Source organism: Papaver somniferum, chromosome 5 (genome assembly GCF_003573695.1).
Source record: "Papaver somniferum cultivar HN1 chromosome 5, ASM357369v1, whole genome shotgun sequence".
NCBI lineage: Eukaryota > Viridiplantae > Streptophyta > Magnoliopsida > Ranunculales > Papaveraceae > Papaver > Papaver somniferum.
In genome coordinates, this window is record NC_039362.1 from 131,414,396 (window position 1) to 131,486,484 (window position 72,089).

The window sequence follows — 72,089 nt, forward strand, 5'->3', positions numbered from 1 at the left end:
TCAGTTTTTGTAAATATGCAGACAATGAGAGACAATCAGGCAAATATACAATTCTCAATGATTATGCCTACAACAACTATCCTGCACATCTTCATGAAGAAGCTTTGGTCATTGGCAATGGGCCTGCTTCAAAAATTTTTTTTTAGCAATGGGCCGATTTATCCATCTGATCCGTTACATTCAAAATTTTGAATATGCCTCACTGTCCATTGATAACGGCTCAGCGGAGAAATTTCTGAATTCCGATCGAGAAAGATTTGTTGTTTTGCTAAATTTTTTTTGAAGAAATGGGGAAGAAAAAGATGCAAGAGATAATGGATGGTGAAGAATCAACGAACAAGAAGACTGTTTGAAACGACAAGGTAAGAAGATGAAGAATTGGTTATATTCCAAAAGCTTGTCTTACAGGAATAGTTTGTACGTCTCTAAATAGGCAGATGCCTCTTACAAATAAGGTGAGCATATAATACTCAACTGATAAGTTTCCTAACATACAAGATATCTTTAACTACTGTATACACAATAATATATATGCAAATCCCCTTAATACCCCCCCTCAAGTTGGAGCATGGAGATCATGAATGCCCAACTTGCGAAGAAGAAGCTCAAACTGAGGATGTCCAAGCGCTTTGGTGAAAATATCTGCAAGTTGAGCCGTTGTGCGAATATGAGAAGTGATAATAGCACCTGATTGAATGTGATCACGGACATAGTGACAATCAATCTCAATGTGTTTGGTGCGCTCATGAAAAACAGGATTAGCAGCAATATGAAGTGCGGATTGACTGTCACAATGAAGACGCATAGGCTGAGAGTGAGACACACCAAGAGATTTTAATAACGCCTTTAGCCAAGTGAGTTCACTACACGTATGAGCCATAGAACGGTACTCAGTTTCTGCCGAAGAACGTGATACAGTGTGCTGCTTCTTTGTCTTCCAAGATATAGGTGATCCTCCCAAAAATATAAAGTAGACGGTAAGAGAACGACGACTGATAGGGCAGGATGCCCAATCAGAGTCACAATAAGCAATAAGTTGAAGAGCATTGTCCTTACGGAAAACAATCCCTTGGACCGGATGGCTCTTAAGATAACGAAGAACTCGAAGAGCAGCTTCCCAATGTGCCACGCGAGGAGATTGCATGAATTGTGCCAATACGTGTACCGAATAACACAATTCAGGACGCGTAATAGTCAAATAAATCAGACGTCCAATAAGTCGGCGATACTGAGATGAATCACAGTACAAAGGTCCGTCATCTAAAGCCAAACGATGATGTTGATCAATAGGTGAGGAGGCTGGTTTGGCTCCAAGAAGTCCAGTTTCAGAAAGTATATCCAAGGTATATTTTCATTGAGACAAAAACAGACCATCCGTACCTCGAGATATTTCAATACCAAGAAAGTACTTAAGAGAACCTAAATCTTTCATATGAAAGCACCGACTTAAGTATGCCTTGAAAGTAGCAATAGCAGCGGAATTATTCCCAGCAATAATCAAATCATCAACATAAACAAGTACATTAATGGATTTCTCACCTCGTCGTAGAGTAAATAAAGAGTAATCAGCATAAGACTGTATAAATCCAAAAGTCTTAAGAGCACTTGCAAGCTTAGCAAACCAATTACGTGGAGCCTGACGAAGACCATACAAAGATTTATGAAGAGGACATACTTTGCCCGAAGAAGTAGTCAAATAACCCGGAGGAAGTTTCATATATACTTCCTCTTCAAGATCCCCATGTAGAAAAGCATTGTGAACATCCATTTGATGTAACTCCCAATCTTGAGCCACTGCGACTGCCAAAAACGTTCTAACTGAAACCATTTTGGCTACGGGAGCAAAGGTTTCATGGTAATCAACCCCTTCAACCTGTCTATTACCAAGAACAACCAATCGAGCTTTGTACCTTTCGATACTGCCATCAGAATTATATTTAATTTTGTAGACCCATTTGCAACCAATGACCTTTTTTCCTGGTGGAAGATCGGTAATTGATAATGTGCCATTTTTATCAAGAGCATCAATTTCTTTAGACATAGCTACACGCCAACACGGAAGTTTCACAGCTTCAGCATAACTAGTTGGTTCCTTAAGAGTAGTAATAGCCGCCAAAAACTGAGTACGGTTAGCAGAAAAATTATCACATGAGACATAATTAGTGATAGGATAAGGCGTACCTGAGGACGTGGACGAGTGGGGAGTGGAGGAGCTGTGGTCTATTCTGGCAATGGTATTACATATGTATTCATTGAGTCGAGTACTAGGAACCCGGGATCGAGCACTGCGGCGAACAACCGTATCATGAATTTCACTCACGGTTGTGTGACTGTCTGTAGCTGACGTAACCTCCTCTGATAATATATTTTTAGAATTTCGAATATCATCACAACTTCCATCGTGCACAGTAGTTGTACCTTCAGAAGAAATAGGTATCTTTGAAGCAATAATTGAGCGTGTCTGTGACTCATCACACGACAGAAAATGACCCACTTGATGTCCACCCAGTGCCTTCCTGCGGCTGTAAGTCCTGAAGTTCGTTGGAGAGATGGTTTTTGCCTGGAGTTCGTGCTCATAAAAGTGGTCAGAAGCTGCTGCCTGTAAGCTGCTGTTGTCTCCGTAAGCTGTTGTCTCCGTGAGCTGTTGCAGGCTGTCTCCGTGAGCAGACGTATCACCACGCACTGAAGAACCCACTACAGGATGTTCCATCCTTTCTCCATTAACTAAGGTATCATCTATCGGTAGTCCAGCCATGGATCTAGCAGCTGTATCCCCATTGGACACATCACAACAGACAGGTGAATACCCATCAGTTACTGTCTGTTCATTAGAGAGTGCTATCCCATCATCCTGACAACCGTCAGTATTATCGCTTAAACAGACAGCTGCATAAGGGAATTTGTTCTCAAAGAATACTACATCACGAGATACAAAAAATTGTTGCTGTTCCAAGTCAAATAACCGCCAACCTTTTTTTCCGTAAGGATATCCAACAAATATACATCGTCGACTTCGTGGATTAAACTTATTTCGATCACGAGGGACAAGACTATCATATCACAAACATCCAAATACTCGAATATGATTATAAATAAGAGACTTCTTATGTAGCAATTCATATGGAGTTTTCCCATTAAGCAAGGTACTAGGTGTGCGATTAATAATATAAGCGGCACTTAAAATGCACTCACCCCAAAAACGAAGCGGTAAATTAGCTTGAAATCGTAAAGCACGCACCACATTTAATATATGACGATGTTTGCGTTCCACTCTCCCATTTTGTTGTGGTGTATCCACACATGAAGTCTGAAAATCGATCCCTTGTTCAGAAAAATATGGAATTAAAGGACGAGATTCAGTACCATTATCACTGCGAACTTGCTTAACGTGTCTATCAAATTGTGTCTTAGCCATAACACAAAAATTCTGAAAAAATTTCACCACCTCAGTTTTATGTGCCAACAAATAGACCCAAACACAACGTGAATAATCATCAACAATAGTAAGAAAATAGTGTGGACCACAAGAATACGAAGTACGATATGCGCCCCATACATCACAATGAACTAAACTGAAGATATCATTTGCTTTATTCTCACTAACAGAAAAAGTAGCACGAGTTTGTTTAGCTTTAAAACAAGTATCACAAGGTTCATTGAGAAACTTCCGACAATCAACTTTATTCATACCAGGAAGCAAATAAACAATCTTATTAGAAGGATGACCTAAACGCTTATTCCACAAAGAATAATCTTCACCGGTGGTAACTTGATTTGCCATAATATCTGCTCCACTGTGTAAGATATAGACCCCATCTCGTTCCTCACCCACACCAATCAGCGTCCTCGTAGTTCGGTCCTGTATCACACACAACTTATCAGTCAAAGTGACAATACATTTCAGATCTTTAATTAAACATGCCAATGAAATCAAGTTGCAATGAAGGTCAGGAACGAATAAAACATGAGTCAATTTCATGTTGTCTCCAACTACCACAGTGCCTTCATACGTAGAAACTGAGAATGTGTTATTCGGAAGTTTTATGGAAGAAAAACCAAGTGTACGGGTTTTAAGCAAAAACTCTTTCCTGCCTGTCATATGCCTTGAAGCCCCTGTATCAAGTATCCACTTACCAGACAGCTTCTCCTTCGAACCATCAATATTCGAAGCTTTAAACATTTCAACAATGACATCCCATTGGGCATCGGTAAGAGTATTAGCAAGGCCTACACGATCCTGTGATGAAAGAGAACTTCTACTAGAATTTGTATTTGTCAGGGCAACGTTAGCTAAAACAGGCGACGGCTTCCCACGACCATTATTCCTCCCATGTTGACCGTGCCCTCGTCCTCTTCCTCGTCCCGTGTTCTCTTCATACCATTCCGGGTACCCATTCAATTGGAAACAGTTTGCCATCTCGTGACCACTCTTTCCACAGTGTTTACAAATTGGTTTGTCTGAAGAAGCATACCCTATGACTTTATCATAACCCTTTGATATTTTCTGAGTTTGCACCGCGAAACCCACAGCATCAACACGTACATCACGTGTTTTTGTAATTGTCTGATGTCGTTCTTCTTGAACAACAAGAGCATATACACAAATCAAGCTTGGAAGAGGATCTTGTGCAATAATATTAGATCTAACCGTTCCATATACAGCATCATCCAAACCCATCAAAAACGGATGTACTCGTTCTTCATCACGCTGTTTATTCCATTGAGTTATGAGAGAGCAGGTACACTTACCGCAACTGCACAAAGGTGGTTTGACGTGATCATTGATTTCTTCCCAGAGAGACTTCAAGCGTCCATAGTAAACCGGAATATTCTGTCCATCCTGTCTATTAACAATATTCTCGCAAGATCCGAACGTAGCTGCAGCAATCTTGGTCCATTAACAATAAAAAAAATGTTGTTTCAAATCATCCCAGAGTTCTTTGACAGTTTCAAAATAGGTTAATGTCGAACTGAGTGTTGGTTCAATGGATGTAAGGATCCATCCAATAAGCATAGAGTTAACACTCCACCAATCTTCAATATAAACATCATTCTCTGTTGGTTGCGTAAGTTTTCCATCTGAAAAAGATGTTTTTCGTCTGTCTCTAAAAGCATTCAGCATTAATCGATACCATTCCTCATAATTATCCCCATTCAACTTCACCGGAGAGATCAACATACCCGTATGATCAGAAGGATGTAAATAGTATGGTGAAGTTGAATCAACTTTTCGTTCATCACTAGAAATTATTTCCTTCCCAGTCATGATAAAAAAAAAAATTCTGATTTGATTTTAGATTAAATCGATCCTGGCTCAGATGCCATGAAACGACAAGGTAAGAAGATGAAGAATTGGTTGTATTCCAAAAGCTTGTCTTACAGGAATAGTTTGTACGTCTCTAAATAGGCAGATGCCTCTTACAAATAAGGTGAGCATATAATACTCAATTGATAAGTTTCCTAACATACAAGATATCTTTAACTACCGTATACACAATAATATATATGCAAATCCCCTTAATACTGTTGAAACTTCTAAAAGGTAATTTCACGAACCCTAACTATGTCTATCTGTTTTGTTGCTATAGATGTTCAATGTTTGTTCTTAAATGGGGATTTTGTTGCTCGGTCACTTTTTAGATTAGGGTTCACTTTTTGTTTCTTTTGTTTTTTTTTTGTTTGTTTTTTTGAAGCATAATTCTTTGGTTATTTGTTTTTATTTCCAAGTACATTTAATTTGTGTTTGAATAATTTTGATTGAGAAGTTATATTCTCAGACTCTATAGTAGATGGAATTTTTGCTTTGGATTGATGGGGTTCTGAAATTAAACCTTCTCTCAGTTTTCTAACCCTATCTATTGGATAGATGTGCTTGAGGAGTCGATGCACTTTGGTTCTTTCGCTAGATTCCACTAGCTATTCTCTTCATCTGATTACCCGTCATTTAATTTAACGACTCTCGTTAACGTTACTCTAGCATGAATTTTTGTTTGATTTTGTTTCTTTAGCTCGTGACATGATAATCCTGGAAGTTAGTATCACAAGATGCATAATGTCTTCAATTTGCTGTTTAGATAGACTGTAACTTCCATCTAAATCAGGAAAATTTGAAGACAGCTTACGCCAAACAATTGCTTATACACTTCTAGATAAACTTTGGGTTTATTTGCAAGTTCAGCATTCCCTTGTACACCTTTCCGAGTTGAGATTTTTTTCTTTCTCTTGGTATTATGAGTGCCTTGTATAAAAAACTCATAATTTGAATGGCATTCTCTGGGTATTAGACTTCAGAGAATTCTCCCCATCTCCAGCTAAACTCCCCTTGAAGTTCTGCTACTTGATTTGAATGGCATTGTTTGGTGTTTCTTATATAAAACACTCATGAGAAGAGTAATTTTCTAATTGTTAGTATCTTGATTAATGCGACCACTACCTGGAGTTGGACTTGAAGTCTTGAACCCATAAACTCGCTGTTTATATTGTAAAATTTTGGGTTTTTTTGATGTTACCCCCCTACAAAATGATATTCTGGGGTTGCCCCCTATATACAAAATCACTGGCTTTGCCCCTTGTCACTGTTTCCGTCCATGACCAGTTAAGTTCGACGCATGCGACTTACGCACTTACGGGTTATCCTAATTCTTTGATTTGAGTGACCATCTTAACCTTGCAAATCTAACGGCCTACAACAACAGATCAAACAGTTCTATATAATCATTGATCTTTTTCTTCTCGTTCCCCACTTCCATTAGATCTTTTTTCTGTGTTAGGATCATAAATCCTAATATCCTTGTAAACAAATCATGACTGAAATTTATAAATAATGCAAGAATTCTTGTAAACAAATTATCATGACTGAAATTTATAAATAATGCAAGAACTGTATAATTTATTGAATTTGTGTTCCAAAGTAGTTAACAATAACAAAAGTTACGTTTCATTTCAGAATATAATTCTGTTTTTAGGTGAACTAAATTATAAAACTTGCTAAATATTTTCATCTGATGGGTTGAAAACGGATTCCACAAAAGACTGTTTCCTTGTTGGGATCAGTTTTGGTGTGAAAACTTGTTGAATTGGTCTTGATGCACTTCGACTGTAACAAGGAAAATGCCCATGAACATGCATGTAGTTGTCCATTGTTGTGGATGCTGTTTGAATCTCTCTATGGGTAATCGAGTTGTGTGTTCCATCTTTAGAAGCAACAAAACCACCCCTTGTAACACTTATTCCGCCTCTAGTAGCAGCAGATCCTCCTCTAACAGCAGTTAGTCCGCCTCTAGCAGCTACAGATCCTCCTCTAGCAGTACTTCGTCCACCTCTAGCAGCAACAGATCCTCCCCTAATAGCACTTAATCCACCTCTCCCCGTTGTAGTATTCTTAGATACAGCTATGAAAGGTGTCCTAGGTTGTAATGGTATCCCTGCAGCATAAAAAAAAATTAACTGCGAACATTGTAAAAGAAAAAACAACACACGCTTATTAATTGAGATGAAGATATACTTGGTGGTAGTTGACCAATACTAGTTTTTTTTCCCCTAGTAGACTTTGGAGGAGCTCTTGGTTTTGGCACTCGTGCAGAATTTTTGCCCACAATTGGTGTTGAAACATCCTCTACAATTGGTGTTTCTGTTGGTGTTGAAACAAGATTATTGTTGTTCTTCTTTGCTTTCTTCTTCATCAACCTAACAATTGGGGGGTCACAAGCAGCTGCTGTCTCCTCATCAGTTGCATGTGTGGGAAGTCCTGTAAGTAATATAATGAATGAATATAGATACAAAAATCAAAGGAAAAAGAAACCACAGTTTGACCTTACTTTTAGGTAGAGGCCTTCTTTTATTGCCTTTCCACCCAACTCCAGCCTCTGCCAATTCTTTCCTATGATCACAGGTGGTTGAATAGTGTCCAGTCAAGCCACATGATCTGCAGTGTTTAACATGACCCTCGACTAACGGTTCATTTTCATCTATGTTTCTAATTCTTTTCAGTTTGGGTCTACCAACTTTTCCTTTGTAAATTGGTTTCTCAACCTTATGCGTTTCCTACATACAAATCAAGAACGATTAATTGCATATTAAGAATATTTTATTAAAGAAGTTCAATTACATAAATTTTTTACCTTCGGCTTGTCCCACTCCCAATTAATTTGAGCTTCCATTGGATGGATAAAGCCTGAATAAACATCCATGTATGTACTTAATTTGTGTTAATCAGTACACCACCTGCAAACCATATGGAATCATATTAGAAGCTATGTAAGCTACTGCATAAAGAAATAAGCACTTAATCAAAATGTACTTACTCAATCCATGGATCTCTTAAAGGAAGTATGACAACTACCGCATGTTCACATGGTAAACCAGTAAATTGCCAAGTACAACATGAGCATGACTTCTGAGTTAAATTCACAATCCATCTGTTTTCCGTATTATCTTGAGTAACTTGATGAAGATGATCATCTGCCCCGTGGCAAGTGTACTTTACAACATGTGATTCAAGCCCATTTATTATCCTTGCCGCCCTAGGGACCAATCCGGCGTATCTACCCTTCATTTCTTTTTCCCATCTCTTGCCCTTATTCCTCCTATCATACAACAGATTCATCATCTTTGTATGAAAATTTTCACACATAGGTATTATGGGCATTTCTCTTGGCTTCAAAATCCAAGAATTAAAGCTTTCTGAGAAGTTGTTAGTAATATGCTCACACTTTGAACCCTCATCGAAATGTGATCGTGCCCAAGTGTGTACATCTGCTTCATGCAGTTTTTCATATGCACCTTGATCATGTTTTTTCAAAGTCTTAGCCCAAACTCTATACTCATACTTTGTATATGCTTTGGCTGTTCCCCATACTAAGTGTCTAGTGTGATCACCCTTATACATTTTTTTCAAGTTCGCCCATAAATGCCTAAAGCAATATCTGTGGTAGTTGTAGGGGAACAATAATTCAAATGATTATACAAGTCCTTTCTGTCTATCCGAAATAAAATTGATGGGTTTCTCATGCTCACAAATTAAAGTCTTAATTATTGTAAGAAATGCAGTCCAAGTTTCTCTACATTCTCCCTGACACACATAAATTGCTAATGGATACATTCCATTGTTTCCATCTAAGGCTATAGCTGCAAGAATAACACCTCCATACTTACCTTTTAAGTGAGTGCCATCTAGTCCTATAACAGGTCTGCAGCCTTTTTTGAACCCATCAATGAAAGGCTTGTAAGTAATACACAACCCAGTGAAACTATTGTCCGCATCATCAGTTGACACACTTGCAATTGAACATTTATTGTTCTTCAGAATTTGTCTACACATTTCTGGCAGAAGACTGTAAGATCCAGCATAATCGCCATAAATTTTCTCCAATGCAATTGTCCTTGCCCTCTAACCCACCCAGTATGTAATATCAATCTGAAACCTTTTCCAAACCTCTATAATAACCATACCTGCATATGATAACACTCAACCTTAATAGAACACTAAGTTTAAATCAAAACACCAAATTAATAAATAGATGTTCATAAATTATTTAAAATACATACCAACTGTATAAGACTTTTTTTGGCATTTAAATACATCCTCCAGTTCTGTAGAAATAAATCTACAATCAGCCATCTTGTTTTGCTTTCGGTTTCCAACCACACATTCATGCTCATCATTTAGTCTTACAACCTTTATTGTATGACCATCTTCTTGTTGTGATGCAGTACATCTCCACGGACACCCATGCATAGAATTAGCACAAACAACTACCACTTTATGCCTCTCATTTTTCTTGAAAGTCATTTCAAATTTCTTCTTAACTGCATGTCTTCTCAAAAACCTTCTACACTCATATATAGTACCCCACAACTGACCCAAATACAAATTACCTGTGTCTTCCACTTTATTTTGTTCTTCTCCGCACTCAACATCTTGGTATAAATCATCATGATTATTTTCTTCGCCTTGAAATTCATTGGTAGGTGGTGGCATGTCCATTTCCTTTTCAGTGTCTTCAATATCTTCGTCTCTGTACGGATCAATTGAACAATCACTATTTGAATCTACACTATGGTAGCCAGTCTCAGCTTCTATATGGTCAATATTGACACTGTCATGTAATGTCTCATCACCGCCATGATCATTAGAAATTCCATCAATAACAGTGGGCCGAGGAGTTACTTTAGGCCTCCTTTCATCCTCTTTTTCTTTCGTAACATCATTATTCACCTTATTCATCACTTCGTTCATTTCTTCTTGTGTCACAACACCTGAAACACCATCTAAAGAAGGAAACTCATCAATTCTTCTTCTGGCAAGTCCTCAATATCACGAGTGTCATCGAATGTAACTCCACCGGGTGGAACAAATGTGATTTTTTTCTTCTTTGATGGTCTTGGTTTCATCTTAGTTTTCTCAACAGTACCCCCATTAGCAATAACCATTTGCTCTACATTTGACGGACAAACATTCCCAAGATTAGCATGATCCAAAAATTGCCAAAAACTATCTTGATTCGCATCATTACCAGAATTGTCATCCGTGGCACGGTCGCTGTTACCACTAATACTATCAATAACTCTTTTCTGAAACTTTCTTTATTCTTTGCTTCTTAGGAGTCGTATTAACAACAGCAGCAAAAACTTTACTACTCTTTCGCATGGTTGTGCTAGAATATAAATACATATACATCCTACCACTTGCATCTCTATCACTACAGTCCCACCATTTAACTAAATCACCATCACATTCGGCATACAATCTACGTCCTTCACTGAGAAAGCAAAAAACATACCCGTAATCCTTTAACTTCCTTACCTTTCTTTCACATTCAGTTCTCAACATGTCCAAACTCAAGTTACACTTATCAATAGCAGGTAAAATAATCATACCTCCCCTTTTTGAATAATCTGTACATGCCCAACTTGTTGTGTATTCAGGCCTCTCATTCCACTGACCCCCATAATGTACCACAACAACCCTGCATAAAACAAAAAATACATTATAAACCAGAAATCATAACCACTTACTCCCTTCCAAAATGTCAAAAAATAACACCAAATTATTGTCATTTCCAATCAATTAAACCTTAAATTAAAAGTTGTGTATGCAAACAAAAAACACAAATTTTGATTGCAACCCATTGACCCATATGATCATATATATATATATATGTACATTTTGTACAAGAATCTAATTTCTTTTTGATAACAAAATATGAACTAAACGAAAACTCGTACTTTACTCCTGTGATTTAGTAACACAAATCGTGCAAGGTACAAAACTAAACCCCAAAATCAAATATTGATTTCTTTTAAAAAAAGAATTCCGATTCCAGTACTGGAAAACTAACCTGGGTAGATCTTCTACTACTTCCATTGACATCAAAACATTAACCTTCAATCAAAATAATTACCACTAATATACTGATCACAGTTAAATAAGTAAAAATCCTAACTTTATTTTAAATTTTGACTAATAATCACGGTTCACGAGTACTTGACGAAGAAACCCTAGTTTTTCCATTCTTTTCCATCTCGCAGAGAGTATGGGAAATAAAAAAAAAGAGTTTGCGTATACGAAACGTTTTATCAACTTAAAGAATTAGGGTCCTTACGATATTAGTAGTTAGATTTGAAAGGTTAAGATGGTCACTCAAATCAAAGAATTAGAATAACCCGTAAGTGTGTAAGTCGCACGCGTCGAACTTAACTGGTCATTGACGGAAACAGTGACAGGAGGCAAAGCCAGTGATTTTATGTACAGGGGGGGCAACCCCAGAATATCATTTTATAGGGGGAGTAACATCAAAAAACCCCTAAAATTTTACTATATTATACACGCTAACTAGCGGAACACCGAATAAGACCCATTACTATTCCTATTTACCAAACCAGGCCAAGCAGGACAAAAATGGTTAAATACATTCCTTAATTACGGTCATATCCCAACAACCAACATGTCATGACACTCGAAGGTTATAAATAGTAACTGGGTCCAAATCAGCTGCTGCGCTGGAGGGCCGGATCATAAATATGAAAATTTACTATTTCCAATACCCCCTAGTAACTGTGTCCAAATCATCTTCCACGCTGCAGGGTTAGATACTAAATAAGAAATATTACAAATTTCCGATTCCCCTGGAATGTTTCGATATAACCGATAAATCTCATTCGGACGATTATTAGGTTTTACAAAATTTTGGTTACCGATAGAAGAATTCTCAGACGAATCCCACCAACAATCGACAATTTCTCTGCCGATAAGAAATCTCTCATATTCTGAAGAACTGAAGAAGATTGAAGGTATATGTTTTAAACCCTTTTGTTTGTAGATGGTTGTTCTTCAGTTTGTTAACTGAATCATTTATAGGGTTAGGTTCGACTGAAGTTGAGGTTTCATTGTTGGCTAATTTATTGCATTTCATAGGTTAAATATGAAAGATTAATTCATTTTGAATTCTTATGAAATCACAATACTGACTATAGGTTAAAGGTAATGGCTAAAAGGAGACGATCAGAAAAAGAAGTGGAAGTGGAGGTCGAGGAGGACAGGTAAATGGGTTGTTCATGGATTTTTATATGGTTTAGATCTGCAACTTTTTCAATTTATCAGATTGGTAGTGTTCCTCCTGTGTTTCAAGTAGAATGCAGTGAACTGTTTAAAACTTAAACAATTAACAAAATGTAAATTTTGTAATCTCAAATCTGGAATAACATGTTTTTGTGAAACTGAAATGTCTGCAAACCCCGAATATTCTAAGAAAAAGGTTACACTAGCATTGGCCATTGTGGTGCGGCTGAATAAGTGAAAGATTTGGCGAATTCATAAGGTGAACTCGAGGCCGGTATTTTGTAACCCGCATATGTTGTCAGACATAGTTGTTAAGTAGTTTTTCCTGAACTGTCTCGTTGTCTTATAATGTAGATAGTTGTATCATTATACTTTCATCAGAAGTTGAGAGGTCATTGTTGGCTCATTTATTGCATTTCATAGGCTAAATATGAAAGATTAATTCATTTTGAATTCTTATGAAATCCACAGTACTGACTGTAGGTTAAAGGTAATGTCTAAAAGGAGACGAGCAGAAAAAGAAGTGAGAGTGGAAGCGGAGGTCGAGGAGGACAGGTAACTGGGTTGTTCATGGATCTACAACTTTTTCAATTTATCAGATTGGTAGTGTTCCTCCTGTGTTTCAACTAGAATGCGGTGAACTGTATAAAAACTAAACAATTAACAAAATGTAAATTTTGTAATCTCAAATCTGGAATAACATGTTTTTGTGAAACTGAATTGGCTGCAAACCCCGAATATTCTAAGAAAAATGTTACACTAGCATTGGCCATTGTGGTGCGGCTGAATAAGTGAAAAAGAATTGGCGAATTCATACGGTGTACTCGAGGACGGTATTTTGTAACTCGGATATGTTGTCAGACATAGCTGTTAAGTAGTTTTTCCTGAACTGTCTCGTTGTCTTATAATGTAGATGGTTGTATCATTATACCTTCATCAGAAGTTGAGAGGTCATTGTTGGCTCATTTATTGCCTGTAGATAGGCTGAATATGAAAGTCTCCGTTCATTTTGGTAGCTTCTATGAAATAATACAGTTAATAGATCCAATTCTTTTTAGTTGAGCAAATTCTGCTGATACAATTTTATGTCAGTTTTTCATGAGACTGCATCTTTTTTTTTTTTGAATTCTTATGAAGTCCACAGTACTGATTGTAGGTTAAAGGGAACGCCTTCTGAGAAACCTCCACCCGAGGGGAATGCGCAGATACATCCCGAGGATATGGGGAAGAAGAGTAGTAAACATCCAAATAAAAGGAAACATGCCGAAACAGAAGTGGGAGTGGAATTGGAGGTCGAGGAGGACAGGTAAATGGGTTGTTCATGGATCTTTGTATGGTTTTTGTAGTTCCGATTATCTAATAAGGTTATTTTGCACTCGTCTTACTAAAATAACGCAAACTCAATGAGTTCGCCTTACACTGATGGCGAATTCGCTCTGATTGAATAACGCAAAATTTGGATGATTAAATTTTATGTCAATGTTACTTACCAATTTATTTTTTTGGAATTCTAATGAAATCCACGGTAATGATTGTATGTTAAATGTAATGGCTTCTGAAAACCTTCAACCAATGGGAATGCGCAGAAACATCCCGAGGAGGAGGGGCAAAATAATAGTAAACAGCCAAGGAAAAGAAAACGAAACAAAAAAAAACCTCTAGTGGAGGTCGAAGAGGACAGGTAAATAGGTTGTGTATGGATCTTTATATGGTTTTTGTAGTTCCAATTAGCTAATAAGTAATAAGTTTATTTGGTACTCATCTTATTATAATAAACGAAGACTCAATGAGTTCGCCAGACACTGACGTTTAATTCCCGATTGCCTTGCTACGGCTGATGGTTTGCAAAACTTACGTGTCCTTTATTTGCAAGTTTTTCAATTTTTTTGGTTTTGGTGTTCTGCAGTAGGTTTATCTACACCAACAAAAGGCTGAGGCAGTTTCCCTGTCATGTTTCCAACTACTCGAGCCTGCATACACTGAGAAATATACGAAATTCGTTGTCTGAATCTGAGCTGGCCTAGGTTAGGAAAACATCGATTGTACATCTAGTCGACATGCCGGAGTCACAAAAATGGTCGTCTGCCCTTTTTTCCTTTTTAATGACTAGGGAGATCCATGTAGGACCGGAGCAAACACGAGAAGGTAAGGTATGGTTCCCTGTTGAAGGGAAAGACTTGTGTTTCTGCAAGGCAGACTTCAAGGCAGTTACAGGTCTTCCTTTCAAGGAGTCAGGTGAAGAAATTGAGTTGAAGGGGGTCTCGCACCTCAAGAAGAAGCATTTTGAGGGTATTAATAAAGTGGAAGGAACACATTTATATGAATTCCTTGTATTCAGAACGAAACCCATGGTCCACGGTGCAGGGGCTGGTGCTCTTCGTAATCCCATATTGTCCGGTAAGAGCAAAAAACGTCCCCGGAAATTACGAAAGAGGGAGCATGTTCCATGTTCATCTGATGAGAGGGTGAAATTGGCTTTGTTACTTATGGTGCACGTATGCATACTTGGGCGCCAACTGCAGCACAAAATAGACGACCAAGACTGGCTTTCGGTGGAAAACATAGAGAATTTCAACAAAATCCCTTGGGGTGAGAAATCGTATGTCCTCTGTTTTGAGAATACGAAGAAAGCGATTAAATATCAAAACGACAAAGAAGACCCTACCGCTAAGCTCTCTCTCAAGCCACGAGGACTACCACAAGCGTTGGTGGTAAGAGGGATTGGCTTCAATTTTTATGCATTCAAAAACATTTACTGATTGTCGTTGTTTCAATATTTATTTGTATGTATTGTAGGTCTGGATGCTGAAGCTCTTCCCGCATTTGCTTGAAAAGTACGGAAGCGAATCGCGTACGAAAGGGAAGCGTCCCCTTATTCTTACGGTGTGGTGCGAGGAAGTAATTAATTATGAGAAGCTTTGTGAAATAATGGAAGGAGTAGTCTACAGTGATGACAGGTTGCAGGAAATCCGTGCGGGAGGTGAAGCGTTTCGTGATGCTGCATGGGAGGAAGCTGTGTCTGAAAATAATGATTTGGAAGATGCTTCAGCGGATGGTCCCCGTCATGAGAAAAATCAAGCCATGAATTCTTCTGGTGACAATAGACATATTGATCAGGAGGTTCTGGATCAAACCCGAGAGGTAATAGGAGCAGGTGATGCCGAACATGGGTCCCACCCGGATGTTAGAGTGTCAGCTGAATTTATTAATAATTGGATGGCAGATGCAACGAAAAAAAATGATAAACAGGGTGCAGGAGATGATAGATGGAGTTTCTGAGAATATGATTCAGTTGTTCGATTCACATGCACAGAGAATCGGGTCGGTGGAATCGATGGTCATCCAATTACGTAAAACAATTGTGAGTGATTTTGAGAATTATCTTGATCTTTATGTGACTTGTCTAAATGTTTGGCTGAGATTAAATTATTTTGGTATAACAGTGTGCTCCTCCGGAGAATACTACAGGCGGTAGTTCGGAATCTGGTGAATCTAGCAAGAACGGCGGTTCTTGCAATGTTGAGTCCGATGAAGAGGATCGCAGTTTAGGACCTACCCGCAACAAGGAATATGAGCCGGTGGACAGGGGAAGGTGATGATACAAGAATTAACATGACCAATGAGGCTACATAGGTCAGGGAGATTCGTTGTGTTGAGAGTTTTGTCGAGAGTGAACACGATGAGGTCAGGAATGATTATGATGCTGTGAAGGTGGATGTACAGGGTACTAATCAAGGTACCGACCTCATACGTCAAGATGATGTGGTGGAAGTGTTGGATAATATGCAGGAAATGATGCTTACAATCAAAGGTGGGGTTATTGATGTAGAAATGGGTAAGGAAAACATGCTTACAGACAAAGTTTTATCTGTGGAAGAGGATGCCGATACAGAAACTTTGCGGAACCATCAACATGATAATGTGGAAGAGGAGTCCAACAAAGAGGATCATAGTTTAGGACCTAGCCACAATAAGGAAGATGGGACGGTGGACAGAGTTGAGGAAGAGGAAGATGATGATACACGAACTAACATGAACACTGAGGTCAGAGAGATTCATGGTGTTGAGAGTTTTGTCGAGAGTGCACTCGAGGATAAGAATGGTTTTGATGGTGTGAAGGTGGATGTACAGGGTACTAATCCATATACTGTCCACATACGTCAAGATGATGTGGTGGAAGTGATGCTTACAAACGAAGGTGAGGGTATTGGTGTGGAAATTGATAAGGAAGACATGCTTAGACACAAAGTTTCATCTGAGGAAAAGGGTGCTGATACAGAAACTTCCAACATCCGTGAAGATGATCCTGTGGAAGAGGATCGCGGTTTAGGACCTACGCACAACAAGGAAGATGGGCCCGTGGACAAGTTGAGGATTCAGAAGCTGATGATACAAGAATTAACATGATCACTGAGGCTACAGTGGTCAGAGATATTCATGGTGTTGAGAGTTTTGTCGAGAGTGCACTCGAGGATAAGAATGGTTTTGATGGTGTGAAGGGGGACGTACAGGGTACTTATCCATATACTGACCACATACGTCAAGATGATGTGGTGGAAGTGTTGGAGAAAATGCAGGAACAGATGCTTACGATCAAAAGTGGGGTAATTGATGTGGAAATTGGTAAGGAAAACATGCTTAGAGACAGTTTTATCTGTGGAAGAGGATGGTGATGCGGTAGTTGAGAGCCCTAAGCTGGTCAAAAAGCATGGTGTAGAAAATCCTGGTACATAAATAGGCCAGAACGATCAAGATAGTAAGGTGGAATAGGATGGTGATGCGGAAGCTGAGATGGCTAAGAGTAACAAAGAGCATTGTTTACCCGAGAGTTTAGTCGTTGGTGAATTAAACACTAAGTGTACCCTTGACGGTGTGAAGCATGTTGTAGATGATCATAGTCCAGAAACTAGCCATGTGGAGGACTATCCTAAAGACGCAGTTAAAGTTGTTAGTGCAGAAACACCAAAAGTTAGTTCTGATAACGTGGAAGAGGTGATTATCTCTGTACTAACAGATTTAGATAATAATCTGGAATAGTATGGTGATGTGGAAGTTGTGATGGAAAGTAGCGATAACCCGGTCGAAGATCATGGTGTAGAGGATCCTGGTACAGAAACTTCCAAGATCAGTCAAGTTGGAAATGTGGGACAGCATGGTGATGCGGAAGTCGTGTTGGAAAGTAGCGATAATCCTGTCGAAGAGCATGGTACAGAAAGTAGCTATAACCCTGGTGTGGAGGATCCTGGTGCAGAAACTGCCATAACAGTCAAGATGGTGATGCGAAAACTGAGAGCGCTAAGCCGGTTATTCTGGATGGTGTATCCGATAGTGTATCCGATAGTGTAGTCGGTGGTGCATTAAACACTAAGTGTACTCTTGACGGTGTGATGCATGCTGTAGATTTTTTATCTCGCAAAGTTGAATCCGATGAAGAGGATCGTGGTTTAGGACCTACCGGCAACAAGGAAGATGAGTCGGTGGACAAAGTTGTGGAAGAGGAAGATGATGATGCAAGAATTAACATGACTATTGAGGCTACAGAGGTCAGAGAGAGTCATGGGGTTGAGAGTTTAGTCAACATAATAAAGGAAAACATGACCAGTGAGGCGACATAAGTGATGCTTACAACCAAAGGTGGGGATATTGATGTGGAAATTGATAAGGAAAAGGATAACATGACCAGTGAGGCTAGAGACAAAGTTTTAGCCGTGGAAGAGGATGCGGATACAGAAACTGTGTGGAACCATCAACACAATAATGTGAGAGAGCTGATTAAAGAACTAGAGTTAGATGGAGAGGTAAAGTTCAAAGAGATTAACGCTAATGTAGAGATGGAAGTTGTGATGGAAAGTAGTGATAACCTGGTCGAAGAGCATGGTTTAGATTTAGAAGCTGGTACAGAAACCGCCAAAATCAGTCAAGAAAATAATGTGGAAAAGTCTGGTGATATGGAAGTCGTGATGGAAAGTAGCGATAACCCTGTCGAAGAGCATGGTGTAGCGGATCCTGGTACAGAAACTGCCCAGAACAGTCAAGAAGGTGATGCGGGAGCTGAGAGTGCTAAGCCGGTTATTCTGCATGGTGTATCCAAGGGTACTCTTGACGGTGTGAAGCATGTTGTAGATGATCATAGTCCAGAAACTACCCATGTGGAGGACTTTTATAAAGACGCAGTTAAAGTTGTTAGTGCAGAAGAACCAGAAGTTAGCACTGATAACGTTAAGCCTGTCACCGGTGAGGATGTCAAAGATGTTCCTAAGGGTAGGAAGAGAACAAAGGTACTGACGAAGCAGAATAAGAGGCAGGTTAAAGCAGGTGAAGAAGATGATGGGACACTGAGCAGGGATGTAAAAGGTTCCAGAATTATTGAAATGCTGGATGGCGATAAAAAACAGAAAGTACTTGAATACTTTTGTATACATGACAGAACGTAAGTAGATACAAAATGAAACCAAAAAGGTTCAACACTTATTGAGGCTGTTATGGTGTTTAAATGTAGATTTTAATGTTAAATGTTGCATCTTACTTCTTGATTCTGTTATGTGGTTTAATTGTTTCTTGTTTTGAATGCAGAGACATTGCTTGGATGGAATTCAAAGACGATGGTTGCCTGATGTTTGATATACGTGGAGAACTTATCCTTCAACTAACCAGCAAAGACGCCTACTTGGATTCGAAATTCATTGATTTCTACATTAGTATGTTGAAGACAAAGATGAACTCAAACCCGAAGTATGGGAAAGCGATATTCCTCTCCCGAAAGCATATGTGAGTACTTTCTAAAATTTAAATCTTCTTATATGTCAGGTTCAAAAAAGGTTAATTCTTGGATTATAACGTTCATTCTTGTATGTAGATTCAAAAAAAAATTCAATCTTCTTGTAAGTAACTTAAAGTTACACATGCTTATACAATATGCATTTATAACGTTCATTCTTTTGCTTTCTGTTTATGCAGGAATCTTTTCTGAATGATAAGGATGAATTCAACAATTTCTGGATTAAAAAGCTTGCTAAGGACTATCGTGAATGTAAACCAGTCAAAATGTACGCACCAATGAGTAACAACAATAACCATTTCTCACTACTGGAGTATGACTTGATTAGCAGTGACAGATGGTGCTACAGGAACTCGTTGGGCGATATGAACACGAAGAAAGAACACTATAAACAAGCTAAGTCCTATGAAGCGGCAATAAGTCGTGCACTGAACTTAACTGAAATTCCTCTTGCATTGAGTAAGAAGGCCGAAACTACCCATTCGCCTAAACAAGCTACATATCTCGAATGTCTGTTATTTGTATGCTATTACATGAAGTGTGGGATGAAGAATACTAAATTTGAAACACATTCATCTCGCAAAAAAACACACATGAACAGGGTAACGGTTCAAAAGGTGGGCGCCATGAGAGCAAGCATGCTTTACAAGATTATTTCGTATGCAGACAGTAGGGATGATTAAACATTATTGTAAAAACAGTTGGTGGTATTGAAAAACTTTTATACTTTAATGTGATGCAGTTCATTTGGATTAAGAAACTTGTGAACTTCTATACTTCGTCGGAGTAGATATTTAGAAAGTTATCCATCTTTTGCGGTTTGAAAAATTTAATAATACTTGTTATAAATAGGTGGTGAATTAAGTAACCTGAAGGTTTCAGAAGTATCCAAAAGGTTAAGTAACCTAAAGTAACTTGAAGTTACACATCAAATTAAGACGTAGACATTTGTTAGTGATGAACCGGGACATGTAAAGGAAGAGGCTTTTACAAAGGGTGTTACAAATGGCGATTTTCGTGTAGAGCGCAATGGAGGTAATATATTATCAGGAGAACAAGAGGTTGGGATGATGAAGAGATTGTTACAAATGGCAATTAACATGAAGAGCGCAACGGAGGTAAGATATTTACATGAGAACGGGATGTTTGTGAGGAACATATACCTAACAGGATGCCAGATACGAGTTCTCAAAATGCGGGGTGGCGGAACTACATGTAGACTTGGGCTGGCTTAAGCCAGCCCAAAGTCTAGAGACACTCACAATTTCACAATAGTTTTTAGCTTCGCTACATGTTGTGCATACAATATGCCATAGTAGGGTTTATTTAAGGTTTCAGATAATATTACGAAGGAATTTTACTTGTAAATTGATGGATTCATCGTTCATGCCGAGTTTCCGACTTATAGTGGTCCACTCACGACCAGGTTTCGATCAACGAGCCAGGTTATGCATACAATATACCAGATTAAGGTTTAATTAAGGATTCAGATAATATTCTGAATGAATCTTACATGTAAATGGATGGATTCATCGTTCTAAACAAGATCCTGACTTATAGTGGTCCACTCACGGCCAGGTTTTGGTCTCGGAGCCAGGTTATGCATAAAATATTCAGAATAGGGTTTGTTTAAAGTATCATAAAATAATCCTAAGGAATCTTACCAATAGTTGGATGGATTCATCGTTCTTACCAAGTCTCCGTCTTATAGTGGTCCACTACCGTCCAGGTTTCGACCTTGGAGCCCGATTATGATACAATATGCAAAAATAGGGTTTCTTTAAGGTTTCGGATAATATTCCAAACGAATCTTACATTAAAATAAATGATTCATCGTTCTTACCAAGTTTCCAACTTATAGTGTTCCACTCCTGGCCAGAGCCGGTCCTGAGTCTACGAGGACCCTGTGCGAAAAAATTACGCAGGGCCTTTTAGAAGGTCAATTTTTTTTCGACGCGAACGATAACTCCTTTTTGTTAATGTACACTTACAAAAACAAGAATACCCGAAGGAAACTCAAAATACATAGCCATGGGCAGGTGTTTCTGCCGTTTATAATAAAGATTCAAGATGTGCTTAATAGTCAAGGGCTGAAAAAATATTAGTCCGCAGCCTAGTGGATTGTGGAACTAAACTATCTCACCCTAGGTCACACGTTCGAGTGCTAGCAAAGCCAGACATTCTTTTTTCGAGTGCTAGCAAAGGCTGACATTTTTTCTTTTTTTGATATGTTGGGCTTAGTGGGCTTGGAGGGGAAAGTGACTGTGCACCATAGGTAGGGGTGAGCATGGGCCGGTATGGACCGGTTTTCGCCTCTTACGCAACCAATCCATTGCACTGCGGATTTCAAATTTAGCATCCGCATCCAATCCAGATCCAACGTATTTGCATCCAATTGATGCACGGATGGACGGATTGGTTGCGGATAATCCAATGGATTTGTTTTAGTTAAAATTTATAATAAAGAAAATAAGGCTAACACAAATGACTCCTTATAAAACCTACATATCCTATATATGTATACATATATAAAAATGTTATGTACAACACCCCAAGCAAACATCTTAAAATTTTCCAAATGATCCATAGTATTTTCTAGAACAATATAAGTGCCCTTAATTTAACGGATATGGATGTCCAACGGATTATCATGGTTACATCCGGGCCCGATCCATTATCCGTTTGATTTCAAAAATTCCATCTGTATCCAATCCATTAACGAACGGTCCGGACATCCATCCACAAAAGAACGGTTGGTCCCGGATAAATCCGCGGATTACGGGCCTAATGCTCACCCCTAAGGTCCATAGGTACATAGGAAAAAAGGCCTTGTCCTAAGATGGACCCGTTGCGTCGCACCTCCTGCACCCCCTCAGGCCCGGCTCTGCTCCTGGCCATGATTCGATCTAGAAGCCAAGGTATGCATACAATATACCAGAAAAGGGAGTGTTTAAGGTTACAGAGAATATTCCAAGGGAATCTTACATGGAAATGGAGGGATTCATCGTTCTTACCATGTTTGTGACTTATACTAGTCCACTCTCGACCAGGTTTCGTTCTCAGAGCCACGGTATACATACAATATGCCAGAATAAGGTTGGCATAAGGATCACAGTGGTCCACTCACGACCAGGTTTCGATGTTAGAGCCATGTTATGCATACAATATGCCAGAATAGGGTTTGTTTAAGGTTTCAGAGAATAGTCTGAAGGAATTTTACATGTAAATGGATGGATTCATTGTTCTTACCAAGTTTCCGACTTATAGTGGTCCACTCACGACCAGGTTTCGATCCCGGAGCCAGGTTATGCATACAACATCGCATAAGATGTTTTTTTAAGGTTTCATAGAATATTTCAAAGGAATGTTACATGTAAATGGATGTAATCATCATTCTTAACAAGTTTCCGACTTATGGTGGTCCACGCAAGTCACGGCCAGGTTTCTATCTCCGAGCCATGTTATGCATATAATATACCTGAATAGGTTTTGTTTAAGGTTTTGGAGAATATTCTGAAATAATCTTACATGTAAATTGATGGATTCATCGTTCTTACTAAGACTCCGACTTATAGTGGTCCACTACCGGCCAGGTTTCGATCTCGGAGCCAGGGTATGCATACAATATCATATAAGATGGTTTTTTTAAGGTTTCGGAGAAAGTTCTGAAGGAATCTTACCTGAAAATGGAGGGATTCATCATTCTTGCCAACTTTCCGACTTATAATGGTCCACTACTGGCCATGTTTCGATCTCGAACCCAGGGTACGCATACAATATGCCAAAATAGGGTTTGTTTAAGGTTTTGGATAATATTTCAAAGGAATCTTACTTGTAAATGGATGGATTCATTGTTCTTACCAAGTTACCAACTGAGAGTGGTCCACACACGACCAGGTTTCAATCAACGAGCCAGGTTATGCATACAATATATCAGAATAGGGTATGTTTAAAATTTCGGGGAATATTCCATATGAATCTTACTTGCAAATTGATGGATTCATTTTTCATACCAAGTTTCCAACTATATAGTGGTCCACTCACGGTCAAGTTTCGATCTCGCAGTCAGGTTATGCATACAATATGCCATAATAGGAAGATTTTAGTTTTCAGAGAATATTCAAAGGAATGTTACATGTAAACGTATGGATTCATCGTTCTGAACAAGTTTTCGACTGATAGTGGTCCACTCACGGTCAAGTTTCGATCTCGGAGCCATGTTATGCATACAATATGCCAGAATAGGATTTGTTTAAGGTTTCAGAAAATATTCTAAAGAAATCTTACATGAAAATGGAGGGATTCATCGTTCTTACCAAGTCTCAAGCTTATACTAGTCCACTCCCGATCAGGTTTCGATCCCGGAGCCATGGTATGCGTATAATAAGCCAAAATAAGGTTTGTTTAAGGTTTCGGAGAATATTCCGACAGAATCTTACCAAAAAATGGAGGGGTTCATCGTTCTTACCAAGTTTCCGACTTATAGCATTCCACTCCTGGCCATGTTTCGATCTCGTAGCTAGGATATGCATACAATATGCCAGAATATGTGGAGGGGTTAATGGACTAGTGACTCCGGCCCCGCTGTGCCTTACATGTTGATCGGCGTTTGGAGGAGTTACGGGATTTCTGCGATTCTCACTGCCAAGATTTACTTCATAATTGGATTTGAATTTTACGGTAAAAAAACTTGTCATTCCTCGTGTCTCCTGAACATAAATCCTCAAAGCATCATTTGAAGTAATCTTAATGCGTTGCTTTCGTTCCATGTTGGAAACCCGCATAAGACCGTAGACATCAAAATCCGGCCCGTCCAAGAAATTTTCTAGACGCATTGCCCTTTTCTTTATATCTTGTAGACTGAAGTCAGACGGTAAAGACACGGGATGTAATTCGCCGCTGCGGCCATACTCATCATCACCAGAATAACCCAGATCTATCCAATCACTATTGCAGTGAATAAAAAATTTTCTTTTCCTTGGCATTTTTGGAGTTGAAAATCAATTACCCTGCAGTTGAAAATCAAGCAACAGACGCTAACAGAATATTAAATCTAACATAACCTAGTATTCAAATCTAATTGACACCAAATTTTAAAAAACCCCAAATTTTTCTATACTTCTAGGGTTTCCTAATTTTGAAATACAAATTAGGGTTTCCTAATTTTGAAATACAAACGAGCAATCAAAGTTTTCAAGAAATTCAATAAGATAAATTGATGAATCGAACATCTTACCTAAATGATTCGAAGAATATAAGTGGTTTAGAAAATGTATGTTAAGATAAAGAAGTAAACTTGAAAAAAGATAATGCAGATACTTGAGTGGAGAAGAACACTAATTTAAGGTGGTAGTGATTTGTTTGAAGGAGGATGAGTGATTTGAGGAGAAAATGTATAAAGTAAAATAAATACGAGTTAAGGAGCTGAAACGCGGTATAAGTAGTGAATAACAGTATAGAAGGAAATGTAAGGGACTATCAAAATACATAGAAGGAGATGTAAGGAACTATCAAAAAAAAGGAAAAAAAATAATAAGGGGTGTCTAAAAAAAATATTCTAAAATGCTATGACCCTACGTATTGCCGATGTGGAGCCTATTGGACACGCTAACTAACCGATGTGGACACCACGTAAGGGATGTCTAAGAAATTATTCTAAAAATCAATAGGGGTGTCTATGAAAATATTCTAAAATAATATGATCCTACGTAATACCGATGTGGAGCCTACGTGGCAACCAAATTCCAAATGTCATGGGTTTGAACTAGGGGTGTCAACGGGTCCGGGTCCTCCCGGGTATCACTAGACCCAGACCCGGACCCTACTTATAATGGTCGGGTCCGGTTCCTAACGGTTCCGGGTCCGGTTCCTAAACTTGTGGACCCAGAACCGGACCCGTTTAAATATCCGGGTACCCGTCGGTTCCGGGTACCCATTGGTTCTTAATAAAACTATTTAAAAAACCTCAAAAACTTAATATATTTCTCTTTTTGGCTTGGATTTAAGTAATTTTTATAAAAATTTATTATTATTTCTTATTAATGTACTAAATAAAGGTTAAATGTAAGAGAAAAAATTTAAATGAGTAAAATATCAAAGCTAAAACTAGTAAAAATACTTGTAATTTTGCTAAAAACATGAATAAAAGAATGAATAAACGGGTACCCGATACCCGCGGATACCCGATACCCGCGGGTACCCGATACCCGCGGGTACCCAACGGGTATTACCCGTTTGGACCCGTTTAAATTCGGGTCCAATCGAGTAATTATCCGCCGGGTCCTAAGTAGCTAATGGGTCCAATTTTAGGACCCGGAACTGGATCCAAATATACCGGGTCCGGATAATGGGTACCCATTGACAGCCCCAATTTGAACAACAAGAGTCATCGTCGGTAGAAAAAGGGAGTCATGAGTTTATAAAATGTATGTCAATGACATCCACAAAAAAAATGGTTGGTGTCATTGGATTCAACCGTCCACAAAGTGAACAGTAAAGGGTACAGAAGTAAAAAAAACTGCATGACAGCGACAATTGGCAATTAGGAATAGTACTGGGCCTTATTCGGTGTTCCGCATTTCACTTTGTCCACAAACTGAAATCAGCCCGTTTATATTTGATGGATGATTTATGTTTGGTTCCACTTGTCAAACCAAATGGATGTAGATTCACCAATCTCCCAAAGCAATGTGGTTTAGTTGTGGTGATGCATTTGATGCATATGGTTTGATTAATGTGCTTATGCCATCAGTCATTGAGTTATAAATCCTTGTACCTGTTTGGTGTATTTCTCGCTATTTGCACAATCATTGACACCAAAATCACTTTTTCTGATTTTCTTTTTGGAAAATTTGCAGAAAAACTCTTCACCAGACTTTACTGTCAGTTTCAAAAATTTACGATCTGTACCCACATGAAGCCCCCACAGCAATTGCAGATAAGGTAAGCAATCATGATATTGTGTTGATTCATGCAGATGACTGCCATTTGATATTCTCCGGTGCATTTATTCTTCATAGATTGTTTTTTGTCTAGGTGACCGTTTCTAATCCGATGATCTTCTTCTCCACAGGCATAGCAACAATTACCCATTAGATGCTTGTTGGCAGACATTGGAGCATGGAAGAAGTCCTGGAAATTGGATAAACTTTTCACTTCTACTTGTTGACGTAAGCATTCCCAGGTTCATTTTGAGTTGTCTGCATTGGTTGTGTTATAGAGGTTGATAGTTGATACCATTGAAGATGCCCCAACTGACATCTCTTGGTTTGTGTTCTTCTCTGTCAAGTTTAGTGAGGGCCTTGAGACATGATTATCTCTCTTTCCCAGTTGGGATAGCTCTCTTTGGATTCAAAATCAAGCAAGCAAGCAATGTTATACAGGTAAGATCTCACTTTTGTAATGCTATGTGTTTTTTTGTTTTTTTGAAGCATGCATATTATTAAATTACTTAAGGAGCTATTACACGAGGGTATACGATACCCATTCATTCATCGGTTACATTTGCATTGATATGCCATGAATCTGAAAAAGCAAAACGATGGAGCAGAGCGTGAGCGGCGGTCTCCGTATCAAAGTTGCACTGGGAGGAGATGTTGGAGTTGGAGGCCGGAAGGCCTTCCTTCAATGCTTTCCACAAGAAAAGCTGTTACTTTTGATGGACACGGTAGAGTCCATAATAACTTGGTAGATGGTAGGGATGATCGGTGCTCTTGATTGAAGATGCTAGTCAGGCAATTACGTCCATACGCTAAGGTGTACTTCCCAGGTGAAAATTGTGTATCTCCTTTATTTCCATCTTGATCCATTTGTGTATTGATCTCCTTTATTGTGTAATGCTATGTGTTGAAAATGAGTTCTTTGTTTTGCTTCAAATGTATGCATCCATATTTTTAATCTGTAGATATGAGTATTTCTCTGAAGTTATCCTACCTGAATAACTATTTGAAGTTTAGATATTCAGTTAATTGCAATATTATTTAGTGCAAGTATAATAGAATGTGTATTACTTGAAAAGACTGCAATGGTCAATCACACAACCCTTTTCAAGTTAATATACTGAATGCTCATTATGTTTAGAGTCTTCTGGTCAATTTAATGTTCTAAATGTTGACAAAACGAGAATGGTGTGTTCTTTGTCTGAGATTTGTTTTTCCTTTGTCTTGTTAAATTAGATGATAGAACAGCACATCTTCAGCATTTGTCTTTAATCTTGTACAGTTGAAATATATGGCGGTCTGTATCGGATGAGCCACACTTGGGACATAACCACAGTGGTAATTTAACTGACTCGACTCGAGTTCATAGTTTGACTTAATGGTGTATGGGCCATGTCAGGTGGCCCTAAATTTGAGTTTACTTTTAACTGGATGGAGTTCTTTCAAGTTTCTAAAAAACGGGACAAGTTTTTAAAGAACCATCAAAGGCATATTAATTAGTAAACAACCATTAGAAATGTATATTCACCTTCTTAATTTATCTCTTTTTTCTGTTTGAATTTAAACTAGTCCTTGTAATAACGGAATTAACGTTAATATTAATTCAAAAAATACAGGATCGGGGCCAACACCAATTAGGAGTCTAGTTACTTTAGGAATAAGTTTATGTTTCCTTATTTGTTTAGGAATAATGTTTATATAAGCTTTGCTTAATTGGCTAGTGTAAAAAAAAAAAAAAAAAAAAAGCTTGGTTAACCCAATTCAAAGGATTAAGGTGACTGACCGCTAGTTTGTTTTGACAAAAAAAACAATAATTTATATCTATCTTAATTCCGGTAGTAGTATCCTATCAAGATACCCTGCCGTTCTTCCAGGCTATTCGTAATTTTGTGTAACGATGCAAACAAGGTATTCATTCTTCCCGTGATCTGTTTTATTTTTCAATTGTATTTATTTTTCGTTATGCTATTTTTTTTGACTTATATTAGTTAGATCATATAAGCATGTAGTTAATTAATTGCTAATAGAGTCTTATCTTTTATCTTAAATTTTCAGCAAGCCTGTTCAGAAATCGCAGGATGGATATGATAAACTGCATTGTTAAGCTTGGTAGCCAAAATAACAGTACTCTTTTGATCTGTATGTATGGTGCTCTAAATGTCAGTGACAAGGAGAATTAATGGAACCACCTCAGAAACATAAGGACAACCCATAATAATCCTTGGATTGTGATAGGCGACCTCAATTTCATCTTACTTCAGAATGAAAAAGAAGGTGGAAATCCCCGTAGTCAAAGTGATATTGATGTTAATAATTTACTTTTGGATAACCATAATCTGTCAAGTATGCCATATATAGGGAATCCCTTTACTTGGACCAATAGAATAAATGGAAATGATCTAATTCTAGAGAGGTTAGATAGAGCTGTTATTTCTTATGATTGGTTCAATTGTTATCCAAATGCTGCTTTATATCACTTAACTGTTTTAGGCAGTGATCATTGCCCTATAATGCTAATCACTAGCAAAATGGAATGCAACACTAAGAAACCCTTTAGGGTGAACAAATCTTGATTTAGAGACCCTACTTGCTCTGAGCTAATCAAAGCTGAATGGAAAGGTAATACTAATGGTTCTGCTGGTTTTATCCTTGCCAATTGTTTTTACAACACTAAATATTGTCTCATAAACTGGAACTATCAACACTTTGGTAATAGTAATTCTCAGATTTCTAACTTGGAGTTTCAACTTTCTAATCTTACTAGAACTGTTAGAAATCACAATGACAGTAGGGTTGTGGAGCTAATCAGGAAATTAAAGTACTGGTATGATGTTAAATAAGATTTTTGGAGGCAAAGAGGTAAGGATGATGCTATGCTCTTAGATGATAGGAATACAACCTATTTTCATCAAAAAGCCAACTATAGGAAACAAAAAACCCAAATTGAGTTTCTTCAAAACAATATAGGTATTTGGCTTGATGAAAGACATGATTTTGAAACTGAGCTGCTTAGACATTTCAGTGACATGCGTAGAACAACACATCCCCCTAGCTCTGATACTTTTCTTGCTAGCCTAGACAATATCATAACTGATCAGGATAACCTTATGTTAACTGAAATGCCTTCTAGTGAGGAAATTAAGAAAATTGTCTTTGATATGAAGCCTTGGACAACCCCAGGTCCAGATGGCTTTCCACCTGGTTTCTACCAGTTAATGTGGGACACAGTAGGAGCTGATGTTGTCAAAATGGTGAAATCTTTTTTCCATTTTAAATACATTCTGAAACAATTGAACCATAACTTCACAACTCTCATTCCTAAGAGTAATTGTCCTAGAAATGCAGCAGATTTTAAGCCAATTATCCTATGCAATGTGTCTTATAAAATAATATCTAAGTTGTTAGCCTCTAGACTTAAGAAAGTTTTGCACAAAATTATATCTCCATCTCAGACTGCTTTCATATCTGATAGGCTAATCCATGATAATATAGTCAGTGCTCATAAATTGATACATTCCATGAAGAAAACTAAGGCTAAAGATGATTGTGTTGCTATCAAACTTGATATGTCAAAGGCTTTTGACAGAATAGAATGGTCTTTCCTCCTAAACAGTCTAAAAAATCTAGGCTTCTCCTCAGATTGGTGTTGTATGATCAACCAGTGCATTTCAACCGTCTAAACCTCCATCCTTCTCAATGGTGCTCCAGGTAAAGTTTATTATCCCCAAAGAGGATTGAGACAAGGAGATCCCTTGTATCCATATCTCTTCATCCTGTGCATGGAAGCCTTGTCTAGAATCTTATTACAAGCTGAACATGATAATCTCATCCATGGTTTTAAAGCCAATAAACACTGTCCCCCTAATCTCCCATTTGTTCTTTGCTGATGATTGTCTTATTTTCATAAAGGCAAGAACTAGAGATGCTAGAAACTTAGCTAGTATCATTGAGCAATTTAGCAAGTTTTCAGGGCAAGCTGTTAACTTTGAGAAATAAGCTTTAGCTTTTAGCAAAAAAGTCCCAATAATATGAAGAATGAGATTGCCAATATTCTTAGAATTAGAAGAATGTCTTTGAATGAGAAATACCTTGGTGTTCCTCTTATTTTACAAAAAAGAAAATTTGATTCTTTCAAACACTTGATTGACAATTCTAAGGGTAAACTAGCTCATTGGAAACCAACCTATCTAGCTCCACCTGGTAGAACTGTTATGAACCAATCAGTTCTAGGAAGTTTAGCTACCCATCACTTAACTGTATTTCCTATGCCAAGGGAGCTCAATGATAAGTTATACTAAAAGCCTTATAAGTATTAAGAAATATTAGTCATATTAAACACGAAACAACACTGCATACATAGTTTCCAGCACTGCACTTTTCATTACCAACACAATGTTCTTGAAAACACAACAAATATGAGACAAACATACACATACAATGTATAACCACTTCCCACCGTAACACTCCAGTTGTTTAATACACAGTGGAGGTCCTGAACTCGGCAAAACATACTCATATTCACTGCCCACCAGACATACAATCCATCTCATATACATAGAAGTGGTCCTGATCTCGGCATACACTTGCAACCACCACCCACCGCGACACACCTTATATTTTCCAATACATGAAGGTGGCCCTAATCTCGGCATTACAACAAAAACCAGCATCGAATAATCTAGATCAACAGAATGCACACAACAAGGTACACAACAAAGCAAAGAACGAGCAAACAAAATTGTAATAGCTAACACTACAAGGTAAAAGGTGACGTTACGCTTACCCCATCTTCATGAAATTCAAACTGGAAACTCATAAGAACCTATTCTACAACATATTAAATTTTCAGCAGGTTCTAACGGCTAGAATTCCCGGAATCTGGTATTCACTGGACCTGATTCTTACATAGTTTACTGCAGACACAGTCCTAACAAGTAGGGGCTTTAGGGTACCTAAGTTCGTCCAAACTTCGTGAAATTTTCACAGGACATTCATCATAACAGATAGCATATGCATATAAAATCTGAGCAAAATCCAATGGTTAGTTAATTCATACAAGAGTTAAATCAAAACTACACAGTGACAGAATTATGCAGAAACACATTTAGTAAACACAGTCGATTCGGAGCCTTACCAGTGTCCGATCGTCTTCAAATTTTAACAAAAGACACATGAAAAACTCAATTAAAACATATACAAAATTCAACATAAACCAACGGTTGGAACTCAATTTACAGGTAAAACAACTTCTACGAATCATATGTACTTTTAGGGTTTCAAAAACATGTTTGATTTAGGCTTTACCCTAATAACGATTTTGAACTACCATAACAAATATAAAGCTTAAATAAACACAATTAAATTGATAAAGCAAGAACAAACTTGCCTTCACAAAGAGAATGAAATTAGAATCACACCAATCGAGAAGGACAATCAAAATCAACGCTGCAACCCTAGTTTTCTTTCACCTGGACGTTCCCTGTTCACAATTTCTAATCGGCCTGAGTTATTTTTGCAAAACTAGGTTTATGGCTCTCTGCAATAACCTCTAATTAATAGTGGTGGCTTTAGTGATGTTGGGTTGGAGAACGACTTTCTGAAGTATAAACTAATTGTAGAAAATATAGTTTTCTTTGTGATAGTTTTTCTTAACATTTCAGACAGAGAATGCGACTTCATAGTTTTGTTCAGGAATCGTTGGATAGACTTCATGGCTTGATATTAATGTCGTAGACCAATATTTTTTTTTTGAACCATGGTAAACAAATATGATGTATATACTCCAACATACAATGTAAGTATAAGTAGAGTTCAGAGAATGTCACATAAAGCTCGAAAAAGGATTGCCATCCATATAAAGGTCTGCAATTCTCATGTCTCTACAACTGGACAATTAATCTCTTTGTTTTCTTTTTTCTCTTCTTCATGGCGTAGAGATGTGGAAACGTTTGTAATTTTACTTAAAGAAAATTAAGTATTTTTTTTTATTATTGTTTTTGCAGAAACCCATATGACTAATATGCTTTTGGCTCTGACACGATTGAGATGGCAAAGCTACGAAGATCACAGTTTGTTTATTTTTGTAGTTGGATTGCCATATTAATGGAAAAATCTACCATAAATTCATACCATGGAAAAGGTCCTGTTATTAAGGGTAAACAAACATCTTGATGCATGGTTTATCAGGTTCTAATAACCAATGACTCTAGATTTACAGGAGAACTGTGTAGGCCATTATGTATGGCCTAATACCTTATTCTGCGACAACGATTGAAAGTAGCAAAACTGATGGTATGTATATTAGCTTCCCTTTCTTCTGATTCTCCCCCGATTGATTGTTTTTTTTTCTTTATCCAAGGCGACTATTCTTTCGGCAACAGTAAACAACATTAGGAATAAAAATAAACTGACATGCAACCTTATCTCATTTATTATGAAGAAACTCAAGTAAGAATGTAAGGTTGATAATTTTCTTAAATACTTCTATTCATACAACTTCAATTTATACATTTCGAGCCTTATAACTTTAATCTTCATTGGTTGGCTACGGGTTTCATATTACTTCATGTGATCTTTTAATTAAATAACATCATGTAAGTATTTCAAAGCATGGCTATAGATATCCTAGATTAAGGGAGAGTCATGATTGATATCTTCGTAAAATGACATATAACAAATTACGCCTTCTAAAGGAACTGGGTTAGTTTTTTTACATAAAATATTTACTGCTTTTGAAGCATTTATGATTACGTGTATCAATACTAACCCAATAGGGAAAAATATGGTTTGGTCTTTTTTTAGGTGGTCCCATGTCTATTTGGTCATTTCAAAAATCACCTTTTCAATTTGGTCCATAATTATTTAAAAATATTTAAATATCTAAAGTACCCTTTCTCTTTCTTATTTTATTTCCTTGTCACATGAATCATTTTTATGCTTTTCTCTCTCTTCTTTATTTTCTCTACTAATTTCTCTTTCCTCTTAACCTTAATAGGTAAAAGTTTAAAAATTAAATATTTCTAAAAATACAAGTCAAAAATTAATAAATTTTATATATTCGGAAAGCCCTCTACGATAGCTTTTCAACAGTACCATTGTCGCTATGTTTCAAAGCTTTTAATTTTTTTCGGTATAATAGTAGTTCATATTCGAGAATGAACACTATTTTATAACATGGTAGATCATTCTAGTTCTAGCAGTTCATTTCATAGAATGAACTCGTATACACTAGCAATTTATTTTGTAAAATAAACTCATAGTAATTGTTCAATTTGAAGAATGAAGTCGCAATGGTAGTTCATTATTATAGTTCATATTGAAGAATGAACTCGTGATAGATGTTTTTAATTTCAAATGAACTCATAATAGTTGTTCATATTGTAGGATTGGTAATTCATGTTGTAAAATGAACTCGTAATAGTAATTAAGAATGGTAGTTCATATTGTAGAATGATCTCGTAATAGTTGTTCATTATGATAGTTCATTTTATAAAATGAACTCGTAAACGGTAGTTCATATTGTAGAATGAACCCGTGATAGGTGTTCATATTGTATAATGAACTCGTAATAATAGTTCATTATACCAGTTCATTTTGTAGAATAAAGTCGTAAGGTAGTTCATTTTGTAGAATGAACTCGTATGTTATTTAATCCAAAGAGTTCACTTTTTGGAATGATCTAACTAGCATGATAATTCATTAAAGTAGTTGATTTTGTAGAATGAACTCGTATAATAATTCATTTTATAGCTAAAAAATAAGGCAAAAATTAAAAGCTCCGAAACATAGCGACAATGGTACTCTTTGGAAAGCAATCGTCGAGGGCTTTCCGAATATATAAAATTTATCATTTTTGGACATATGGTTCAAAAGATATTTAAGTTTTAAGGTTTTATTTATTTATTTTTACTAAGAGAGAGAAAAAAGAGAAAAAAATGGTATTTTTGCCACTATCAAAGGACTGTGACATCATTGATGACGTCATCCCGCGTGGGTATTGTCCATCCTAGGACCAAACAATATTTTTTTGGACCAAAAAACAATTTATATTTTTAAAAAGAACCAAACAGACAGTTGACTGGGTCAACTGGATCAAACTAAATATATTATTCTTAGGACCAATTGGTATTTCCTACAACCCAATATCAGTTAGAAATGGGAGAGCCTACGCGGCCAATTATCTGTTTGTTAGGGGCTGGGTAAGCTGGCGTTCTCCATTACTATTACAGTCTTTTATGCAAAATATTTGTGTTTTCCAGTATTTTATAGAGTTTTATGTATGTTTTACGTACGTGACTCACTTTAGTGGTAGTGCTGATAGGTCTAAACCGTGGTAGAACAAGTAACATTGACTACATGTGTGAACTTTAACTGCACATTATGGGTTTTAATAACATGTTCATAGATATATTGCTCGGATATGTCTTTGAGATTTAGTCTTATTAGTTTTGCAGTTTAAAAACTACCCAAAAGTATTTCAAATATCTTAAAGAATTTGTTGTGTTATGATTGATAAGTAATTTTAAGCTATTTGGAGGTCTGTTATTTACTAAATAACACACATGTGCAATTTTTTTAGTATATTGGTGTTTATCGGTGAAAATCGTTTCTGCCGATTTTGGTAATATCGGTAGGTGAGTGAGAAACAAATCTAAATCCTAAACAAATGTACTGCACGGGAGTACTTTAGATTCGAGAGATCAATCTGTACAACTCCGGCCTAAACCAAGAAATGGTCGTTCCGGATTTGCTTCGGTCAGAAAGAGGAGGAGAAGGGATGGTTTAGGGAGGGAAGCGAAAAGAGTGTTGAGACCAGAACAGTTCTGGAAAAGTAGTACTTGACTTGTATCAGAAAGTGAAAGCTTTGGGAAATCTAGCAAAGTTGCCTTTCTGAGTGTTCTATTTCTCCTTGACCAAAAACTTGTGTCTTGGTGGAAATACGTAAGACCTATTTTTACAAGTCTAAGTGAAACGTACTCTGGCCTCGTAAGAAAAAGAAACGGATGAGTTAAATGGGAAGAGGTGGTAACGCCTGGTATTGATGGAATTTGATGGAATTGATGTTCCACAGTGAAAGAGCGTTTCACCATTACTTCCTGCATTTACTAACCGTTTTATTCTTAATACACTGTCTTGAAACGGGCATCTGTGTATGCCGCACGCTGTAAACCGCCAAACCAAAATCCTAAAGAGCATCCCCCAGTTTGTGACATGTATTGATGTCTCGAGTGTTTTCATGGAAAATGTGTAGCATGTCGCTGGTGTTTGATAAGTTGAACTTGAGAGACGTGCCGGCTCAGTGGCGACCTTCGACGGTCGAGATTTTGCATCTTAAGAGGAATCGTGGCCTTTGATGTAGGCGCGGCATGCCAAAGTGCAAGGGTTGCACGGCATGTTCCAATGGCTTGTGTGGAATGCCTTGACTGTAGGTTGCACATCGGGTGCAAGTGGTAATGCCAAAATGCAAGTGTTGCATGGCATGTGCCGATGGCGCGCGTAGCGGCTTTTGGCCCTAGGTTTGCACGGTTTGGCATGTTAGGTTGCAAGGGTCGCTTGGCATGTGCCAATGGCGCGTGTGGTGGCTTGGCCCTAGTTTTGCACGGCTTGGCATGCTAGGTTGCAAGCGTTGCTTGGCATGTGCCAATGACGCGTGTGGCGGCTTGGCCCTAGGTTTGCACGGCTTGGCATGCTAGGTTGTAACCGTTGCTTGGCATGTGCCAACGGCGCGTATGGAAGCTTGGCCCCTAGGTTTGCATGGCTTGGCATGATAGGTTGCCAGCGTTGCTTGGCATGTGCCAATGGCGCGTGTGGCAGCTTGGCCCTAGGTTTGCACGACTTGGCATGCTAGGTTGCAAGCGTTGCTTGGCATGTGCCTATGGCGCGTATGGCGGATTGGAAGGGAAGCGCTTGGAAGGGAAGCGCTTTGGAAGGGAAACGCTTGCAAGGGAAGCGCTTGCGGTTTAGGGTTTGACACACCCAAACCCTAATTAGCGCCCTTTACTAGAATCGCTGTAGAATCCGCGTACGGACTCGGATTTTGACGGTCCGCTCCTTTATCGGACACGAAACAGAACTCTCCATCTCCTCACTTGAGAATATTTAGCTTTTGAGCTTGTTTTTGGGGCTAAAACGACCCGACAGTAAAACCAGGAAGAATTCGGAAGGGGTGGCAGTATGGCCAAGGTTAGATTTTGGTTGTATGGATGGCATGGTATGCCTTTAGCGTGCAAAGAGTGTGTGGTATGTGCGTTTGGCACATGTGGCATGCCTTGGCACGCGAAGCGGTATGTGCGTTTGACACATGTGGCATGCTGCTGGCACGGTGGTGCGGCTGGCATGTCCGGCATGCTGCTGGCACGGTGGTGCGTCTGGCATGTCCGGCATGCTGCTGGCACGGTGGTGCGGGAATTAGGGTTTGGTGTATCGAAATCCTGATTTAGTGTTAAAAAAGGTACTCTGGTAATTTTTGTGTAAGCACGTTAAATGCTCTAATAAATGTGTTAGTGTCACCGGTGACGTCATGCTATACGTGAGGTTTTACGGTTTTACCCCTGGTCCTAAAACCACCATCAACAATTGGACTAGGTGATACAACAATTACGCAGTCCAATTAATGGCTCTTGGAATTATGAGGTAATTGTGCTAAAGTGAGCCATTATAATTTCTCGATGCAAATAAAGTTCGTAACTGAAGTTTTCTCTCTGTTTGTCCGTACAATGATACCAGGTGTAGTTGTAGGGAAGTTCGTCTTTTTTTGTTTCCATTGGTGACGTTTCCATGCTTATTCTTTTTGTTTATTCAACTCATGGCAGGTGTAATGTCTGGAATTCATGTTTATATTGAATGATTATTTATACTTCAGGAGGAGCCCGAAAAGATAAAGACTGGACAGAAAACGAGATCGAAAAAAGAATGAGAGCCTAAAATGAAGCAGCCATGATCTGAGATGATATTTCTGGAAAGAGTTCTTGAGTTGTAGTAGTTAATACTTAAAGTATATAGTCAGGGTGCACAGGAACCGAGCCGAAAAACCAGACCGGACTGGAACCGGTGGAATCGTACCTGGTTTTGTACCGAACCGAGATACAAGGTACATGTACCAGTCCAAAAAATAGGAACCGAGACTAGGGAGGTATAGGTACTCGGCCCTAACCATATCCTGTGTCGTCCCGTATCGATTGTACTGATCAATATTGAACGTTAGATTTAAATATAATCTGATGGTGGTAGATTTCTAGTACCTATAGAAATTAGGTTAGGGTTTAGAATCAGAAGTGTTTCATTTTTTTTTTTCCTTTTTCAGTTCTTCTTCTTCGCCGCTCTTCTCCTCCATCACTGTATTCATAAGAACACGCCACTATCACTGTTTTTTGATTCATTCAACAACAAGTACACACCAAGTAACTAATTTCTTTGATTATGATTATGATTGTGATGTTTCTATATTTTTTTGATTTTGATTTCAATTTTGATTATTTTCTTCTTTTTTTGTGTTCAGTTAAATTTAGACTGAGGAGTGATCGATCTATCTGTTGGGTACCCGAAATCTCGATCTATCTCGATCCTTTTCGTAGAAGCAGCACACCAGAAGAAGAAGAAATTTCAATCGTAACCTATCTGATGCTTTCGTTGATTTAATTTCATAATAATCATCTGAACTTGAAACATGGGTCGCAAGGGGTTTTTCTTTCCCACTATCCAAATAAAAATATCGAATAATTTGATGATTGTTAGGCCTTAGTCAAGAATTTAATGATTAACAGGAATGGGTATTGGCTAGGATTTCAGTTACTATATGGATAGAATGGGTGATGGACTGATGGCTACTGTCAAGTGTTTGATGAATTGCCCAAATTAGTTTTCATTCTTGAATTTTCTATATGCTAAGAACGATGAAGTGTTAATTAAATCTAGTTTGGAATTTAATGGAATATACAATGGCTTAGTGTTTTCTGCTGTATTTTCTATCTTGGAACTCCTAAGTTGCACATAGATTTGATGATTTTACATAAATTCTAGCCGTTAGTGCTAAGTCTTTCATTTAATCAAGTCTGCACATGACTAATGAGATATTCATTATTTCTACTCTGTTCAGTTGGTTCATGTATGTACCTAGTATGATCTTATGCTCTACAATCCATCTTAGCTTATTTTAATCGGTTGTTTGTCTGGAAAAATTAAGGACCGAGACTAGTATCGGAACCGTCCCTGATACCGTATTGGTCTCGAATGGTATCAGAATCGAGGTACAAGATACAAGTACCGGTCTAAAAAATAGGAACCGAGGTTAGGGAGGTACAGGTACTCGGCCTCCGCAAGAACCGAGTCGAACCACACAGTGTGCATGCACCCTTAGTATATAGTACAGTTTATTGTATTCCAAATTTGTGTTTTTGTTCGGCAAGGACAGGCCTAGGAAGGGGCAAATCCGGGTTATAACCCGTCCCTAGATTTGAAAAAGAATTTTTTTAGCATACGTATTAATCCTTATTTTGGGTTTAGCCCAACACTGAATAGATCATAGCCAAGTTTTAGCCCAGCTGTGCCCACTGTCAAAAATTGGAATGATTTTTTAGGGACCATGGTTTTTTTGAGGGGATCATGATTTTATTAGGCCACCTTCCCTATAGTGATAAGGAGTGTCCTAAAACGTTGAAATGACTAACCTACCTTAACCTAATTTAATTTAAAACCAACCTAATAACCATCTATATATATATAACCACCACCTGCTCCCACCACCACCGCCCACCACCGCCGATTACCACCACCTCCACCTCCGATTATCACCACCACCAACCACCGATTACCACCACCACCACCACCGCCCACCACCGCTGATTACCACCACCACCACCTCCGATTATCACCACCACCAACCACCGATTACCACCACCACCACCTCCCACCACCACCACCACCGCCTATTTAAGAAATGTAACAACATCAATGCAATCATAATTAAGTTCGGTTATATAATAATTTTATCGAGTATAAAAGACGCCAGCCGCAGCCTGATTCTTCTATGGGACCACTCCAGAGGTATTTTCCAACAAACCCTTCGCTTTAATTTGATTTTGATTGCTTCAATCGAATAGAAATCATCAAAATAGGGTTTTAATAGGAGTTACAGAGCCATGTTCGGTTAGGTCGATTTTCCAAAAAACCCTAGTTTACTAACCGAACTTCTTGAAAATGAAGAACACGAAGAACAGTTCGGTTCTATTGGATTTAAAACTAAGTCACCGAACTCTCTGTTCGGTTGTTTCGCAAAAAAAAATTAAAATTACAAAGTAACCGAACTCCACCCTTAGAACCGAAAAAAAACAAATTCAGCATAACCGAACTGTGTTGTTGTGGCCACTATATTGAGTTCCAAAATAACCGAACTTAGCCAATATAGTTCGGTTTATTCGCAAAAAAATTTAAAACTACAAAGTAACCGAACTTAGCCAATAGACGCTGGAACTTCACATTTTTTTTGTTTGTTAAGTTCGGTAACTTCACAATTTTATCGTAGAAACCGAACTCAGAGTTCGGTTGGTTAGCTGTTAGGTTCAAGTTTGCGAAAGAACCGAACTTTGTAAACTTATATACTCTTATATTACGTAAAGTTCGGTTAGATCAAAAGTGCATGTAGTTTGCGAACCAACCGAACTTTGTACACCAAAGTTCGGTTAGTTGAGAACCAACCGAACATAACGCTGCAACTCCTAGAAATTATTAGAGAGTTCGGTAACCTGCGTGTTTGGAACAAGTAACCGAACTACACTTTCAGATGAGTTCGGTTACTTGTTCATCTCACAGGGCAACCGAACTACAGCTTCAGATGAGTTTGGTTACTTGTTCTTCATATAAAGTAACCGAACTACAGCTTCAGATGAGTTTGGTTACTTGTTCTTCATATAAAGTAACCGAACTACAGCTTCAGATGAGTTCGGTTACTTGTTCTTCATATTAAGTAACCGAACTGTTCAAAATCCAGTTCAAATCCGGATCATTTTGAAGATTAACAAATATTCTATGAGAGGATGGAGATGAAGAATCAGATGAGTTTTCATCATTTGAATACTCAAACTTAATGAATTGGAATTTTTTTTTTATTTTTCATGTTTTTCTCCTTCATCTTCTCTAACTCTACTCTCTCAATAATTCTACTCAACTAATAATAAACACATCTTTTAATTTAATCTCACTAATTATTTTTAACTAAATCATTCACTAATCATAATCTAAAATTAATTAAGAAGGTAGATTAGATATTAAATAAATAACTAGATATGGGATGACCTAGAATTACTTCTAATGCCTTTACCCAAAATAAAACCATGCTCCCAAAAAAAACCATGATCCCAAAAAAATCGTTCAAAAATTGATACGTATGAGAATTGAGAAATAAGTTCCCCACGCATCCACCACCCACTAAAGTTTTGTCCTAGTATTTACGTACCACGCCTTGCAAGCTTGCACTAAAGTTTAACAAACTTTTGATGAATATGAAGAGTTACTGGTTGTGTATTTCTTTCATTGGTGGACTTGGGAATTTGCTTGCTGTCTCGAAATTTTATTATTTTACTATATATAAGACACAGATTCAAAATATGAAGTTACTACAATCAATCAATGGATCATATGCTTCAAAATAAAAATGAATCACTTAATTACAAGATTTGTCACAAAAAAAATTCGGCGGCCTTCGGCCACCTTACAAGTTAACGGCAATATAGCCCTACCCATACAAAAAATCTGGGTCCGTCCCTGCTGTTCGGGATGATGTTAAGTTGTAAAAAGATCATATACAGAAGTTAAGGGTCATTCTATACCTTAAAGCTCCAATAACATTCTTTAATCTTTACTGATGCAATGTTAGTTTATTCTAGTCAACCAATCTATCTCATATAGTTATTCTTGAACAAAAGAACCAGTGATCCCGGAGCCACATGTGACCAGTTTTCACAAAAATTCCTTTAATTGGATTTGGGACAGCCATCTACAACTAGTTTGATGATGATATATTTCTGGTTCAGTTTTCTTTTCCCGTTTCATGAATTTTCATTTGCTTGAGTCCAGGTTTTTGATAGTTTAGTAAGATCATGTGAGATTCTTGGGAAGCTAACCAACAAGGAGGCCCCTTGGTGTCCATGAACACTTCGCATAATGGGAACAAGATTAAGATCATCTTAATTGTTAAAAATGATGGTGGACACTTTCTGGGGCACATTAATTATTTCTGCAAAACTCAAAATGTCATGTTTTATTGTTATTGCCACTAGCTAGTTTATATTTTCCTGTCGTTGTTCTCCTTCGTAACTTTTTAATCATCTGCATTATAAGCTTGAATGTTCCCATTGACATGCTCATCTTGAAATTGCACTTGGTGTGGTACATTCAATATGCATGATCTCACCATAGAGCTCTTGGTAACGAACTGTTTGCTGTAATATACTTTTGGAGGACCATGACATGCATGGCTAGGTTCTTAGTTTTGTTTGTCGGATAAACTAGATTGATACCAAAAGTTTTAGGACTCTTGAGATCTGTTCTTGTGTGTTGAACGTGAAACAACCTGTGAAAATAATTGTCCATCTTCCTAGCACTCCTGCGTAGCCTGAATCCTAATAATTAGCTTGGCGTTTATGTCTTCCTAAATCACCAACCAGATAGATAGCGAAAGGAAGGCAACTGATGGAAGCAAGTGGTTTTGTACTGAATTTGAGTATCTATTTCAGTTAGAGTTAGAGTTAGAGATCTGAAGCAAGTGGTTTTGATCTGGAGGCACTCGATGAAAAAACGAGATTTCTGGAGAGAAGTGGTATAAATTAAGAGTGGCGGGAAAGCTCATCAGAATTTGCAAACATCTAAAAAGTCGTACTGAAAAGAATTATTTAACTTCTTACTTGTCATCAACAACCATGTGCTGGACAATTTGCAGCATCAGAGTACGTTATTATAACTTTAAAATGGAATGAAGTGTGAGCTAGCTCCTGTTAATGAATCTAAACTAATTTCCTAGTACGGAACAAAGGGAAAAGGATCGAGACCAACACCAATTAGGAGTCTGGTTATTTTAGGAATTAGTTTATGTTTCCTTATTTGTTATTAGAACAAGTTATGTTCTCTATATCTATGTATTCATAAGTTTGTTTTACGCATTCAATTCGAGCACTGATCGCAGTTTAAACGATCTCAATTCCGGTATTAATATCCTATCAAAATAACTGCCGCTTATTAATTCAGATCTATTCGTAATGCAAACAAGGTATTCATCATTCTTCTCGTAATAACTGCCACTTATATGACTTACTTTTCCCGTGTACTCTTATTTTTCGTTACGCTGTTTTTTGACTTATGTGACAAGCATGATGTTAATTATCTGCTCATAGTGTCTTATGTTTTCTCTTAAATCTTCAGCAAGGCTGTTCAGAAACTGCACAAGGGAGAAGAAAGGTTTCTAATGGATGTGCAATTTGGTGGTATTGATTGGAATGCGCTTCGTCTTCCTGCATGTTCTCATAATGCTGGTGTTGCCCCCGGAGTGACTGCCAATGTCAGCAAGGTCTTACCGGTTGCTCATAAAGAAGAATCCCGCGAACAAGCAGAAACAGAAGAAGATTCCCTCTCTACTACGAGTACCATAGACAATTATCACTACACGGATGAAGAATATCCAAGTGAAGATGAATATGATGAAGACGATGAACGTCCAACTGTAAGTAATAATACTCCTGAATTGAATTTTTTCAATTTTTTTTTTGATGAGCTCGTATATGAAACCTTTGCTGCGCCCAAACTTTATCTTTGTTTACAATATGTTTCTAGATGATGTGATGACAATAAAAATGTTTGCAGGATGAGGAGGTGAAAAAAGGGATCTCTTTCATTGAGAATCAACTGGGCACGAGTCATCACGATTCTCCTGATGAATGGCCAGACAAGGATGAATGGGTTGCTTCATGGAAAGAGGTATATACACTATCACGATTGACTTTCATTAGTGTGTATGCTTTTTTTTAAAAAGGGGCAAGGCTATGGAGGATATGGAGTTATTTACGCAACGCAGTCGGAAAGCCAATAATTGCTTCAGCCAAGTTCTCAAAAGATGGAAAATCATTTTTTTATCAAGTGTTTATGGGAATAAAAGATGGTGTCGATCTTGCTGAGAAACATTGACGTTCTCTTCTTATTATCCACTGTAATTCGCTTATGGTTCCAGCTCTCTTTGGTGATGCACGTTGCTGCTCTGATGATAAATGCAGAGACACGGGATATCCCAACTATATTTGCAAGATGTGTCGGAGGTATCTTTCTGGCTACTGGGGTTGGAATAAGAGGTTGATGGCGTCTCTTTTGGTGGAACTTAGAGGCAAAAACATAAAAGAATTGGAAAGTACATGGAGTGATGTTGCGCATTATCTGGGAAAAAGGGAAAAAAAAGAATAAGAAGGAAGAGAGGACTGCTCCTGACGATGATAAGCCAACTAATATGGTACCGGATGATTTTCCGCAAAAACTAAAGAATATTCTTTGGCGAGATGCTTTTGTTTCGTCAGAATTCATGTCCGTGCGGTAGAGGACCCTATTATGTAGTTCGAGTACTTTTGTTGATTAGTAGTTGTGTTTTATGTTTTAACATTTATATATCTTTTGTTGTTTGCATGTTAACGGAGAAGGATACATACTGATGTTGTAATTCTTTTCCAAAAACTGAGGGAGTATTATGACTGAATTTTAAGTAAATTATGAATTATGAATTTACACGGCGATTATATTCCAGAAATTATGTAAAGGTTTTTGTTAAAGTTTACGGGCATCAAACTCAAAACCTTCCATATTATATTTCAAGTTCATCATGCGGAACTAGTGATGTGGGACTATTGTCCTTTCACACCCTCCCTCACGTGTAAGGCCATTCATTGGGCCTAACACGTGGACCTACGCACGTGTGGGTCATGGGTGTGCAGGTGACATTCGGTCACGGTCCACCCCACGTACAGGTCATATGAGTGACCAGTCATTCGGTCACGGGTGCACATGTGACCAGTCATTCGATCACGGTGGCCACTAATTCGGCCTACACCCCGCGTATGGGCCTAGCTCTGATACCATGTTAAAGTTTGCGGGCATATATCCAACTCAAAACCAATTGGCAATGAGTGGAGCGGCCCTTCTATATTATATTTTATGCGAAAACTAGTGATGTGGGACTATTGTCCTTTCAGAGTTTTGAATTTTGAAATTTTTGTTTATTTGTGGGTTTTAGTTCTTAGAGCATTTCCAATGGAGTATGGGTTTTAAAAAATATTGATGCCATTTAGGATTTTAGAAACTCTCAACAAAAAAAACCTCTCCAGTAATGGTTGGATAATCAAAATTTAATATGACATGGAAGTTTGAGTTCGAAGGAGAGTATGGGTTTTTGGAGACTCCCATCCATACCCACGTCATCAATTTGTTATTATTTTAATTACTTTTTTTTAGATTTTGTGTATTATTTTTTCTATAAATAACGACAAGTATATCCAAATAGATATAGATACAACTACCAATGGAGATGCTTATCAAAACAAAATTTGTATTTGGATTCGATGTTATTAAATACATTTTTTTAGCTCTCCACATATGATAAATAGTCATACTCCAATGGAGATGCTCTTATTTAAGGGTCTAAGTACTTTTTTGAACCAAGATTGTGGAAGATTATATTCTTTAGTGATGATACCAGTAATGCTTTAGATATCGTACTATTTCTGGAATGATAGTCTTTTTGATTCGCATTAATTTGTTCCTTCCATCAATTTGGTGTGGAAATGGAGGAGAAAACCTTGGTTTCTACTTGATTAAGCGATTCGTATTTCATGAATTCTTTGTTCTAATATTCCATGCATGACGCATGTCGTCTTATGAGTTGTCAAACTCATATCACTTGTTTGAAAAGAGTTGTTACCGAACAGATTTGTTGTTCCTTTACTATTTGGAATACGAACCAAAGGAATTGTTCCAAGTGCGTGACTTATTGCAAGTTGGAAGTGCAGGGATAATGAGGGAACTAGGTGAACCATAGGTTTAATTAGTTGCTTGGTATCAACTATACGAAGTTGGTTTGATTTTAGCGGCTTAATTATGAGAGTATTCAATTCTGGACAAGGTCCCGGGGTTTTTCAGCATTTGCGGTTTCCTCGTTAACAAAATCTTGCTGTGTCTTTTACTTTTCTATTTCCGCAATTATAATTAGAAGTAAAATACACAAACGTCAATTCCTAATTACTTGATAGAAATCCTATAGTGTTTGGTTAAGTCCGAACCTATTATCATCAAGTAATCATACTTCATTGTTGTATTGTCTCGATCTTGCACCCATAGTCAATCACACAAGTTATGTTGTTTTTGTATTGTCTCGATCTAGTATCCACAGACGATCACACGAAGTGTGAACCGATTTTAGTTGTATTGTCTCGACTTAGTCCATAGAGAATCACTTTCGGAGAAAGGACTTATAGGTGGAAAAGTTTTAGATTGAGGTATATTTGGGTACCCTCGTCTTTTCAGCAGTGACACCCGTAATCCGAGTCGTCGTGCTATATGCGACATAGAAAATCGTTTTCGTACAGTTAAAAAAGAAGTAAATGAGTTTGTAGCTTTAACCATTCAAGCCAATCAATATAGACTGAGAGGTGAAACTGATGCTGAGATGGTAACAAGATCTTTGGCTGAATGGCGAAGATGGAAAATGTGGCTTTTCCTTTCGAAAAATGTTTCGAAATCCTTAAGGTGTTGAACAGTTTCAACCCCTTCTTTGAAACTAATGTAGTCCGCCGTAATTCAGTGAAGCTAATGTAAAACACTTAATTTTAAAGCTAATGTAGTCCGCCGTAATTCAGTGAAGCTAATGTGAAACGCTTAATTTTAAACATATGTAATTTCATTTAATTCAGACTGTCTTACTTTTAAAACTAAAATTACAAATGTAGCAGAATTAAAAATTGCAAACAATCTCTCTAAAGTCGTTCATCGCTAGCTCTCCCGTTGTTATCTTCTGGAGTCAAGAATTCTCCAAGGCCTGGGGATAGACTTGGGACATCCCCAATTGCCATCATATTAAGCAAATTTCCATAAGGAGATAAAGAGGGTTGAACAACATTAGGCGATTGGAAAGCACTAGGAGATTGTTGGAAAGCACTCGGTGCACTCGGTCCTCCAAGCATATAAGATGTTTGTGGTTGTGGTGTATATATAGCAATCATTTGGTTTGTAGGGCGAGAATAACGATGAAATGCGCCTACGGTCTATCCGAAATACTTGATGTTGAGATACAGGCACAGTCTGTGGTGAAGAAGTATTGTGCCATATGTGTGGTGAAGAAGAACTCTGCCGTACTTGTGTTTCTCCCACCATTGTTTCTTCACTATTGTGCCATGATATGTTTCTCCTGGTGGAATCGGAAGACTGTGACCGCCGCCCATCATCATTTACAGTTGGACTCAATCCAAACATTGTGTTCTCGTGCCATTTCCGACACACATTCAAGTGTATAGACGCCATTTGCCGATTCTTCCAATGCAAATCGTTCAGTTGGTTCCAGAACTCTTCCTCACTGGTAGTGACATTTTAGTAAGGATATTCATGTTCCACATCTTGGGAAACAACGGGGATCGTGGTTGGATCACCTTGTGAAGTAATACTTTCCATCTCCCAACAAATTTCGGGCATACTTGACGAAGATGATGAAGAACTTGCACCCGTGGTGGGGTAAGTCATAAAGCATGGATTTTTTGGAGGTGGTTGGCTAGGAACGATATTTGCATCATGGGACATGCGTGATAACGCTGGGAGATCAAACCCATAGATGTGGGTGTTTTGTGTCCCAATTACAGGATTCACAATCGACTCGTACCATTTGACATACTCTGTTTCATTAATATTCGTCTGTGTAATTAGTTCATACCTCGCCCAATTGTTTTTTCTCAGTCGTTCAAAATCTGATCCAGAGGTTTGCATCTGTTGTGGCGGGTTAATTGCAATTGCATATGTACCTTGCATTTGGTACTGCAGTCTTTCTCTCAGGTACCAAACCCCTATATCCAATGGTAGAGTGTAAAAATAAATCTATGCATAGAATAATCAAGAACACGTTGTCCAACATCAGCCTCATACTGAGGAAAATCAATGTAAGGGTGAACAACGACGTTGTTGTGGCTCCGAGTCATCTGATGGAACCTATGAAAAAAACTGGAACCCGAGATGTTGCTGTCAATGCCCTTCACTAAGTTGGTCGAGATGTACATATTCAACATTTGAAATCTTTAGGTATCGTGTTTAAGGATTGGTTTACTAACACGGAAGTAGGTATACCACCAATACTGCAAATTTCTCCATAATTTTAGTATTTTGACTTAATCTATATTTGCTCATAAAAATTATTTAAATTTTAAAATAATAATTTTGATATTTACCTCTACGATGCCCCAGAAACCAGTGAAGTTATCTCCGCCCATGGACGCATGATCCAGCCCATAGTACAATTCTGCTAAAATTGCAGATCCCCAGTCATAATCTGGTGCTTGTCAAGATCTTCTAACGCTTGAAGCCAACCAACACGAACAACAGAAGTTGAGTTTGGAAATAATGTCTGACCCAGTACCCAAAAGAATCTATGCATGTGGCAGGCCGCGGTGTCGGTTCATTTCTTCAATCTCTTTTCTTCTTTACATTATTGACGCTTTTCTTAAAAGGCCGCTCATATTGTATCAAAAGATTTTGATTTAAAAGAGTTTTAGAAGAAGGAAATAGTAGTGGTGTGACAAAAATGAAGTCAGTTTAATCCAATTTATAGGTTTTGAAATATAGACGTTGGAATTATGGCCGTTGGAGATACAAACGTTGGAGATTTTGTATCTCACGTCCTCGTTGATAGGACCAACGCCCAAATTTATTTTACCAACGCCAGAATTTGTATTTCCAACGCCGCGCTTTTTTAAACTCCAGCGTTCGTCTCAAGCACGCGCATTTGGTTATCTAATCCCCGGTGTTTTACCATAATGGAAAGAGTTTGGCCCTCCACCTGACTCAACAAAAAAATGGATTTGGCAATTGCCATAGAAATTACCTTAAGTAACCATGACTCGCAACCCGTGCCAGAACATCAACATCTCTGGTTAAGTCCCTTAAAATCTTCCACCACGAAAACAGAATAAACCCCCACAGATAACAATCTGAAAAGAATAAAAAAAGAGTGAATCTCTCAATAATGCTGAGAAGAAAACCCAGCAAAATCCAAGTCAGAATCGAAGACAAAGAAGAACTCGAAGAAGCTCGTAAACGCTCCCTCGCCGCTGCAGCTGCTGCCGCCGCCGCTGCATCAACAACCACCAGTACCTCCGCAGCTACATATCTCAACCAACAACTAGATCGTAACAAAGACCCATCCACCAAATCCAATCGACTTGGTCTCTAAGAATGGAAATTGAACTAAAGCTTAAACTTCCCGATTCAACATCACATCAGAAACTCTCAGATCTTCTATCTCCATTTCATATCAAAACTCATCTCCAAGAGAACATATTCTTCGATGGTCTCAATTCAGAACTTTCATCAAAAAGAGCTGTACTCAGATTAAGATTCTACAACGATGATTCCCTCTGTGTTGTTTCATTAAAAGCTAAAGCTGTACTTGTTAATGGTGTTAGTCGTGTTGAAGAAGATGAAGAAGAAATTGATCCTGTTGTTGGTAGAGCTTGTGTTCTTGAACCATCGAAACTTTTGGGGATTGAAGGTTCTAGGGTTTTGAAAAGAGTGAAAGATGAGTTTTTTATTGAGGATGGTGAGAAAGGGTTTGTTTGTTTAGGTGGGTTTAGAAATGTTAGAGGTGTTTATGAATGGAAGGGATTGAAATTGGAATTGGATGAAACTACTTATGATTTTGGGACTAGTTATGAAATTGAATGTGAGAGTGATGATCCTGAAGGTGTGAAGAAATTGCTTGAACCATTTTTGAAGGAGAATGGGATTAGTTACAAGTATTCAGAGGTTTCAAAATTCACTGTCTTTCGATCCGGGAAGTTTCCAGAATGATTGAATAAGTGAGTGTGTTTTTCATTAAAATGTGTTTACCTGCAATGTGTTTTGTATTCTAGTTTATTAAAGAATATGATATTATGGTGTTGGATGAATAATTTCTGGGTTTTGTATTCTCCAAAAAGAGGATGAAATCTCATTCGCATTGCCCTAGATTCAGCAAGCTCTGAATAGGGGTTGATTACATATCTGACAGTTTCATAGTTATAAGAGTTTGCAAGGTTTAAATGGTTCAACATGGTAAACAGACCTTCCTGTCCATGTGTTTTTAATAGCATATTGATTATAAAAAAAGAGATTTGGCTTGTATTTTAAAGTTGATTGGTTTGATAGCTTTGTCTTCAAAATCCGTACATATGTTGTATCTATGTTCCCTTGATTTTGCGTACTTCATTAGCAACATGATATTGGGTTCAGATTCACTTTAGCAAATGATGTTGTGAACACTGCATTCTGTTGCACATTCGAATGCAGCCTCAGTTCCTTTGTTTCTACTTGTTCTCTTGTGTTACAATCCAATGGTGTCCCCTTGCTTTAATTATGTTTCCTGCATTATCCATTAAAGTTATTGCTATGCCAGAAGAGGATATAGGATTGATCATAGATACTGCAATGTTCAAGGTGTAAGCTAGAAAAGTGTCATTTTCCTTTGGGACTGTTCTGAGTATTTCGGAGTGTTTCATCAAGAATAGGGTTATACTGTATGGTCTGTACAATATTGTAATAAGGGTGGGTGACCTGTAGGAAGCTGTTAATGAACTGAACAATGCTGTTAGAAGTTTGTTTACTATTTGAGGCAGACTTTTGAAATGCAGCTTTGCATCTTGCTTTCCGAATATGCCATATGATGATGCTACAGAATTCTGGCCATTTCATAGCATAACCTCCTCTATCAGGGTCCTCAAATAATGAGTTTAGCCGATCATGAAAAGAATTGGAGTCATTGATAACACAAGACTTCAAACTTTAGGTGCATTCACACTCGAGTCTTGACTAATGAAATTACAATTTAGAAATAAATGAGTAACTTGAGAGTAAGGGATTCTTTACCCGTGTTCCACAAAGAGCATTTAGTGTTCATGTTTCAAATGTTGGCTGCTGTTCTCATGCTATTTGGAAGTGTAGAATGTGCAGCTTTCAGCATAAAAGTTTTTATGGAAGGTGTAGCCTTCAATTCCATATTTTCTCCCAGTCTACGGTAACATTTTCACTAGAGTTAATAGAATTGTGAAAGAGTCAATAGAATTGTGAAGAGAAGTAAAGTTACCCTTTGAATTTAGATTCTAGTGAGCAATGTCCTCGGTCTTGTGTACCGGGATGTAGATTTTCTTGATTTTTGCAATTGTTTGCTGATCAAAACATAACTTGAGTTTATTTTGATCCCATATGGTAGAAGAGTTCCATCTGATTAGCGCTTTGTGCTATTCTGAATAGCGTTTTGTGGTATTCTGATTACCGTTGAGCGCTATTCTGATTAGCACTTTTCGTCTTCTAGTGCGCTATTCTGAATAGCGTTTTACGCTAATCTGATTAGCACTACCATGGATTCCACGGACCATTACACGAAATCATGGAACACTGCTTGGATTTTTCATGAAGCCACTAGACTTGACATTCCATGGTTTTTCCATATTTGGAATAGGATGGATTCCACCGTAAGACTTGCTCCTGTCCTTTCAGTTCCAGTAATGGGTTTACTGATGTTGATGTTCTCTCCACTGCCAATCTCCCAGAAGTTATTTCCTTGACCTTTTCAGATCCAACTGTCTATTTGTTTTAGTTTGGTGTTTACATGTATAATGTCACTTTTTGGATAGTATCTGGCTTTTAGGATTGTGGCCCGAAGAGAAGTGGGATTTCTTTAGGTCTCCACCCATCTTAGAGCAACTGCAGTGGACGAGCAAACCTATAATTATGGTCCATGGACGAGACGCAACGGGACGGAGTAAAGACTAAAATCTGGACCAAAACCAAATTCCAGACCATATTTGGTCTGGGACCAGGACCAAAACTATATATAGTGGAGCGGATGTATAATCACCGTTTGTCATCGGGCGTGTATATAATCTACGCCTATTGTGAAACGTACGTAAAGTCACCGCCCCATAAAGAGGCGTGTATATAAGTTACGCCCGGTTCAGGCGTTGCTGAAATGTTCGCCCGTTGGGACGTTGCTAAAGTTTACGCCCCACGCCAGGCGTTCATAAAATTAACGTCCCATTCAGACGAAGATTATACAAACGCCCCAGCCCGGCGTTGATATTGTTAACGCCCCACGCCAGGCGTATATATAGTTAACGCCCCATCCCGGCGTTGATATTGTTAACGCCCCACTCCAGGCGTATATATAGTTAACGCCCCAGCCCGGCGTTGATATTGTTAACGCCCCACACCAGGCGTATATATAGTTAACGCCCCATCCCGGCGTTGATATAGTTAACGCCCCACTCCAGGCGTATATATAGTTAACGTCCCAGCCCGGCGTTGATATTGTTAACGCCCCACGCCAGGCGTTTATATAGTTAACGCCTGTTGTTGAGCGAACTTAATAGCTCCGCCCCAAGCTTGAGTTTAAAAAAAAAATTTAAAACGTTAGACAAAATTGATTTTGAAATTTTTTTATACCGTTGGTAATTCGAACGTTGAAGAAAATGGAACGTTGGATAATTTGGAACGTTGGAAAGTTTGGAAGACATTTTGGAACGTTGAAAATTTCGGAAGAAACACCTATATATACACATGAGATCCTGTGACATTTTCCCACGACTAATACTTCAAACTATCTATCACACCAATAAGAAGAAATATTATTTCTGCTTTCAAATCAATTGGAAAATTTTCACGGATTCGCTTACAATGGCACCAAGTGTAGCACGAGGTCCAAATTTTACGACAATCGAAGATGTAACAATGTGTAAAATTCATTTATCTATATCTCAAGATTCTAGTGTTGGAGCTGATCAATCATAGGCGACGTTGTGGACTCGTATCAAGGATGATATTGAACTTCATTTACCTAATAATCCAGAGCGGTCTTGGAGTTCTTGGCAAAAACGATATCAGGGAATAAGTAAAGATGTGGCGTTATTTTCGGTAAAAGAGGCAGAAGTTGAAGGTGAATATCATACTGGATGGGGTCCTGAAAAGAAGGTAAGCATTCTTGATTTTTCGAACAATTGTTTTCTAATATTTAATAAGCGCCCATGTACTTAAGTGTTTTTAAAAACATTAACAGCTTGAAGAAGTTAACAAGAGGTTCAAGGAATGCAACGATGGGAAAAAATTTAAGCACGAAGAGTGCTACCCAATTGTGTTAGAAAATATAAAATATAATCGGCGATCGACTTTTGTATTCGATACGACGCATGATTTGGACACTTATGAGAATAACGAGGAAGATGATGAAGGACCGCAAACAACAACTCAAGGAGAGACCGGTAACGACACAGATGGGGGAGACATAGAGAACACATATCTTCGTAAGATGGGGAAAAAAGCAGCAAAAAGATTGAAGAAAACAGGGAGAGAGAAATCCAGTCACCAAGAGGAATTGATGGGAATAATTATTAAAGAACAACAAAATTTCAATACTCATTACCAAGCACAATCAAGATTCAAGATGGAACAAAGAGCAGCAGAGTTTGCAGCAAAACAAGCTGAACATGCGGCAAAAATAGCCAAGCAAGCTGAAGACGACGAATTTCGCATCATTATGATGGATCTTCAAAAAATGGATCCTGTACAACAAGAGTACTTCCAACTTCGCAGGGCGGAGATAGTTCGGAATAGAAGAAACCAATCTTAACACAAAGGCGGAATAGTTCAAACCTTAATTATTTCTCCTATTTAGTGATTAGTAGTATTATTAGTATTATTATGTTTTAAATTTCTTATTATCTGAACAATTAGCATTATTATTATGTAATTTTTGGATTTTAAATTTACTTCCGTTGATTTGAATTAAATTTCTACTTTTTTGAAACATACGACCTTAATTAAAACTTGAGGATGTTTACATACAAAGAGATAATAGAACGTACAAAAATCATTTGGGAAAACTTGAGGATGATTACCAAATTTAACATAGAAAGGAAATGACAAACGACAATTTTTAATTCCCATATTCTGCCCATATATATTCGATCAAGTCATCACGCAAGCGAATATGTGCATCTTTGTTACGCATTGCACGTCGGCGTTGCTGAGCTCTAATTTGGGAAAACTCGTCACTATTGCCTCTTAATATATTAACCGGTGCTGCGTTGCTACGTTGTTCATAAACATGTGGCCAGTCACCGGGTAGACGCTCATCCTCGACTATCATATTATGTAAGATAATACAAGTTTTCATGATATAGGCAAGCACATCTGGATTCCACATTCTTGCAGGTTGTTTGATGATTCCAAATTGTTGTTGAAGTACACCGAATCCCCGTTCAACATCTTTTCTTGCACCCTCTTGCATCGATGAAAATATTTCCTTTTTCCTACCAACCGGATGTTTAATGGCCATAATAATAGTAGGAATCTCTGGGTTTCCATCACCTAGATAATACGACATATCATATGAATGTCCGTTCACCTCATAGCTCACCGACGGTGCTTTTCCTGTTACAAGACTTCGAAAAACATATGAACGGTTCATAACATTAATATCGTTGTTAGAGCCGGGCATACCAAAAAAAGCATGCCAAAACCATAGGTCATACGACACCACTGCCTCCAACACGATACTTTCGCTCCCTTTATACGCGGTGTAAGCCCCAGATTCTGCCGACGGACATTTATCCCATTTTCAATGCATGCAATCTAGACTACCCAGCATCCCAGGAAATCCCCGGTATTTGTTTTGCTTGAGCAACAGTTCAATATCACCAGCCGTTGGTTCACGCAAATATTCTTTCCCATACACATTCACAATCGTCTTACAGAACCTACGAGTAGCTTCCAACACAATTGCTTCTCCTATGCGTAAGTACTCGTCTATTGCATCTGCCGCACATCCGTAAGCTAACATTCGTACTGCTGCTGTTACTTTTTTGATGAGGGTTTAATCCTAAAACTCCACAAGCATCGGGATTTTGAACAAAATATCTGTTTGCATTGGTAACACCTTCCACTATCCGGTTAAACAATTGTCGACGCATTCTAAATCTTCTGCGAAAAACATTGGGTGGTTGGTTTGGGTACGGAGAGAAATAGTCGTTCCATAGAAGTTCAGCCCCTGACTCACGATCTCTTGGTATTCTGATACGAGTTTGAGGCCATTTTGAATTTGTAACAAGGACTCCCAAACTAACGGCCATGTTATTTTGCATAATTGTTATTGCATCATCATCCGAGGAATAAAAACTACTATTAGAAGAAGAAGATGAAGAAGAAACATAAGAGCAATAATGAGCGGTTTTCTCATAGTGTTCCATTACTATATGAAGCAGAAGAGATGTATTTTTATTCATATATTGAGTGATCGGGTCTTTAATTTATAACCCATTTTCAAGAGCATTAAAAAAACCAAAAATAGATATTTTTTTGGGTTCACGCAAAAGTGTTTTCCAAAAAAGATAAAGTGTTTGTCAGTGACCTGATATGACTATACTATATATGATATGACTATACTATATAAGATAAGAAAAGATAACTCCAAAGACAGGTCATCTAAATAGTCATAACAAATTAACCCTTCATATTATCATTATCCGAAGTGGACGATCTTGGTGCCACAAAAGGCATGTGCGTTCTCGGATTGGTATTGACTGAGGACATTGTTGAAGCTGATCCTTGATTCATACAACTCCAAACTTGTGATGGCATTGTTTGGGAAAAGAAACCGTATCCAAGGGGAGGTTGGACAGTGTGCGGCATACGGAAAAGAGATAGTTGTTGCTGCAAATCAACGTTCGCATTATTTAGCCTTTGTATTTCTGCTTCTTTCGACATAATAACGTCCATCCTCTCCTTCGTTTGTTTTAATGTAAATTCGCGAAATTGTTGATTAAAATCAGCATTTTCTTGAAATAATGTGTAAGCTTCATGCTGTCAAGAAAAAATAAAATACATAAGTACAAATATACCAACAAAAATCGAACGCAATAAAAAGTCGAAAGTACACTTACGTGGGATAATAGATGTGGAGGAGGGATATGTACATGTTCAACAGGTTGTTCAATTGGGTCCGTATACAAGTCACCGACATACCCATATGTTTGGGCTTCCCAAATAGGATGAGTCACGTAATCTTTGGAGTTGGTTACCATTCTCCAGTATTGTAAATATATATCATAATCTTTAACAACTTGCACTATCTCTGTTGCATCGACCAAACCTCCTTTTTTAGGCGTTCGGCTTGAATATTGCCAATATCCCCTATAATTGTGTGTAGTCTTATAGGAACAGCGAAAGTACAATGGTTTTTCCGCCAACACCTTTCACCAAGATACATGTTGTGCTGTACAGTTAGAAAGGGAATAAGAATTTAGTAAGTATGTTATATAGAAAAAAAGTATGTTATATAGTAAGTATGTTATATAATAAAATTTAATTATTAACTCACAATGCCCATGTAAGAAAATATATATCTCGAGTCTGATAGCCGCGTAGCCGTGCATCCCATATCAGATGCAAGAACTTCTCTGTATGATTCCCATGGGCGCCATGTCACTTGTTCAGCAGTAAGCTTACTCAGTAAATCCCTACAACGGAAAATATCATTTGTATTCTTCGGTACATTCCATTTAGAAGATACGGGCCATTTTTGTTCTGTACTCGCCTCTGGGATTTCTGGTCGACATATGCCCAGGTATTCATACCCCCAAAACTACTCCATCAAAATAATTAGCCAATTTAATAACTTAGCAACAAAATAAACAATGAGAGGAAAAATAACTAGATTGAAAGAATACCTCTAATACTTGGAATGGACCACATAGTGCCTTCTGTCTCCTCCCAGATAAACGGAGTGCCGCATACAATTTCGAAAACGCAGCACCACCCCAGTCATACGTGGATACTACATCAAGATTTTCAAAAGCAGCTAACCATCCAGCATCAATATAAGTCTTTGCATTAGAAAATAAAAAATGTCCCAAAACATACATGAAAAAGGCAATTGCTACTCTATGAGCAAGGGTGCTATCATTTTTAGCCGCAACCAACTTGTCTTCGAAGAAATATGACCTTAAATATTTAATTGTAATTGAATTTGAAACCCACGACGGTGCTTTTGGACAGAGCGTGACATCTTGGATATCCGGAAAGATATGCTCACGAACATGTTCAAATTGGTACTTCCCCGAATCATAAGGAACATCAGGCCCATCACCGATACTCAGTCCAGTCAACATGAGCCAATCTAGGGGGTGAATCCCATCTCACCAAATGGGAAGTGAAAAGTGTTTGTTGTATCCCAAAATCGCTCAGCAATATAATCAACCATTGAATGGTTGGTTTCGCTACATTGTATGTCCAGTAAATTTTGCCATCCCGCTTTTTCAATAATATATTTAGCTCTAGGACAGTGTTGTGAAATAGTTTGATAGTGATGAATTACCGATGCCAAAGATCCACGACGTTGATACTTCAATTTGTGCTCCCCTGTAAATGTGATGTCCGTAGTAGCGTGCGGTTTATCATCTTGCAGTATAGGAAACCTCCCTAACCGGGGAATATCAACCTCCTTAATTGTACCAGTAGGGATTAAGTTATAATCCTCTTCGGCTACAGATTTTCGTTTCTTGTTCGTCTTCATGCGACCATTGAACCGCGCTGTGAATTTGTTCAACATCTGTGCACACACAATATAGATGCAGTTACATTATTAAAAGACCAACCCTCATTAACGAATATTTTTATTAGTCCATCACCATTTATATTCCAAATACTATAAATCCTTAACACAAACCATATCAATTCCAAATTCTATAATTCCACAAACACAAATTAAATCGTCACCGATGCATTTCGAAAATCATTACAAGATTCCACAACCCAATTTAATCACTTCAAGATTCCATAAAAATCACTAAAAAATCAATTCCATACTCACGCAATTAGCTCTTCTACATATGTAACTCCCAAAATTTACATAACTACAATTTACATAACTAAAATTAATCACCTCAAAATTCAATAAAAAACAATACAAATTCAATTATTGGTAACCATATTCACATACAACATGCAGAAAAGCAATAATTAATCCAATAATTTACATAACTACAATAATTTAAAATTAATCCAATAATTTTAAAATTAATCCAATAATTTACATAACTATAATTATTGATAACCATATTCACTAAAATTAATTACCAACAGACAACATGCAGAAAAGCAATAAAAGGAAGCTCTCAATTGAAATAGGTTGATTGAAACAGATGAAGGGTGAGAACTATTTCCCACATAATCTACATAACCACAGATTTTTACAATACCCAAAAATTATAAATCTATTCCGCCCACAAATTAGATCTTCTATAACTATTTTAAAAAAAAATTTAACCAAATTTACATAAGCAGCAAATATGGGTTTTTTCACATACATATTAATCTCTAAAAAAACATAAAACACACATACCCAATTAAATTTAACCAATTTCATATTCATATTTGTTCGTTAAAACCCAATTTTATATAAACTAATTTTAACAAATAAAACCCTAAATAAATTATACAACAATATGGATAAAACAAAAGAGATTAAGAAAAAAAAAATACCTCTTTTGTAACCCGGGTTCATCAAGTATCTCGTTTTTTTCTTTTCTTTTACTGCTCGTTACTGTGATGTGTTGGTTTAGAAGCTGTGTTTGTGGGCGGTAGAAACAAAGAGGAGCTAGAAAAGAAAAGAAGAAGACGGAGAAGATTAGGGTAAAGGGCAAGTGAACACGTGGGCTATACGTGGTGGTTAGAGATTGTCTGGGCTTTAATTCCACACGTGCTCGATACGTGTGTTAATACAAGTCCAACACTATACGTACGTCTGCCATGAGGCGTTGATTCCTTCATTCGCCTGAGTGAAACCAAGCATTGATTATACGTACGCCTGAGAGAAGAGTGAGGCGTTGATTATACGTACGCCTGAGAGAAGCGTTGAGTGAGGCGTTGATTATACGTACACCTGAATGAGGCGTTGATTATACGTTCGCCTGAAACAGGCGTTGATTATACGTACGCCTCAAAACAGGCGTTGATTATACGTACGCTTCATTCAGGCGTTGATTATACGTTCGCCACACCAGGCGTAGATTATACCTACGCCCCTTCTCCGAGCGTGAACTATATGTACGCCCCACAACCGGCGTATTCTTTACCAACGCCCCACAACCAGCGTTAACTATATCTCCGCCCGGCCCAAACGAAGATTATACCAACGCTCCACATGCAAGCGTGGATTATACATCCGCCCGACTAAATATACTCCACTGCCTTAACGTGACACTACAGACTAAACTCAAATTTGATCGTTTGTTTTGGTCTTTGATCTTTGGTTTTGATCGTACCACTGTGGACGCTCTTAGAAACCTGGGAATACGAATAGCTAATCCATTCTCCATCAGAAGTGGTTCAAGCAATTGCCCAACACTTTCAGGATCTTCACTCTCACATTCAATTTCATAACTACTCCCAAATCATAAGTATTCTCATCCAACTCTAATTACAATCCCACCTAAACAAACAAATGAACCCTTTCTCACCATCCTCGCTAAAGAATACTCATCTTTCTTTTGTAACTCAGGACAATTGATAGACCTCGCCAAGTCTGATGTATTTTTCAGCCCCAGAACTAACCATGTCATCAAAAATATTGTGAAAGATATCTTAGGTGTTAAAGCAATTCCTGCAGATGATAGATATCTAGGATTCCCACAATTTACTAACAGATCTAAGATTACCAGTTTTGAACCCCTGGTGGATAAAATGAGCACTAAATTACTAAAATGGAAAGGAAAAATGCTCACCACTGCTGCAGAATCAGTTAACATAAAACATGTTACCTCTTCCTTAGGAGTATCCCAAATGGATTATTTCAAAATACCGAAACAGATATGTAAAATCTTCAAAGAGATTATTGGTGGGGGAAACGGGAAAAAATGGTCCGGGGTTTTAAAACATTTAAAACTTTAACTTGGCAATGAGATTGCTAAAGTTCCCTGTCTTTAGATTGGGGGAGGCTTCCAGAATGAATTCCTTACAATCTGTTATGTTCTAGTTTATCTAAGAATAGGTTTCTCAGTGGAAGCAATAGCGAAACTGGCTACTGTCCTACAGAAAGGAACCATTACATTGAAAATGCCAAGTTTACCAAAGAGAAGCTTTCATCCACCCTAAGACAGAAGCTTGCTGCACAAAAGATCTGTACATAGATGAAAAGAAAAAAGTACCACACTTTTTAATACGAGGGCAACCTTGAACTCAATAAAGAGCTCAACAAAACCTGAAGTACGCCTGGTAACTGAGTTCAGAAAACTTGGTATTCCCTTATGAACTTCCAACACTCAGGCAAGAAAAAATCCTTTGCTAAAACGCGCCCTGAGAATTTACTTTCTTTGCTCCATCGTTGCAAAAGACCAAGGCACTTCACCAACTGCAGTAGAAAACAGACCAATAAGAGAATGTGAGGCAAGCAATTGGTGCATAACTGCATATACCTTACCCCATTGGCAAAGTTCCAAATACTACTGCATGTTCCATCCTGAGGATGACGCTTGAAGCCCCTCTTCGTCATATGCCCATTTGTTACACCCCTGGTATATGTGATACTTATTTGGCTGGATGCGTGGTCCCAAAGATCTAGACAATGAAATTGCCTTTGACATTCAGCAGTACAAAGAAAAGAAGCTTGTCATCATTACCCAACACACTGAGATCAACTTCCACCCTAAAAAAGGTTTGCACAAGTTGCGCAGGCACCACCCAAATGACTATATTTCATTTTCAACCTGCAATCAAAATCCAATTTCTTGGCATCTGAATTAACCTTTACCAAGTCATGTCTAACTAAATACTGTACTTTGATTCATGGTATTGTCATCCTATAAAAAGGAAAAAAAAACAATTGCTACTAAAGTTGCAGAAAAAGGCGATGTGAAAGGCACAAAATTACCAATAATGTGATTTTCATATAGTCAAATTGTTATTCTGATACTCACACACGATGGATCCAGCAGCAAAATGCCATGTCCATCTTAATCTCATTCAGAGTGGAACCGGACCGGCTTTGATCTCTCTAGTTAACTATACTAGTCCACTGACAAGACGGCCATGGACATTTAGTTAATACAGTAATTACTTAAGTAAACAAAGTAATAATGTAATTAATTCTTCATTACTTTATTATGTCAAGACGCACAATACATAACTTCTCAGTTCTGTCCTTGTCTTGGTTTATCATCAACCTTGGTTGAGTTTTGATCATTAACATTTTGGTACTTATACAGTAGAGAGCAAACTATGAAGTAACCAAAATTAATTACTCCAATCACTACTAATAACCAAAACATACTATCCACTCTTCCCTGATTAATATTATTCGGCAACCATCCGGTAATCCGTTGAACCAGATCAATCATGGCCGTGCTCAAATAAAACCCTACGGCAACAAGCAACGATATCATGGCGGTTGAAGTACTGTGTAATGAAACCGGAAACTCTTGATAATACAAAGCAACTTGGCCGGGAAAATGGAAAGCCTCACCAACACCAACTAAAACTAATGGTATCACCAACCAAAAAGCGGACATGGTTACAGCAGTTGTAGAAGATGTGAGTCCGTCAGACCAAACAATACTCAGACGTTTCCGTTCCACAATGGCCGATGCAGCCATGCTAATGACAGTCAAGACATGACCAACACCTATACGTTGGAGAGGTGTTAGAGGTCGACGTATAAACTTCTGATAGGTTGGCACGAGGAAACGATCGATGATAGTGAGAGATATTGCTGTGGCAACTAGAGTGAAAACAAGGAAAGAACCAGCTGGGATTTTGAAGTTATGTGTTCCAACGTGACGATCCATTCTCAAAGCTTGAAGTACTGCTAGACTGCTTTGAATACCTATTGGTGTGCTCAAGAAAAAACTTGAGAACCAAAGTGGGATGATTCTGATCACTGTTTTGAAATCTTCCACTTGTTGTACGGTGCATAGTCTCCATTCTTTTGCTACGGACCCATCTTCATTTGTATCGCCGTCTACTTTCAGTGCTGCACGATTTAGAAATCTGCATAAGGCATCATGACAAATAGTTAGCACTAATCTTATCTTATTATTGACTAAATATGTGATTAGTCCACGTTTTTATTGCGCGGGCGCAGCCGCCTACTAGACAAGTTGGTTGGTGGGAACAGCTCTTGAAGTTCATGATGTTGCATCTAAAGCTGGTCTCAATAATGCAACCAAATATGTCCATGTTCATCTTCAGTTTTACCTCCATTTCCCTGGCACTCAAAATTGTTTCTGTTACACTCTTCTTGAATTCATGCCTTTGTCTGAAAGCATGTTCACTTTAGGAGCGTATACTTCACCACTTAATATAAACAATATCCACCATTATAAAGAATTATTTATTTATTTTTGGAAATCATTACGTAGAATCATTGCCATCAAGCCAATTTTCTTTTTCGCGTTTTTTTTTTTCTTTTTCTTTTCTTGCAGGAGGCGAAAGTTAGTTAATGAAAAATCATACCTGAAGCTGAAAGTTGGAGAAGAAAGCGATTTCATTGATAGACCATCACTAAACCCATGGTAAAATGTTTCTGATGCAGATGAAATACGTACGTTCCTCTTCAGGAATGTGGCCACAACAACACGAGCTAAACTTTTGTATGGATTTCCTTGTGTTTTAACTTGCCGGTAATAACGTTTACCCGCCAAGAAAGTGATTAATCCAAGGATATTAACAGCAAGACATATGCCAACACCCCAGTCCCAACCAATATTGTCTTGAATATAAACAATACCCACAACTCCGATCATTAGCCCAACATAGAAATTGAAGAAATGCCAATTGAAAAAACATTCTTGATCTTTCGGTTTCTCGAATTGGTCAGCACCCACTGTTGCAACTGTGAAACGCGATCCGCCTAATCCTAACGCGGATAGTGTTAAGGATGTGTATAAAACCGCAATCTGTAGAGTTGACGCTGTTTCACACGTCCCTGCTGAAGAGCCGGTGGCATTCGCTGCACACTTTTGAGGCCTTAAGGAAGGTACCGTCACCGTGAACATGAATAATATCAGTCCCTATTAGATTAACGGCGACGGAATGGCAAATGGCAGTATATTAGTGACGTACTTTATGTCATCAGTTATCAAATACAGGCAAAAAAAAAAAAATTACCATCAAGGAGAATAATGAAGAAACAGCAATAACGGAGAAGTTCCCGAAGAACGAATCTGCGAGGATGGCTCCAAATATAGGCAAGAAACTACTAGTTCCAGAAACTATATTACCGACTTGAGCAGCCGTAATACTCATGAAGTTGAATTGTCCGATTAGAAACACGGTCAAATTCGCAGACCAACCAGAAGAACCAACTTGTATAGCTAATATAGCCGCTGCATATATATTCATTTTCTCTCACCGGTTACAAATGGAAAAATAGGCAAACAGCAATATGGCGGAGAATAGACAGCAGAGAGATCTAGAGATTGTAATTAGTATACCTGTTATAAAGGGAAAGGTGATCCAACCTCCTCGTTTACGACTGCCATGTATCGATGCTGCTGTCGCGGCTTCTTCTTCGTCAAGGATGAGTTGATTGGATTTATTATCAGTTGTTTTTGCCATATTTTATCTTAGGTGATGAACTCTTCTGATTAATTATTGTTGTGTATGAGAAGTTATGAAGGACAGAGAATTAGAAGGAAATATGTTGCATATATATAGGCATATAGCTAGTTAGTTGCTTCACATGTAATATTAGTGGTCACCAGCAAGCATTGCCTCATCATGGCTACAATATACACATGCATAAACTGTGTTCATCACTTCAACCAAGTACTGACTAGATACAGTAGGTCTAGCTAGTCAGTTGAGGTCCATTATAACAAGAGAGAACTTATTTCTAAGATTAAAGAAGACAGTTGTGAATTAAAGAAGACAGTGAGAGTGAGGATTCAAATGGAAATAGCTCATTAATTATATGCAATTTTGTGGTTGTTGGGTCCTTATCAATCTGTCTAGTTCTTAAGTAAAAGTGTTAGTATCTTGTTATTTCAAGTGCATTTATCCTTATCAAAGAGAACTAATTTATGTTTGATTCCATTTACAATGTACTGCTTAATTACACCTCCTAGTACTTTTATCTAAATCGAGTAATCCGAAATAAAGAGCATGATAAATCGACTGCATTCATGGTGCACTGCTCAAATCTTCTTGCTGCAACAAAGAAGTTCAAGTTGGTATTTTAAGCTTGGTCTCGTTTCTTGGTAGCTAGTTTAGGTCTAAATCCCATTTTGGTTTTAGCTTATAATCAGTGGTTGGAAGTGTCGTAACTTGCGGTGTCCATTTCTTAAAATAATAATGGCCTAAAAGACCTACTCTTTGCTGATAACTTGTATGCAACTTGCAGTGGATAAATCCAATTATGCTTTTTAAATTTGTTGCTTTGATCATCTTTAGCATCTAATTAGTACTTGTTAAGTTGTTTTGTTTTGGCCTAAAAGACCTACTCTTCTATTCTCTTATGTTTTGTTTTGTTACACCCCCTCCTCTTAAGCAATTTCAATCATATTGCTGAGATATTGGTTCTAAGGCATTCTTGACAATGAGTTGCCTTTGACTATCAGTAGTCCGAAGAAGCAGCCTTTCATCTTTAGAAGATGGTCGGCCCAAAACACTAAAATCAACTCCCAACCGATCGAGGACTTGCACAAGTTGAATATGCACCACATATTCATTATTCATGACATAGTGTTTGATTATCCCGAGATATAATATTTTACTATCATAACTCTTTTATCTCTTTGTTTTTAAAAATTTATACCCAAAAATTGAGGTATAAGTTTGGCTGTGAAATCAACAAAGTATACAATACAATACTTTGCTATTATCTGGAGAGAGAAAAAAAATCATAATAGTAAAATATTACATTTCAATTTATGGGTGATTGTAAAGAATTTAACTGTACAATCCCCTTGAAACAGAGGTCTATTTTGTTATTATGATACATTTTTCTTTTTTCTTTTTAGAAATTTATACCCAAAAACTCAGGTATAAAATTGATTGTGCAATTGCCCAAAAACAGAATTATATAATACTTTGCTATTATCGGAAAATAAAAAAAAGTCAATTATAATAGTAAAATATTACACTTCATTTTGTGGATTACTGTAGAGAATTTAACGGTACAACCACCCAAAAACAGAGGTGTATTTTGCTATTATGACACTTTTCTCTTTTTATTTTCGGACATTTATACCAAAAACTGAGGTATAAAATTGACTGTCCAATCGTCCAAAAATAGAGGTATAATAATACGTTGCTATTATCTGAAAAATGAAAAAAAGAAAAGAAAAAGGAAATTAATAAGTAAAATATTACACTTCAGTTTGTGGGCGACTGTAAATAATTTAACTATACAACCACCCAGAAACAGAGGTGTATTTTGCTATTATGACACTTTTCTCTTTTTATTTTCACAAATTTATACCCAAAAACTCAAGTATAAAATTGACTGTGCAATCACACAAAAACAGAGTTATAATAATACTTTGCTATTATCTGGAAAAGAAAAAGAAAAAAAGCAATCATAATAGTAAAATATTATACTTCATTTTGTGGGTGACTGTAAATAGTTGAACTATACAATCACCCAGAAATAGAGGTGTGTTTTGCTATTATGACACTTTTCTCTTTTTATTTTCAGAAGTTTATACCCAAAAACTAAGTATAAAACTGACTGTGCAATCACACAAAAACCGAGTTATAATAATACTTTGCTATTATCTGAAAATAAAACAAGAAAAGGCAATCGTAATAGTAAATTATTACACTTCAGTTTATGGGTGACTATAAAGAATTTAACTATACAATCACCCAGAAACATAGGTGTATTTTGCTATTATGACGCTTTTCTCTTATTATTTTCAGAAATCTATACCCAAAAACTCAGGTATAAAATCGACTGCGCAATCACCCAAAAACAGAGTTATAATAATGCTTTGCTGTTATCTGAAAAATAAGAAAAGAAAAAGGCAATCATAGATTCACAATAGTAAAATATTACACTTCAGTTTGTGGGTGACTGCAAAGAATCTAACTGTACTATCACCCAGAAATAGAGGTGTATTTTGCTATTATGACATTTTTCTCTTTTTATTTTCAGAAATTTATACCCAAAAACTCAAGTATAGAATTGACTGTGCAATCACCCAAAAACAGAATTATAATAATACTTTATTATTATCTGGAAAAAAAATGCAATCACAATAGTAAAATATTACACTTCAGTTTGTGGATGACTGTAAAATTTTAACTATACAATCACCCAGAAACAGAGTTGTATTTTGCTATTATGATACTTTTCTCTTTTTATTTTCAGAAATTTATACCCGTATAAAATTGACTGTGCAATCACCCAAAAACAAAGTTATAGTAATACTTTGCTATTATCTGAAAAATAAAAAATAAAAAGGCAATCATAATAGTAAAATATTATTCTTCAGTTTGTGGGAGACCGTTAAGAATTTAACTGTGCAATCACCCAGAACAGAAGTATATTTTGCTATTATGACATTTTTCTCTTTTTATTTTCAAAAATTTATACCAAGAAACTTGGATATAAAATTGACTGTGCAATCAACCAAAAACAGAGTTATAATAATACTTTGCTATTATCTGAAAAATATAAAAAGAAAAAGGCAATCATAATAGTAAAATTACACTTCAGTTTGCGAGTGACTGTAAAGAATTTAACTATACAATCACCCAGAAATTGAGGTGTATTTTACTATTATGACACTTTTCTCTTTTTATTTTCAGAAATTTATACCCAAAAACTCAAGTATAAATTGACTGTCCAATCACCCAAAACAGAGTTATAATAATACTTTGCTATTATCTGAAAAAATAAAAAAAGAAAAAGACAATCATAATAGTAAAATATTACACTTCAGTTTGTGGGTGACTGTAAAGAATTTAACTATACAATCACCCAGAAACAGAGGTGTATTTTGTTATTATGACACTTTTCTCTTTTTATTTTCAGAAATTTATACCCAAAAACTCAAGTATAAAATTAATTGTGTAATCACCCAAAAACAGAGTTATAATAATACTTTGTTATTATCTGAAAAATAAAAAAAGAAAAAGGCAATCATAATAGTAAACTGTTATACTTCAGTTTGTGGGAGGCTGTAAAGAATTTAACTGTACAATCACCCAGAAACATAGGTATATTTTGCTATTATAACACTTTTCTCTTTGTATTTTCAGAAATTTATACCCAAAAATTGAGGTATAAAATTGATTATGCAATCACCCGAAACTTGAGATATAATATTTTGTTTTATATGAAGAAGAAAAAAAGACAACCATAATCATAAAATGTTGCATTTCAGTTTATGATTGATCATAAAAACTGAAATATAATATTTTTTTATGATAGTCTTTTTCCTTTTATTTTCAAAAAATATGTTTGCTGACATTTAACGGAAAACGATAAGGTCTAAAATGAGTCGTAAAGTTAAAACTCATGATATTCCTGAAATTTGAAAACTTTTGGGTCTAATAGCGGTCCAAATACTTATTTTAAACATACTTATGCAATTCCTGAAACTCTAGACTTTACACCAAACTCTTTGGAAGATATTTTACATCAAAAACTAATTATACCAGAACATATTAAGAATTGTATAAATCCAACTCCAAAACGATGTGTGCTTATGGATTTTGAGTTGACAGTCTACTCAATCCAAGTTCATTGGATAGAATAAATTCACTCATATTTCGTTCTCAAAATTTAGAAAGCAACCTATAAATTAGAAAAAGAAACACCGGTTTTATAATAATCACAAGTGTTGAACCGTTATGCGGCTCCTACATACAAAAAGAAATCAACACGACTGCAGTTCATCAACAAACAATAAGATTAAGTATAATAAAAATTATTAAAATTCACTTACCAGAGAGGCTTGTTCAAACCCTTTATATGTTGGTCGCTCTCCGGGAGCCAACTGCCCGCTCGGGTGAAGATGCATCCTCCTAAAAATAACTCTCGTATCAAGGATATCTATGACCTGGTTCACACATATAATAAATATCAATTTCAGAACTACATCACAACCACAATCATAAACCATATCATAGCCACAGTACAACACACTTACACTACCAAAATAAATGGAATTCCCGCCGGACTGTCACTTGCACCTGTTAAATATAGATCTACTAGGTTAGGTCAGACACATCAAATACGAACACATGCATCAGCAACATACTAGTTAATAAAAACGACAAGCTATTCATGGATCCCGTGCAATATAAACTGATGGAAGTTGACCCTTAAAGGACAAATACGGTGCGACTTGAGTTGTTAAATGAATCTACAATAATGAACATTAAGTAGGAGGAAGAAACCCACCATATCATAGCCAGGCATTACAATACATTTACACTACCAAAATAAATGGAATGCCCGCCGGACTGTCACTTGCACCTGTTAAATATAGATATATTAGGTTAGGTCAAACACATCAAATACCAACACATGCACCAACAACGTACTAGTTAATAAAAAGTAGGAATTACGAATAGGTACTATTATGGTAGTCTTAGTTAATGGAAGGTCCACCCATTAAAGCCCGGTAACCAGAGGTCCATAGTAAAAGGAAAAAGAGAAAATTGGACCAAAATTTTTATCCCCTGGTCCAGTACACGTGCGGGACCGGTAATGCGTAATTTCGAAATTCCCAAATTAACCTTCCACCTCTAGATATTTAATCTCCTGGTTCTTTTCGTCACCTTCTCTTTCAATCTTTGGTTTTGCTCCAAAGAAGCTTTCACGCTGGAGATCTTTTTGATTTCGTTAATTGAGTCGCCAATTCGATCCCAAAGCTATCGTTTTGTATATTATAGAAGAACTCCTCCAATGAAGATTTTTGCAAGATATATAGGTTGATTTTCTTACTGTTGATGTTAGTCTAGTTTTTTTTTTATAATCAATTTTCATCTAGTAATGTTTATTTTAGGGCTTCTAATATTAATCGTTTAATGGATGTTTGATTATGTTTTGATCTCCTTGTTTGATTGTTTATTTTATTTTATTTTATTAAAAAATAGTTCAGATCTATATGGATAATCATGTTTTTTGTCAATTTCTTCACTAGATCTGATCATATCAGTTTCATTTTGTTGGTTTTAGATGTGTTTCGGTTTATTTTTGTGTATGAACCAACAGTACGTATCTGCAGTACTGGCAGAAACCTAGTTTTGAAGACCTTTTTTTTATTTGATTCAGAAGTACATATATGGAATATTGAAATAGAAGTGTTTCAATACTGTTTTTCACGGATTCGTTAATTATTTTTGACATGCAGCTGATTGTTGTGTATGAACCAACAGTACGTATATCCCGTACTGGCAGAAACCTAGTCTACTTTTAAGAAGAAGAAGAAGAAGAACAAGATGGTGCATCGTTATGATTTACGAGGAGAATATTTGTTTTCTGTTTCCAGGTATGCTTTCTAATCATCTTGTCGGTTTTTCTTCTTTTGATTTTTTTTTTGATTGTATTCTGATAATCAAATCGATTTGATTGACGCTTTTATGGTTTTTAGGTTTGTTACAGTTGTTTTTCGTGTATGAATTGACAGTACATATATGGCGTACTGATACAAAACTCTTCTAATTTTGTTTTATTTGAAGTTTTTCCAATTTTTTTGGTTCGATCCATGAGTATGTATGTATAATACTGATAGGAAGTGCTATTTGTTGTGTTTTTGCTCCTTTTTTAGTCTTACCCTTCAGTACTTATGTGAAATACTGTAATATGTCTTTCGATTCTCTTATTTTTCATAGATTTGTCACATGTTGTTGTCATACTGTTGATTTGTAGTTCATGAATCTTCAGTACATATATCGCATACTGATAGGAAGTGCTCCTTGTTATGTTTGATTCAGTACGTATATGAAATACTGAAATAGATGCTCTTTGTTACGTTTGATTCAGTACTGGAATTGGATATGGAGATGATCTGGAGCTGCAGTTCAGAACTTATTGCAAGAAATGACAGATTTTGAATGATAGGAACAGGAGTTGTTGTTGGTTCATATTTACAAGCATGTGAAATTGGTGGTGGTCTTGATGAAGTTACAAATTGGTTGTGATGTGTGTTTGAAAGAAGGTGTGCTGCAAATGGATTTGGAGGAACATAGAAGGTTGGGTTGCTGATGTAAACTGAAGATACATATGAGATAGAGGAGGAATTATAGGTGGTGATTACTGTGAACAAAATTAGTGGATGAGATGTTCGTCTCAATGGGTTCATGAAGATGGTAGTGCTGTTTAAACAGGGAAGAAGAACAAGTTGTGTTGCAGCTGAATTAAATGACAATGGTGTTGATGTAGCTGTTGCAATTGTGGTTTAAGCTAAGAAGATTGTGATGCTGCAAGATAGAAGATTACTGAGAAGATGGAGCTGAAGGCAGTGGTGAATGGTTGACTGCAGAGGTGCTGGTGCTGTAATAAAGTAAAGTGAATTGAGGAGTACTCAGATTCCTAAGTAGTGTAGCAGATATGTACTCATATTTGTAAGCAGTGTGGCAGATATGTACTCAAATTTGTAAACAGTGTAGCAGATATGTACTCAAATCTATGGTCCTTTATATGTTTTAATTAAATTTGGACCTCCAGATAAATAAAATCCCGATTTGGTAGAAGTATGTTATTTCACACGTACTTAAACAGTGGGGTATATTAGTCATTTCTATGTTTTCAAATAACTTTGGACCTTAGAATAAGAGTAAAATCTAGTTGGACCCTGCTATAAATAACCTTATGGGCTTAGGACCAAGCAAGAAATTTTCGTAATAAAAACGACAAGTTATTCATGGATCCTGTGCAATACAAACTGACGGAAGTTTACCCTTAAAAGACAAATACGGTGCGACTTGAGTTGTTAAATGAATCTACAATAATGAACATTAAGTAGGAGGAAGAAACCCACCATATCATAGCCAGGAATTACAATACATTTACACTACCAAAATAAATGGAATGCCCGCCGGACTGTCACTTGCACCTGTTAAATATAGATCTACTAGGTTAGGTCAGACACATCAAATACCAACACATGCAACAACAACGTACTAGTTAATAAAAACGACAAGTTATTCATGGATCCTGTGCAATACAAACTGACGGAAGTTCACCCTTAAAAGACAAATACGGTGCGACTTGAGTTGTTAAATGAATCTACAATAATGAACATTAAGTAGGAGGAAGAAACCCACCTTATTTGCATCCAAGTACAATCCTCCAAGTATATCTTGTCGTAGTTTGGAGGATAATTTCCGTTGGGTTTTAATTGGTGTATATGGCCCTTGCAATGTGAATGAAAAGAAGAGATTTCGTATGGATCTAGCTACCTTGCATGGTTATTGGGATGGAATGCCTTTGTGTTTCGGTGGAGATTTTAATGAGGTAAGATACATGGTGGAGAGAAGAGGTTTTCGTAGAGTTTCGAATTCAATGAAACTCTTCAATGACTTATTAATGAATTGGACCTTGTGGACTTGCCTCTTTCCGGTGCGAAGTACACTTGGAGTAGGCCTCCTAACAAGAAGAGCAAGATCGACCGTTTTCTTTTCTCTCCGGATTGGGAAAATCGTTTTCCAAATATCAATTTCAAGCGCCTCGCAAGACCTTTTCAGATCATTTTCCTATTGAGTTATGCTCATCGAATTCGGATTGGGGTGCTTGCCCTTTTCGATTTCAATTAGCTTGGCTTGATGGAACTAACATAATCTCCTTAATGAAAGAATGGTGGGAGTCTTTTTCTTTTGTAGGTACGGCGGGTGAGTGTTTTTCAAAGAAGTTAAATGCTTTAGAAGAGAAATTGAAGGTGTGGAATCGAGATATCTTTGGGAACATTGATATGTCTATCGACACGGCACTTACCAAGTTGAAAGAGTTAGATGAACTAGATGATGAAAGGGGTCTTACCGAAGTTGAAGAAGACATGCTTGTGACGGCGAAAGTGGAGTTTGACGTGGCTCATCATCGTCAAAGCATAATGATGCGGCAAAAGTCAATAATGAGATATTTTCGAGATGGAGATAGAAACACCAAACATTTTCATCGTGTGGTAAAGGGTCATATAGCTTTTAACAACATCAATAACCTTCGTATCAATGGACGATGGAGCTGTAACAAAGATGAAATCAAGATGGGTATTACAAATCATTTTGAGTTAGCATTTAAACAAACATCAAACAATCGTCCAAGAATCAAAAATATGTGTCTAAAGCGTATTGATGAGGATGCAAGCATTTGGTTGGAGAGACCCTTTAGTGAAGAGGAAGTTAAGAATGCAATTAAAGATTTGGGAATTGATCGTGCTCCGGGTCCGGATGGATACCCTATGAAGTTATTCATTGTTTGTTGGGATTTTCTAAAATAAGATTTGATGAAGTTATTCGAAGAATTTCATGACCACAATGTTCTTCATAAGTCATTGAAAAATAATTTTATAGCGCTTATCCCTAAGAAGGTTGGTGTAGAGGAAGCAAAATATTTTCGTCCTAT

The 72,089-nt window shown here is 37.3% G+C and overlaps 5 protein-coding genes across 10 annotated transcripts; 3 read left to right on the plus strand and 2 right to left on the minus strand.

The window, feature by feature from the left end:
- Window positions 1-8,299: 8,299 nt before the first annotated feature.
- Window positions 8,300-10,225, minus strand: LOC113279606. The gene is made up of 4 exons (XM_026528287.1): window positions 9,547-10,225; window positions 9,434-9,450; window positions 9,099-9,388; window positions 8,300-8,924 (listed from the first exon to the last, which is right to left on the minus strand). The coding sequence occupies exons 1-4, from the start codon at window positions 10,223-10,225 to the stop codon at window positions 8,300-8,302; spliced, it is 1,611 nt and encodes a 536-aa protein (XP_026384072.1).
- A 1,907-nt stretch (window positions 10,226-12,132) lies between these two features.
- Window positions 12,133-20,113, plus strand: LOC113282727. 6 transcript variants are annotated; one of them, XM_026531793.1, is made up of 10 exons: window positions 12,133-12,291; window positions 12,475-12,540; window positions 13,043-13,114; window positions 13,716-13,865; window positions 14,146-14,240; window positions 14,466-15,270; window positions 15,356-15,920; window positions 16,003-18,989; window positions 19,133-19,327; window positions 19,517-20,113. In XM_026531793.1, the coding sequence occupies exons 8-10, from the start codon at window positions 18,178-18,180 to the stop codon at window positions 19,527-19,529; spliced, it is 1,020 nt and encodes a 339-aa protein (XP_026387578.1). In that variant the 5' UTR covers window positions 12,133-12,291; window positions 12,475-12,540; window positions 13,043-13,114; window positions 13,716-13,865; window positions 14,146-14,240; window positions 14,466-15,270; window positions 15,356-15,920; window positions 16,003-18,177; the 3' UTR covers window positions 19,530-20,113. The 6 variants fall into 6 exon arrangements, 1 of the variants encoding a protein (XP_026387578.1); XR_003327134.1 differs by lacking the exons at window positions 19,133-19,327; window positions 19,517-20,113 and having other exon boundaries at window positions 13,031-13,114; window positions 16,003-18,168; XR_003327133.1 differs by lacking the exons at window positions 19,133-19,327; window positions 19,517-20,113 and having other exon boundaries at window positions 13,704-13,865; window positions 16,003-18,168.
- A 28,338-nt stretch (window positions 20,114-48,451) lies between these two features.
- On the plus strand, window positions 48,452-49,661 carry LOC113282728 (triphosphate tunel metalloenzyme 3-like). Its single transcript, XM_026531794.1, has one exon. The coding sequence runs from the start codon at window positions 48,728-48,730 to the stop codon at window positions 49,340-49,342; it is 615 nt and encodes a 204-aa protein (XP_026387579.1). The 5' UTR covers window positions 48,452-48,727; the 3' UTR covers window positions 49,343-49,661.
- A 10,988-nt stretch (window positions 49,662-60,649) lies between these two features.
- On the minus strand, window positions 60,650-63,368 carry LOC113282729 (protein NRT1/ PTR FAMILY 2.6-like). The gene is made up of 4 exons (XM_026531795.1): window positions 63,007-63,368; window positions 62,681-62,898; window positions 62,027-62,583; window positions 60,650-61,561 (listed from the first exon to the last, which is right to left on the minus strand). The coding sequence occupies exons 1-4, from the start codon at window positions 63,128-63,130 to the stop codon at window positions 60,706-60,708; spliced, it is 1,755 nt and encodes a 584-aa protein (XP_026387580.1). The 5' UTR covers window positions 63,131-63,368; the 3' UTR covers window positions 60,650-60,705.
- A 7,948-nt stretch (window positions 63,369-71,316) lies between these two features.
- On the plus strand, window positions 71,317-71,964 carry LOC113279607. Its single transcript, XM_026528288.1, has one exon. It carries the CDS (start codon window positions 71,317-71,319, stop codon window positions 71,962-71,964), a length of 648 nt encoding a protein of 215 aa, XP_026384073.1.
- Window positions 71,965-72,089: the final 125 nt, after the last annotated feature.

Excerpts from the sequence above, each read along its gene's own strand:
- LOC113279606 (XM_026528287.1), bottom strand. The coding sequence starts at position 10,225 with ATGAATAAGGTGAATAATGATGTTACGAAAGAAAAAGAGGATGAAAGG. Across the intron at positions 8,925-9,098 it reads TTAGATGGAAACAATGGAAT|ATATTGCTTTAGGCATTTAT; the intron begins GTATCCATTAGC and ends CAACTACCACAG.
- LOC113282727 (XM_026531793.1), top strand. The coding sequence starts at position 18,178 with ATGCTTACAACCAAAGGTGGGGATATTGATGTGGAAATTGATAAGGAA. Across the intron at positions 18,990-19,132 it reads TTTTGTATACATGACAGAAC|AGACATTGCTTGGATGGAAT; the intron begins GTAAGTAGATAC and ends TTTTGAATGCAG.
- LOC113282728 (XM_026531794.1), top strand. The coding sequence starts at position 48,728 with ATGGAAATTGAACTAAAGCTTAAACTTCCCGATTCAACATCACATCAG.
- LOC113282729 (XM_026531795.1), bottom strand. The coding sequence starts at position 63,130 with ATGGCAAAAACAACTGATAATAAATCCAATCAACTCATCCTTGACGAA. Across the intron at positions 62,899-63,006 it reads CACCTTTCCCTTTATAACAG|CGGCTATATTAGCTATACAA; the intron begins GTATACTAATTA and ends ATATATATGCAG. Across the intron at positions 61,562-62,026 it reads TCTCCAACTTTCAGCTTCAG|ATTTCTAAATCGTGCAGCAC; the intron begins GTATGATTTTTC and ends TGCCTTATGCAG.
- LOC113279607 (XM_026528288.1), top strand. The coding sequence starts at position 71,317 with ATGAAAGAATGGTGGGAGTCTTTTTCTTTTGTAGGTACGGCGGGTGAG.